Genomic DNA, 72,089 nt, shown 5'->3' on the forward strand with positions numbered 1-72,089 from the left:
GCAGACGAGAGCTACTTGTATGGGAGGGTAATCACCCCCATCCTTAGGTAATCTCATGGGTTAAATCTCTACATGTGATTGATTAGGTTCAGAGAATGATTTCAGTGTTATATTAATGATTTGAAAAATGTTATTAAAATGATATTTATATACCTCATATTAGCCACACGCTATTTTAATATATTATTTCTTCCTTTACTGAGATGTGTCTCACCCGAATATAAATGTATCTTTTTCAGGATTTCCTCGAGATCGAGCTTAGGAAGCTCGAGGGTTTTAGCCTTTTTGAGAATCATAAAAGAAAACGGGTATATAATGACAATACTTTGGGAAATGTAAATATTTATGTTTTATGTCTTTATGTTTTATGTTTGCTGAGAAAGGAATGATTATGAATACTGAAATGTTTTGGAGATATGTGTATATATGGAAATGCAGGTGATGGATGATTTATTATGGATTATAGTTAGAATTAGTAAACTTTAGTATTATGTTGTATGAAGATTATGTTTATGTTTTCCGCTGCGTATATTATGAATTATGGATTATCAGGATTTTATTAGGTATATGCACCGGACCTGGGTTTAAGGGTTCGGGGCGTTACATATTTAGTACGTGATTGTCCTACACCATCTAGTACGACACCTGCTCCCAGACCGCACTGAGAAGGTTATCAGGTGCCTTGTGGAGGCCAGCAGGGGAATGTAAGCCCGACGAAGGTTTATGCTTTGACGCTGGGAGACACGGAGGCCGCAGACGACGTCATAACTGGTACTTTTACTATTTTATCATATCAAGTTGTTGTTTTATTTGATACAGGAGCCACCCATTCTTTTATGTCTGCGGGGTATGTTAAATTGGCTGGTGTTGAAACACAGTTATTAAATGTTGAATTGTCAGTAGCAACACCGACAGGGTTAGTGGTGAGGTGTCGTAGGGTGCTCAAAGGTTACCCAGTAGAAATTCAGGAGAGAGTATTACCAGCTGACCTAATTGTGATAGATTTACATAGATTCGATGTAATACTGGGTATGAATTGGCTGGCTACTAATCATGCTAGTATCAACTGTCATCTGAAAGAGGTGATTTTCAGACTACCAGGAAAGCCAAAATTCACATTTGTGGGATCGTGGATGCATTCCCCACCTCAGTTAGTGTCATTTTTGCAGGCGAGAAGACTACTTCTGGACGGATGTCAGGGTTTTATGGCCTATATAAAAGAGGTGATAGAAAATGAATTGAAACTTGTTAGTACACTAGTGGTTAAGAAGCTTCCAAACATTTTTTCAGAAGAACTATCTGGATTGCCTCCCGACCGCGAGATAGATTTTACTATCGACTTACTTCCAGGAATGACGCCGATCCCTAAAGCTCCTTACCAAATGGTTCCAGTAGAATTGAGAGAATTAAAGGATCAGTTGTAGGATTTATTGAATAAAGGATTTATCGGATCTAGTGTATCGCCCTGGGGAGCTCCAGTTTTATTTATGAAGAAGAAAAACGGGTCTATGAGGATGTGTATAAATTATAGGGAAATAAACAAAATAACAACTAAAAACTGGTATCCTTTACCCCATATAAACGACTTATTTGATTAGTTTCAGGGTACACGGGTCTATTCCAAGATCGACCACAAGTCAGGTTATCACCAGGTGAAAGTTAAAACTGAAGATATTTCAAAGATAACTTTTAGGACTAGGTATGGGCATTATGAATTTCTAGTTATGCCATTTGGTCTGAGAAATGCTCTTGTTGTATTCATGGATTTGATAAAAAGAATCTTTCACCAGTATTTAGACCAGTTCGTTGTGGTTTTCATTGATGACATACTGGTATACTCTAGGAGTTTTGAGGAGCATGAGACACACCTAAGGCTAGTACTTCAGATGCTCAGAGAAAAGAAATTGCATGCCAAGTTTAGCAAATGTAAATTCTAGTTGGAGAAAGTTGCATTTTTGGGGCATGTTATATCATTGGATGGAATTTATGTAGATCCTAGCAAAATAGAGGCAGTAGTGAATTGGGTTAGGCTGAGGAACATACAGGAAGTCTAGAGTTTCTTAGGACTGGCAGTTAATTATCGGCGATTTGTAGAGGGATTTTCAGCTTTATCAGGACCTCTGACACGACTGACCAGAAAGAATGCTAGGCTTGAATGGGACGATAGTTGTGAGCAGAGCTTATAGGAATTGAAGTAGAGGCTCGTCACAGCACCAATATTGACTATTCCATCGAGGGTTGATGGCTATGTGATCTACTATGACGCATCTTTGATGGGGCTTGGATGTGTATTGATGTAGTAGGGCAGAGTAGTAGCATATGCCTCTAGACAATTGAAAGAATATGAAAAGAATTATCCTACTCATGATCTAATATTGACCGCAGTGGTTCATGCACTGAAGATTTGGAGGCATTATCTGTACGGAAAGAGATGTGAAATATTTTTCAGATCATAAAAGCTTAAAGTACTTCTTCACGTAGAAGGATTTGAACATACGACAAAGAAGATGGTTAGAGTTCATCAAGGATTATGATTGTACCATCAGCTACCATCCAGGTAAAGCTAATGTGTTGGCTGATGCTTTGAGTTGAAAATCAGGGGAAGCAACACAATTAGCAGCAGTAATTCAGCATCCGATCCAAATGGACTTAAAGAGGCTTGGCATGGAGTTAGTAGAGAGTGATCACCGAGCAGTTATTGCCAACTTGATGGTACAGCCTACATTATATGAAAGGATTAAAGCAACCCAGAAGAATAATGTAGAGTTGATGGAGTTGATAGAGAAGGTACAGGACAAATAGGGGAAGGAGTTCATTATTTTAGATGACGAAACTCTGAGGTTCCATACCAGGCTGTGTGTGCCTACATGTCATGACCTGCTCATTTTTCCACATTTAAAAAAAATAATAATAATATCAATAGCTTCCCATATTCCAGTTCAGCAGGTCACAATCCACCTGGACCCGTGGGTTCCAGGGATAAATCAGAACATACAGCAGAAGCCCTAGCAACAAAAAATATACAATCATGTACATCTCAATACCATATATCACAATATATCAGAGTTACTAGAATCACTGTATTTTCATATATACATCCCAAAAATAAAACCTAGGGACATTTCCCACCAAATCTAACTGTCCCTACAAAACTTTCCCTTCAAAAAGGGCAGATAGACCGTACTATATCAGCGGGGCTTTCGCGCTCTCCTATTCGAAGCTCCTGAAAAGTTAATAAGATTTAGGGGTGAGACACCTCTCAGTAAGGGAAATAAACTAATACCAGTGTGTGGCAACATGAGTAATTTGTGTTCTATATATACCATACATAACATATTCAGTACTGTTTTATCAAATTTGGGAAAACTTATATATAAATCAAAACATGGTAGAACATACTGCATTTTCATATCATATCTCATCTCATATCATAATAATAATAACATAAAACATCCCTAGTAGGTTAGCTAACTATTGTCATGTATTACCCTCACATAACTGGGTTGTGTGGCCCGAAGGCGGGACCTGACAATGGTTGGCCGACCACTGCCAAGTCAAACAGTAGTCTGTAGGCCCGATGGGTCTACCCAGATTGGTTCGTACACCAGGGAAAATAATAGCACACTTCTTGAAAATAACCACATCGACCATCCAATCTCACACCACTTCGTACAACGGCATTAATACAAATATCATGATCACGAAGACCATGGACACATAGCAACGGTAATGTGCAAGTGCTAGCCTAGACCAAGCCAACCTGGTTCTGATATCATATAATATATATTGAAATTGTGATACATAAAAATCTCATATCATTAATTATCAAACCAATCATATCAATTTGCACATATACGTATATCATGAAAATCATCGGACCGTACGCCGGTATTACACATTTTATCATAGTTCGGCCCGTACGCCGGCAAATCATATCCACATAGCACGGCCCGTACGCCGGCAAACATATCATAGCACAGCCCGTACGCTGGCAAATCACATCATAGCATAGCCTGTACGCCGGCAAACACATCATAGCACAGCCCATACGCTGGTAAATATATCATAGCATGGCCTGTACGCCAGCAAACACATCATAGCATAGCCCGTACACTGGCAAATATATCAAAATCATGGCCCGTACGCCGAAAAAATATATATATCAAAATCACGGCCTATATACCGATTTTCCATCTCACAGTCACATTTCCAGAAAAACAGTATCTCACAACCATTACTACTCATGCCACACTAAACAAGTTTTCCACATATTCAACATATCATCATTTTCAATAAGGTTTTCTCAAATATAAATCATATATATAAACATATGTATTTTCCTGAAAATGAGGGCTATAAATATATACATACAATTTTAAAAAAGAACTAACTTAGTTTATCTCTTTACCTGATTTCTAAAAAGCTCCTAAGAAAATCTTCCCTGCACCCGCAGGATTCTCAACTCAACACCCCTGAAAATGAAAACTCCCAGTATTAAAGTTTAGTATTTTCGTACGTATAACATTTTCTAGAACTAGCATAAAGTCAAATTTGACTTAAAAAACCTTACCTCAACTTAGGGATGATTCCCAACTTGCTTTCACTAACGATCCGTTCCAGCAGATTTGGAAAGAACTTCCTAGGAGCGTCGTGGTGGCTTCGGATTGTCGATCCAGTGTAAATCTGGCCTGAAATCGATGAAAGAAAGAGAGGGAACCGAAGGGGAGAGAGAGAGAGAGAGAGAAAGGAGGTAGCTTCATTGGTAAGTTAAAAATCTGGATTTTCATATTTATAGAACAGGGGATTTCATCGACGAGCCCATCCTTTGTCGACGAATTCTTATTAATTTCGTCAACGAAATTCAATCTTCATCGATGAAATTCATTTGGCTCAAAACCCCCTCTCGGTATTCCTTCGTCGACGAAATTCAGTCTTCGTCAACGAAGTCCACTACTTCCTTCTGTTTCCAGTTTCCATTTCCTTTTCTTTATTATTTAAATTTCATTTTAAATTCGGGTCGTTACATCCTCCCCTCCTTGTAAAAATTTCGTCCTTGAAATTTACCGTTCCCGTAACTCATCATCCTTTAACAAGAAAATGGTCTACTTATTTTATTACCTACCCTCACTTATGGCGGAGGAATACCATGGTTACATTTCGAGTCTTGGGAGATTACATATACAAAAGAAAATTTCTCCCAAAACTAAAATGCTACACTAATTAAACCATTACATGTACCTGCAAAAAGAAATACAACTTAACCACTTATATTTTACCCACTCATACCTCTTGAAATAAATGCGGATACCTCTGCCTCATCTGTTCCTCAGACTCTCAAGAAGCTTCTTCCACCCCATGATTCCTCCATAAGATTTTTACCTGAGGAATTTTCTTGTTACGTAGCTTTTGTACTTTCCTATCCAGAATCTGTACTGGTACCTCCTCATATACCAGTGAATCACTAAACTCCAACTCATCATAACTGATGACATAAGAAAGATCTGGGACATATTTCCTTAACATAGCCACATGGAATACGTCGTGGATCCTAGATAATACCGGTGGCAAAGCTAGCCTGTAGGCTATGGGCCCCACTTTATCTAGAATCTCAAATGGACCGATAAACCTAGGACTAAGTTTACCCTTCTTCCCAAATCGCATAACCCCCTTCATCGAAGCTATCTTCAAAAATACGTGATCACCCACGTCAAACTCTAAATTCCTGCGGCGATGGTCGGCATAACTCTTCTGCCGGCTCTGAGCTGCACTAATCTTGTCTCTGATAAGCCAAACCTTATCACGCACTTGGTGTCATGCCAATGTTGGACTGGTAACTATTATTATACACAAATTCTACTAATGGCATGAACTGAGTCCAACCACCCCCAAAATCTAGTACGCACGCGCGGACCATGTCCTCTAGTATCAGTATCGTTCTCTCAGTCTACCCATCTGACTGCGGATGGAATGTCGTGCTAAATGATAACTGAGACCCCAGAGCCTCCTGCAAGCTGCTCCAAAATCGTGACGTAAATCGCGAATCTCGATCTGACACAATCGATACTGGCACCCCATGAGAACGAACTATCTCCTGAACGTAAATCTCTGCTAAACGACTGAGGTGATAGCTGATCTTGATAGGTACAAAGTGGGTGGTCTTCGTCAACCGGTCAACGATCACCCAGATGGCATTCTGGCCATGTAACGCCGTCGGCAGTCCTGACACAAAGTCCATAGATATATGATCCCACTTCCACTCTGGGATAAATAACGGCTGTAACTGCCTTGCCGGCCTCCAGTGCTCAGCCTTTACCTGCTGCCATGTTAGACACTGGGCTACATACTCGGCAATCTCCCTCTTCATACCACTCCACTAGTATGACTCTCGTAGATCTCTATACATCTTCGTACTACCGGGATAAATTGTGTACAAAGATCTATGAGCCTCCTCTAGAATGGTCTTCCTGATCTCAGTATCAGCAAGAACACATAATCTGGAACGGAACCGCAAAGCTCCATCATCTACAATACTGAATTCCTCTCCCTGACCACTTTGTACTCTGTCTATCACCTCTACTAATTCTGGATCTTCCTTTTGAGCGACTTTAATTCTTTCCTGCAGAGTAAGTTGTACCACTAGACTGGTAATACACACTGGAAGATCACTCTCCACCAACTCTATACCGAGTCTCTCCAGATCCATCATGATCAGATGCTGGATCTTTATAGCTGCCAACACTAGTTCCCTGGATTTCCTACTCAACGCATCAGCTACCACGTTCGCTTTTCATAGGTGATAACTGATGGTACAATCAAAATCCTTAATCAGCTCTAACCACCTTCTCTGCCTCGTATTCAGTTCCTTCTGCGTGAAGAAATACTTTAAGTTCTTGTGGTCGGAGAAAATCTCACACTGCTCGCTGTACAGGTAATGCCTCCAAATTTTCAACGCGTGCACCACTGCAGCCAATTCAAGATCATGGGTAGGGTAGTTCTTTTCATATTCTTTCAATTGCCTAGACGCATACGCCACTACCCTACCATACTACATCAATACACAGTCAAGTCCCTTTAAGGACGCATCACTGTAAATGGTGTACCCCTCACCCCCAGATGGGATGATTAATACCTTTGCTTCAGCTCCTGAAAACTCTACTCACAACTGTCGTCCCACTCAAATCTGACATTCTTTCTCGTCAGTCATATCAAAGATCCTGACAAAGCTGAGAATCCCTCAACGAAACGGCGATAATAGCCAGCTAGCCCTAAGAAACTCCCGACCTCCTAGACATTCTTTGGTCTAGCCCAATTCACTACCGCCTCAATCTTGCTAGGATCCATAGAAATACCGTCTCCAGATATAACATGCCCTAAGAACACGACCTTCTCAAGCCAAAATTCACATTTATTGAACTTGGCGTACAACTTCTTTTCACGAAGTGTCTGCAAAACCTGCCTCAAGTGTGTCTCATGCTCCTTATAGCTCCTCGAATAGACCAGTACATCATCAATAAAAACAACAACAAACCGGTCTAGGTATTGGTGGAAGACTCTATTCATCAAGTCCATAAATACCGCAGGAGCATTCGTCAAACCAAACGACATAACAAGAAACTCGTAATGCCCATACCTGGTCTTGAAGGCCGTCTTCAAGACGTCTTCTGCTTTCACCTTTACCTGATGGTAGCCAAATTTGAGGTCAATCTTCGAATACACCCGTGTACCCTGGAGCTGATCAAACAAATCGTCGATACAGGGTAGAGGATACTTGTTCTTGATAGTCACTTTATTAATCTCCCTCTAGTCTATACACATCCACATAGTCCCATCTTTCTTCTTCACAAATAAAACTAGAGCTCCCCACGGAGATACACTGGGTCGTAGGAAACCCTTATCAAGCAGATCTTGCAACTGACTCTTCAATTCTGCCAATTCTACTGGCGCCATTCGGTACGGTACTTTAGAAATCGGTGCTTTACTTGGAAGTAGATCAATAGGAAAATCTACCTCACGATTAGGTGGCAAACCTGGTAACTCATCTGGAAAAACATCTGTAAATTCCTTTACTACAGGCGTGCTAGCAAGTTTCGACTCATTTTGTGACATCTCTTTCACAACAGGCACAAACCCCTGACAACCACTCAGTAGTAGTCTCCTCGCCTGAATAGTTGAAACTAGCTGAGGCGGGGATTGCACACGCGATCCTACAAACTTGAATTCTGCTTCCCCCGAAGATCTGAATATCACTTCTCGTGCTCGGCAATCTATGCTGGCAAAATTGGCCGCTAGCCAATCCATGCCAAATATAACATCAAACCCGTACATGTCCAATACTATCAAATTAGCAAACAAAGTCTTCCCTTGAATATTAACTGGACAACCTCAAAGCACCCTATTACACCTCACTTCTAACCCAGTCGGTGTAGATACCAACAGTTCAACTTCTAATAATTGTGTTTCAGTCCCACATAATTTAACACATCCTGAAGACATGAACGAGTGTGTAGCTCTTGAATCAAATAATGCTATAACTTTAAAAGAAAGCATAATCACCATACCTGTCACCACGTCACCGGACGTCTCAGCCTCACCCGGCGTCAGAGTAAACACCCTAGCTGGAGCCGTATTCCTCTGCTGGCCCCCACGTGGCGCCTGATAACCTCCTCGATATGGTCTAAGAGTTGGAACTGCATCTGGTGGGGTAGGGCAGTCTTGCACCATGTGCCCCGATCTACCACAAGGATAGCACACCATACCACTAGCTCGACACTCCGCCCAGTGCCTCCTACCACAAGTCTGGCAGACTGGAGGACCCTGCCCTATCTGCATCTCACGTCCTCTTGTCTCCTGTCTCTGCCCTCTGCCATGATTACCTCTCCTCCACTGGCCCGGTCTATGACTCTGCTGGTAGCCAGTAGATGCAGATCTCTTCCTCTGTCCCTGCTCCTCTACATCAAGGCGCTCACCAATCTCTGCCAAAGCTACCCTATTGACCAACTCAACAAAGTCCTGGATCCGCAACACCACAACCTGCTTAAATATACTCTGCCTCAAGCCTCTCTAAAACTGTCTCGCCTTCTTCTCCTCATTAGGAACAATATACGGGGCGAAACGAGAGAGCTCAATGAATCGTGCTGCATACTGCTAGACGGACAACTGTCCCTACTTCAGACTCAGGAACTCTTCTACTTTAACCTCCCTAACAGTTGTTGGAAAATATCTATCGAAGAACAACTCTTTAAACCAGTCCCATGTCATGGCTATCGGAGTTACCCTCTGCTGCTCCAGTAGTCTCACCGCAGTCCACCATCTCTCGGCCTCTCCTGTTAGTATATAAGTGGCAAAGAGGACCTTCTGCTCTTCAGTACACTATAGTACAGCCAAAATCTTCTCAATCTCCTGCATCCAGTTCTCAACAGCTATAGGATCAACTCCACCCGAGAACGTCGGAGGATTCATCTTCGTAAACTTCTCTACAGTGCACCCATGGCCTGCAGATGGACCACTCTCCTCCCTCGAACTCCTAGAAATCTTAGCCATAACCTACTGAGCCACGCTACGTAATACCACGTCAGAGTCGGTCCCAGCTGCACCTGATGGTCTGGCTCCATCACTGCCACTAGCATGGGCACTATTTCCTTCCGGATCCATCCTAAAAACAACACACCCAACTCAGAAATCCTATCCTCATAATTTACCCACCTATCCTCACCACTTATCTCAACATTTCCAACTCATTTCTAATCCCCAGTCCTACATTCTAGGAACACAACTCAACAATAGCTTACTATGGTTTTCCTGAAATCGTCACCCTAGGAAAAACATAGAAACTACCACGGAAGTCCTGCCTCTAGTCTGTAGAACAAAACCTCAAATCATTTCCTAGACTCTGGTATTGTTTCCGCTGCTTTCTAAAGTCTACAGAACCTAGAAACCTAGGCTCTGATACCAAGCTATCACGACCTGCTCATTTTTCCACATTTTTTTTATAAAAAAAATAATAATATCAATAGCACATTTCCCATATTCTAGTTCAGCAGGTCACAATCCACTTGGATCCATGGGTTCCAGGGATAAATCATAACATACAGCAGAAGCCCTAGCAGCAGAAAATATACAATCATGTATATCTCAATACCATATATCACAATATACCAGAGTTACTACAATCACTGTATTTTCATATATACATCCCAAAAATAAAACCTAGGGACATTTCCCACAAAATCTAACTATCCCTACAAAACTTACCCTTCAAAAAGGGCAGATAGACCGTGCTATATCAGCGGGGCTTTTCCCGCTCTCCTATCTGGGGCTTTTGAAAAGTTAATAAGGTTTAGGGGTGAGACACCTCTCAGTAAGGGAAATAAACTAATACCAGTGTGTGGCAACATGAGTAATCTGTGTTCTACATATACCATACATAACATATTCAGTACTGTTTTATCAAATCTGGGAAAACTTATATATAAATCGAAAAATGGCAGAACATACTGCATTTTCATATCATATCTCATCTCATATCATAATAATAATAGTAATTAAATAATGAAAGAAAGGAGAGAAAAGAATTTTTCAAAAAGGGGTTTTAGCAGGGTCTCGTCAATGAGGGTAGAGTGCTCGTCGACGAGCAGGCCTTTTAGACTCGTCGACAGGGACGTGTGTCTCATCGACGAGACATTACTGAGAGGGCTGATTTCAGGATCTGAAACTCGTCGATGAGGAATAAGTGTTCGTCGACGAACTCCCTTCTGGACTCGTCGATGAGGTGACGTGGCTCGTCAATGAGGCCACGTGGCAAGTCACCTATAAATATGCAAAACGACAATTTTTGATGAAATTTCAATCTCCCTTTCCTTTCTCTCTCTAGGTTTCGGATTCTTTGCCTTTTCTCTACGTTTCTGGCTCTGATTCTCCCCAGTTCGACGATCAGAAGCCACCACGGTGATCCTGGGGAGATTCTCTACAACCTAGTCGAAATAGAAATTCGATTTGGGAAGTTTGGGAACCATCCCAAAATCTGGGTAAGTTGATTATTTTAGACTTTATAAGTTATTTGGTGTTTTTGAACTAAGGAAAATGTTTTAAATAGTATAATACTAAAGTTTTGTTGGGAAAAATGCAATTTCAGGGTGTTGAGCTGGGGAACACATGAGTGTAAGTTTGAAATATTTTGGAGGCTTCTAAGTAAGTCAGGTAAGAGGATAAATTAAGTTAGTATTTTTCATGAAATTATTATGCATTAAACAACATTTATTTTTAGGAAAATATGTATGATATAGAATTATGTTTGGGAATACTATTGTTGAATAGGGAAATAAATTTAACACGTTTAATATGGAAATATGATTTCAGAATAAATTATGAGTTTATAAGGCTATGTACATTTGTGTGGCATGAGTATGATATTTCCATGAAAATTATGTTATTTTGAAATATTATGATTTCTCTAAGATAAGCAAGTTATAGTAGTTTTCAGGCAAACCTTAAAAATAGAACAGGAACTATGGTTTTAAAATTATGTTGAAAAGTGCAAGAAATTATGTTTATTATGTTATGAATTATGCCAACATAAATGTCGTGAATTTTACGTTATGAACTATACCGGCGTAAATGCCGTGATTTTTATGTTATGAATTATGTCGATGTAAATGCCGTGAATTTTATGTTATGAACTATGTCGGCGTAAATGCCGTGATTTTTATGTTATGAATTATGTCGGTGTAAATGCCGTGATTTTACATTATGAATTATGTCGACGTTGATGTCGTGATTATGTATGATATGCAATAAATCATAAAATATGTTCATGTCAAATATTATTTTAAAATACGAAACAATTATGCTTTATTATGGAATGTATTATATGTTATCAGAACCCGAATAACTTAGTTCAGTTTTATGAAACACGGTACCGTAGCTATATGTTCACGATTATGAATATGTTAGTGCTACCACACATCTTATGTAGAGTGTGGGAGATGGCAGTCGATGTGACTTTATGGTAGTATCATAGTTCCCCTAGTAGTCCAGCACAGGTGGAATAGGCCCATCGCACTTACACATCTATGTTTAACTTAGCATGGTTGGCCAGCCATTGTTAGGTCTCGCCTTCGGGCCACACAACCTTATCATGTGGGGGGTAAGACATGACAATAGCTAACTAACTATCTATCCTGGGTAATAATTCAAGTATGATATGGTTATATAAGATGATTTTGTAGTACAAAAATTTAGTATGTTAAGCTATGTTATGATGAATCATGTTTTGATTCAGATATGATACAACTGTTTATACCAGTTATAAATTATGTACTGTTTATATGTATATCATGAAAAATACTCATGTTACCACACACTGATATTAGTTTATCTCCCTTACTAACAGGTGTCTAACGCCAGCATTACAAATATTTTAGGAAATCTAGGTAGGAGGGCAGATAGAACCCCGCAACAGTAGAAGTGAATTAAGCTACCCTGTTTGTAGGGTAAGGGGATGAACTAGGGTCAAATGGATTTTTGGGTTATGACCCTAGGAGAGTTTTTGGTCTTTTGGGATGTATGTATATGTATATGACGGATTTATTAGAACTCTGGTATGGTTTCTGGTGTTTTATGGCATGTATGTAATTTTATGTTTTCCGCTGCTTAGGTATTAGAGTTGAGTGACAGATATATCCTTGGTACCTATGGGTCTAGGTTGATCACGACTATGACAGCTTAGCAGGATTATTATGTATGTTATTATGTGAAAAAGGAAAAAAATATATATGGAAAAATAGGCAGGTCATTACAGTTGGTCTATTCAAATCTCACATTTTTCCTTGTGAGTCATGTTATTGGACCTGATAATCTAGAAAAACCATCCACAAAACATCTGTAGTATCCTGCCAAACCTAGTAAACTCCTAACCTCCTGAACTTTCCCCAGTCTTACCCAACTTAACACTACTTCTATTTTACTCGGATCTACTGATATGTCGTCTGCAGAGATCACATGCCCGAGAAAAGTGACCTGCCTCCCCTAGAGCTGATCAAATAAATCATCAATTTTAGAAAGAGGATATTTATTCTTAATTGTCACTTTATTTATCTCTCTATAATCAATGCACATCCTCATAGTCCCATTTTTCTTCTTAAAAAATGGGAGTGGAGCTCCCCAAGGCGACACGCTAGGCCTAATAAACCCTTTATCCAACAACTCCTACAACTGGTCTTTCAATTCTTTTAATTCAACTAGAGCCATCCTGTAGGGTGTTTTAGATATTGGTGCTAACCCTGGTAGTAAATCCATAGCAAATTTAATCTCTCAGTCTAGTGGTAAATCAGGTAACTTTTCTAGAAAAATATCTAGAAATTCCCTGACTACTGGAATATTAGCCTATTTCAATTCTTCCTTTGGCATCTCCTTTACATAAGTAACATACCCCTGGTAACCACCCTGAAGCAGCCTCCTCACCTGAATAGCCGACATTAACTGTGGCAAGGTGCGCACTCGTGATCCCACGAACCTAAATTCCTGCTCACCTGGGGGTCTGAAAATTACTTCATTTTGATGGCAATCAATGCTAGCATAATTAGCTACCAGCTAGTCCATACCCAATATCACATCAAACCCCTACATGTCTAACACCATGAGATTAGCTGGTAATACTTTCTCCTGAATTCCCACTGGATAGTTTTTAAGTACCTTCCTACACCTCACTACTGATCCAGTCGGCGTGGCTACGGACAATTCAACATCTAACAGTTGTGCCTCAACTCTAGATAATTTAACATAACTGATGACACAAAGGAATGGGTGGTACCTGAATAAAATAAAACAACAACTTTATAAGGTAAAACAATAAAAATACCTGTAACAATGTCTCTGGCAGCCTCAGCATCTCTCAGCGTCAATGCATAAACCCTCGCCGAAGTTGTGTTCCTCTACTGGCCTCCTTGAGGCGCCTGATAACCTCTCCTGAAAGGTTTGTGAACTGGTGCGTGGATCGGCGGTCCTTAACATGATCGTGTCACATGGCCGATTCTCCCACACTGATAACAGACGTTCTCACCCATCCGGTATTCACCCAAATGTCTCCGGCCACATCTAGGGCAGATGGGATAAGTCTGCCCACCCTGAGAACCACCGTGTCCCATCATCTACCTCTGTCCTCCACTGTACCGGTCTCCTCTCCATGAGTTTTGGCTGGAACCAGCCTAGAAACTCAGAGGAGTAGACCTCTTCCTCTGGCCCGATGCTCCCACATCTCTCTGTTCACTCTCCTCTGCTACTATGGCTCTGTCAACTAGTTCAGAGAAGTCCTGCATCTTTAGAACTGCCACCTGTTTATATATCTCTTGTCTAAAGCCCCTTTCAAAAATCCTTGCCTTTTTAACCTCATCTAGAATGACGTAGGGAGTGAAGCGTGACAGCTCGATGAACTTTGTCGTATATTGCTGAACCGTGAGATTTCCCTGGGTCAAATTCAGAAATTCTACTACCTTAGCCTCACTAACGGTAGCAGGAAAATATCTGCAGAAAAATATCTCCCTGAATCGGCTCCAGGTCATAACCATTGGTATGGGTCTCTGCTCCTCCAATAATTTCGTAGCTGCCTACCATCTCTCAGCCTCGCCCGTCAACTTATACGTGGCATAGAGGACCCTCTGCTTATCGGTGCATTGGAGCACCATTAGTACTTTCTCGATCTCTTGCTCCCATTTCTCAGCAACTGCAGGATTTGCTCCTTCTGAAAACGCTGGAGGATTCATCTTGGTAAACTTCTCTATCATACACCCTTAGGTTGCAGACAGGCCTTCTTGCTCCTTGGAGCTCCATGCAATCTCAGCTATAACTCGCTGAGCCACGCTGCACAAAACAGCATCTGAATCTCCGCCGCCCATGCTAGATGGCCTTGCACCATCATCGCCGCTAGCATGAGCACTACTACCTCCAGAGTCCATCCTACAATATTACCAAATTATCCTGAGAATCTGAATCTCATAATGCCATTTTTACATTAATATAACTAAGATATCCCCACACCACCTATTACTATTTTAAGGTCTAATCCTACCATATAGAAAAAGAAACCAACGATAGTTTACTATAATTTTCCTAAAATCGTCACCCTAGGAAAATCAAAGAAACCACCCTGAAGTTCCCACTTCCAAACTGCAGAACATAACCCTAAATTCTCTTCTTAATTCCCCAACATCAACTCACTGAAATTCTATTCTATCTCAATTTCTATCCTTCTCAAAATTTCATTCCTATATTCTAGTATTGTTTTTCGCTATACTCTAGAGTCTACAAAACTTAGCAACCTAGGCTCTGATTCAAATTGTAACGACCTGAAAATTAATGCCATTTTTTTTATACTATAAAATCATATTACTCTAATACCCCTGATAAAAATTCTACTATAACATACCTATGCAGCAGAAAACATAAAATCATAAAACCATAATTACAATACCAGAATCCAGTATTTTCCCAAACCATATATACATATACATCTTTCCAAAAATTATCTAATAAACACACTCCCCAAAATACTTACCCTCATGTCAGGGCAGTATAAATATCCTTTCTATCTCTGAGCCTAATCAGCTTATCTAATTGGATCACTTGAAAAATGTTAAATTTTTGGGATGAGACAACGCTCAGTAAGACGAAATATGCTATTACCAGTGTGTGGCAGCTGAGTTTACATGAATAATATACTGTTAAACAATTGAAACTGAGATAGCATGTAAAATAATATATAGTATAACTCACACCTAGGTGGCTTAAAACACAGCTGTTTTTGAACTTTCTATTTAAACATACTTCTAGTAATTATAAATATGTCTACTATTTTTCTGAAAATCTATATAAATATACATAACTGTGAAAACTTACCTAGATGGTTGTATGTCATGATTTAACCCTTCATGACAGGGTTGTGCGGCCCGTAGGTGAGGCTTAACACTGGTTGGCCTACTAGGATAAGTCAACTGAAATCTCCCTAATCAGATTGGCTGCCTCAACCTGAACTACCAGGGAGTGTGCAATACCTCCCAAGGCATGATCGACTGTTGATAAATCCACACACTATCTGAGATATGTGGTTGCACTCTTATCTAAAATAGCTACGGTACCGTGCTCTGAAAACTTATCTGATCCATTAGGGTCTGATACTGTATAATACTATTCTATATATCTTACTATTTTACCATGATTTTGTTTCAACTGTAATAACCATAACGTTGAAATAACTAATCTGAATAATTGAAATATCTTAATGTTATGGTTCTAAAATCTGTATATCATGGTATTCTGTAAATGCTGAAAAATATATTTCTGTATGTTTACTACAAATCATGATATTCTGAAAGCTGTATAAACTCTGTGTTGATTTACTATTAACGCATGTCACACAATTAAATGAATAAGAAATCCATATACTGTAATCTATATTTTCCTGATAATAAAAGTAATTTATAATCTATAAAATTTTCCCTGAAAACACATAATTTCATTCAGAGTTCATATCCCAAAATACATATATTTTACTAATAAAATTCCTAAAATTACTAGTATAGCATATTTCACTTACCTGACTAATTGGGAGACCTAACTTCAGCTCTATCCTCACGCCCATAGTGTACCAAACACAAAATCTTGAAATGATATACATTTCTTAATTTAATCAACCAAATCTCAGAATAATAGCTATACTCGCCTTTATCCCAGGCTCACATATTTCTTTTATCCATAAAATTCTAAACTACTAATTATTTATTAATATTACCTGAGTTTCTAAGGAAACACCTGCTAGGATCTTCAACCCATGCCTATGGTGTTTGGAAACCTAAACCCTGAAATTACAACACCCTAGTTTAATCAACTCAAACACCAGTATATTTCTATCTTATACAAAATCTAAGTTCAGAAAAGTCTAATAACTATAAAAACCCTAAAATAACCTACTTACCCTGATTTTGAAATGGTACCTAAACTTCTTAAACCAAAATTTTGCTTCGATTAAGTTATAGAGAATCTCCCTATGATCATTGTGGTAACTTCTGATCATTGAACCGGGGAAAAATGGAGTTGGAAACTTAGAGTGAAGTGAGAGAAATCGTAGGTAGAGAGAGAAAGTAGAGAGAGAAGTGATTTCCTCACTGAAAATGTGATTTTTGTGCTTATATAGAAAGATGGCCACATGGCTTAGTTCGTCAACGAAGGTGATGAGCTCATCGACAAATCGAAGGGTCTGAATTTCCCCCCTCTCGGTATCTCTTCTTTGACGAGACACTGAGATTTGTCCACGAACCATATAAGGGAGTTCGTCGACAAAACCAAGGCGTTCTTCGACGAATCCTGCTTTGTCCCTTTCAAATTTTCTGTTGATTAAGGTGTAATCCCAAGAGGGGAGTGAATTGGATATTAAAAAAAATTAAGCCACTTAATTTTCTTTTACAAACTTCTTATAAATTTACCAACTGCTTCTTGTTGTTCAATTATGTATGTGTGTGACAATCTTATCTATGCATGCAATATACTCAATTTAAATACAACACGGAAATAAAGAGTAGAGGGAAGAGCGAAGACAAACGCGATTTTACGAGGTTCAGCCGACTTGGCCTACGTCCTCGCCTTGAGCAACCACTCAAGGATTCACTAAAAACCCTGCTCCTTAAAGTGGGATGAAGCTTCCCTTACAAACCGCTGCTTACAAGAGGTACAGCTCCCTCCTTATCCACTGCTCATAAGAGGTACAGCTTCCTCCTCACACCCGGTTCACAACCCGAACTGTTTTTACAATAAAATCTGAAAATAACACTCAAAACAATGCTTCTAACAAAAGCTTGTGAGTACAATTCAATTCCCTAGCACATTAACTTATGATATAACTTGAAGCTCGTGAATGTATGAAAACGATAAACTCGTTTTATGTATGATATGCTTGAGCACACAAATCCCTGTTTAATCAAAACTCCCAAGTGAAAAATATATTTGAAATACTTTGGAGTCAACTAGGGTTCTTGATTCACTTTGTAAAGATGCATAAGTATATTTGAAGTTAACTAGTAAAAACAAAACTTTGTCTTGAATACAAACACAATAAGCTCACAAAGTTTCTTTCAAAATTCAATCTTTCCACCAAACTTGGTTTTTCAATAAAAAAGGTCCTATGAACAAAATATATATATGTTTATATACTTTTTGAATCCAACAATCAATGAACCAAGCTAACAAGACTTTCTCACAAACTGATTTTTACAAAAATCAACTTTTATATGTGTATGCACACTCAAGATTCAAAACTCTTTCTAAAAGATACTCAAGAAAACACAAGAAGTGATGAGAGGTTCTTAAGAAATAAAAACTTGAAAGATCAAACCTCACTAGACAATTGAGGTATAGTTGAAAGAGATAATGAAACCCCTTTGATTTTCCGAAGAGATTTGCCCAATAAAGATGGAAGGAGTGCAAAAAAATCAGCTCTAAGGTTCAAGTCTTGCAATAAGATGTATATTTTTCTTATTGTGTGTCTTAGCTTCGTTCTAGGGTTTAGATATTCATAATATATAGTATATTACCCTTAGAATTAATCTCAACCGTTGGATCAATAAGATAGCTCACGTGTTTTTTTTAATAAAGAACTAATTTTTAGGCTTTCCCGCGAGTTCAGGCAACCGAACTTGACTTCAGGCTCCTGAAGTGTCAACTTCAAGCCCCTGAGGTTCCAAGGTCAGGCGACCGAGGTACCTCTGCCAGGTTCTGACTTTCCCATTTAATTCTTCAGGCGACTGAACTTAATCTTCAGGCTACCGAAGAAATTCTTCAGGCTACTGAGGTTTGAGTTCAGGCGACCGAAGTCCCCATTTTCTCAAATTTTCATTTCTAATTAAAAATTTGCTTGGCTCCTTTTCTTGGGTCTTTCATAAAACATATTTTTCATGATTTTAAAAACATTTCAATGTCCATGAGAGTTTCCTAATGATGTACATGAAATGCATGAATCCTAAAACCATTTTAAGTTATAATGAGTCTCAAATTAAATCATACGAAAATGTAAGTACATGAGTTCTAAATACCCTTTCCCAAGATATTCTTAAACTTTGCCGCTTACATCTTGATTCTCATACTCTTTGAGTTCCATGGATCTTGCCAAGATTTGTTAACTTTTCATGCATGCTTAGTGTAATGACCTGCTCCTTTTTCACATATTTTTTTTTTATATATAAATAAATTATCATCACATCATACATCCCAGCTCAGCAGGTCACAATCCACCTGGGCCCGTGGGCACCAGGGATATAACAAAACATACAGCAGAAGCCTACGCAGCAGAAAGTATAAAATCATATACATCTCATCATAATGTGCATAACACATACCAGAGTCACTACAATTACTATCTCACAGTATATACATCTCAAAAATGAAATCTAGGGACAATCCCCCACAAAACCTAATTGTCCCTACCAAAAACTTACCCTTCCAAAAAGGGCAAACAACTGATCTAGATCAGCGGGGCTTTTCCCGCTCTCCTATCAGGGGCTCTTGAAAAATGTATAAGATTTAGGAGTGAGACACTTCTCAGTAAGGGAAATAAACTAATACCAGTGTGTGGCAACATGAGTATTCTGTGTTCTACATATACCATACATAACATATTCAATACTGTTTATCAAATATAGGAAAACATATGCATATCAACACATAGCAGAATATACTGCATTTTCATAAACATATCTCATCTCATACACTAATAATAACATAAAACAATCCTGATAGGTTAGTTGGCTGTTGTCATGTATTACCCCCACATGACTGGGTTGTGTGGCCCCAAGGCGGGACCTGACAATGGTTGGCCGACCACTGCCAAGTCAAACAGTAGTCTGTAGGTCCGATGGGTCTACCCAGACTGGTCCGTACACCAGGGGCGATAACAGCACACTTCTTGAAAATAACCACATCGACCATCCAATCTCACACCACTCCGTACAACGGCGTTAACACAGATATCATGATCACGAGGACCATGGACACATAGCAACGGTACTGTGCAAGTGCTAGCCTAGACCAAGCCAACCAGGTTATGATATTATATACATATACTAAAACCGTGATACATAAATATCTCATATCATTTATTTTCACATCAATCATATCATTTCACATATATACGTGTATCATAAAAATCATCGGCTCGTACGCCGGTATTACACATTTTAACATAGCACGGCCCGTACGCCGGCAAATCACATAGCACAGCCCGTACACTGGCAAACCACATAGCACGGCCCGTACGCCGGCAAATCTCATCCACATAGCATGGCCCATACGCCGGCAAATCTCATCCACATAGCACGGCCCATACGCCGGCAAATCACATATACATATAAAAATATCTCGGCACGTACGCCGGTTTTCCATCATAGAAATCCATATCGTCCCCATTCAAAAAAAAAACAGTATTTCACAACATTTTTATACTCATGCCAAACTAAACAAATTTTCTACGTATTCAACATATCATCATTTAAACAGTATTTTCCAAATATAAATCATATATATAAATATATTTATTTTTCCTGAAACCAGATGCTATATATATATACATACATTTTCTCAAAACAAAACTAACTTAGTTTATCCCCTTACCTGATTCCTGAAAAGCCCCTAAGAAAATCTTCCCGGTACCCACAAGGTTCTCAACTCAACACCCTGAAAATGAAAACTCGCAGAATTAAAGTTTAGTATTTTTGTACGTATAACATTTTCTATAACTACCACTAAGTCAAATTCGACTTAAAAAGTCTTACCTCAACTTAGGGATGATTCCCAACGTTCCCAATCAACACCTTGAAACTGAAAATTTCCAGTATTAAAGTTCAGTATTTTTACGCGTATATCACTTTCTTCAACTGCCAAAAATCCAAATATTGAATATAAAGCCTTACCTTGGATTTGGGATGAAATCCAACTTCGTTTCCCTGACGATCCACTCCGGCAGACTTATAGAGAACTTCGCCAGGAGCGTCGTGGTGGCTTCGGTTTGTCGATCCGGCGTAAAACTAGCCCGAAATCGAAGAGAGAGAGAGTCATAGGAGAGAGGGAGAAGAGAGAGAGAGAGAGAATGAACTCAAAGCTTCTTAAAGAAGCTTGTGTTATTATATATATAATAGTAAACATTTATTAAAGTGTAGCTTCTTGAAGAAGCTTTTATACTTTATATATATATATATATACACACACACACACACACATATATATATATATATATACATGCTTTAATATTTATATATATATATATATATTTGTTCCTTATCATACTATTCATTTTACTTGTTAATTTAATTAATTTATTTTATTTTATTATTATTTTATTATTATTATTATTATATATATATATATATATTTTTCCCGATTACTACACTTAGTGTAAGTCATGTTCACAAACTCAATGCACAGATCAAATATCAAGTGATTTGTCATTATCAAAACAAGATTGGACTCGTAGAGTCAACATTTTCCTTTCTCTCTATTATTTAATTGTTATTATTTTTCGGGTCTTTACAATATATATTTTAAAACATTAAAAACAAAACCTTATTTTACCAACAAACAGGCATCAAATTTTGAGTTTTTTCTCGTTTTATTATTATTTTATAATAATATATAAAATAATACTTTGTTTGGGAAAAAATTTCCCAATTTAATGCTTATGTAATCTCGCAGCTTGGTGCTGCGAGATTTGCCATGCGTCAAAACCTGATAGTCCTGGTTATTTAAATCTCGCAGTTTGGTCCTACGATATTTGCCATGCGTCAAAACCTTATAGCCCTAGTCATTTAAATCTCGCAACTTAATCCTGCGAGATTTGTCACGCTTCAACCAAATTCAAGAATATGTGCACAACAGACTCCACTTTAGGTTTTTGATTTTTTAAAATTCCGTTTGGATGTCTTGAAATATATACACGCACATATAATACTTCACTTTTTCATCCTTATAGGAAGATCCGTTTGAATAATAAATTTAGAAACCATATCTCATATTACTAAAAATAAAAATTTTATTATAATATTTTTAAAAATTGTAAATGTCGACCTTAAATTTTAGTGTCACTCTTTTGAAGAAAATTTTTCTTTTTGTTTTTTCAAATTGAAAAAAAATTACAGCTATGTTGAAAGAGCATTGTGAAAATGCGTATGAGTGTACATGGAAACTCATGCTATTATTTTGATTTTAAATTTTCACCCACTATATTCAATCAACTTATTTACAATCAGTTGGTCCCAATTCAATTGTTGACATTGTTAATTCAATTACTCCCATCATGAAATGGAAAAGTTCAACAAATGCTCTCTAACGTAGAAAAATTTTAAATGTTGCTTTTTCTTTATCTCTTTTCTTTTATTAATTCACTACCTCAACGGTATGAGGATTATTTAGAAGCATTTTTATTTTGACACGTCTCATATTTTAATTAAAATATAAAAATAATTTAGCTATATTTTCACAAGCTCTTGATTATTGCATTTTAATTTGCTCCATTTTTAAAGTTATTTACTAACTCAACAATTTTCAAGTCATGTGGTTTGATATATTTTTCAAAGTTATGTTTCTCAATTTTAGAACATGCGAAGTGATATTTCATTATAAATTCTATGCTTGACATTTAAAAGTAGAATTACTTGTAAGATAGGTGATAACATTGTGTTTCATTCTAAACTGTCATGCATAACTTTCATTCACATATACATGTTGGGAAAAATGAATAAACATTCGCAATTATACATAAATAATACAACGATGTTATACAAATGAAATGAAAATAATCAATGTTATACAAATGAAATAAACATAATGCTATACTACTCATTGCCGCAGCAAGATCATCTCCAGGGTCAGGCTAGCTGCCATCTGCATCTGCCCTCTCCTTGTTGGTCATCTGCATCAGGTGTCCTATCCCATCGTTGTCCTGTCTGTGGATCATCTCCGTCAAGAGGTATTGCGTAATCATCAGCCATGCTAAGCACACGCTCATATGATGTATCTGAACGAGAACGAGGTGGCATAGTGGGTGCATCGACCTCCACCCCACCAAAAATATCGTCCAATAAAAATGACATCAAGGGGGTGGCAGTAGAGTCAGAAGGGGCGTTAGCCGGTCTACTGGACGGTCTCGCAATATCAGCTCCGCACGAAAATGGATACGGTGCTGATAGGCCGAACACGTACTCCACCTGTACAACTGGTGGCAAGGAGGTGGGACTCAATGGACAACTGGAGGAAGCATGTCATCCTCCTACTGGACCTGCTCGACCTCCTCGTATTGGAGCTAGTCGACCTCCTAGTGCGAGTACATCAAGGCGAGGTGTAGGGATCCGTAGGCCATCCTCATGGACAAGGTCCAATGCAGCACTCATTAACCTATTGATTGTGGGATCTGGAGAGATATGATCTGCCTCATGTAGTATGTCAACCTACATGATACATAAAAAATTGATTAACATATGCAGATCGTAACGTACACATAATAAAAGTAAGTGTGGGTTAAAGTCTCATAGAAGACTATATCACTATACCCTTGCATAGGATATCTTGCAGTCACCCGCAATGCATATTAATCTGGATCAATATGCAAATATTAATATATCTTCGAGTACAATTTATTTAATTTACACGTATGACCAATCCGAATTGGTCGAACTGGCGTAGTACTATAATTAACACCCTCTACTCTGATGATAATTTCCGTCCCCTCCCCATATACAACAATACCGTCATTGGAATACTGCTCAAGCTTCCTGCCATTTAGATCGACCTCGGGAAATGGTAAAAACCTACGAAAAACAAAATTGTATAAGTGCATGACATAACACCTCTTTTCATTCATGCTAAGCTAATCAACTATAATATATTATGATTCATATTGTTATAAGCAAGTAATGAACTTCTTCGAATTCATATTGTGAGGACATGAGTAAGGTTGTTAAAATCAAGATCCTACATAGGATTGCTAGGTTGGTTTGCAAGATCAGATCATAGAATTGGATTGAGGATCATAAAATTCTACTAAATACATCAATAAATATGAAAAATGATTTGCATGCTTTTTCATCGATTTCTATCACATAAGCCTACTGAAAAAAGACAAGAACGTAATTTTTAACACAAAGCAATCGAGAAATAACCATACAACATGAACATCCATTTTTCTTTTTTAAAGAATTTTAGCAAACAAATGCTAAACTATCAAGCTAGCTTTATATATATTTACAAGTATTCGCTATTTGATTCTGGACCAATTGATTTATTGCTTAAATAAGAATGTGTATCAAGTATTTCACGTCACCCAATGACTTCTTTACCTATGCAACAAAAAAATGTAGTACTTGACTTATTTTCATTAGTATTATCACGAGAAAAAATACATAATATATTCTTGAATTGAATGTTATCATCGCTAATTTGAGACCGTCTAACTGACCATACTTAAATTTTAGTCAAAAATCAAGTTATTATTTTTCCCGAGAAATAAATGGTTGTGGCATTGGAGAAAAATCTTTGAATGATACTTTGTTTCTATTTGTTTTATATTTTCACAAAACAAAAAAATTAACCTTAGAATCCCGTTCAGTTATAAAATTGTAAAATGTTGGGTCAATTTTTCAAGATTTGCATTAAAAAGTTGAGGAATAAAAGATTTTTTAAATTATGAAAAACAGTTCTTATTTTTTATAATTAAAAGATGTTGTATAACATTCATATGCATATTTATAAAATTAAAAAAACAAGTTTGTATTTCTGTAAAAAAAAATCTCTGTATCGTTCATTTTTTATATAAATTGAAAATTTAGCTGATTTTGTTATAAATATTTTAAAAACACAAAAAATATATTTCCACAACTAAATTCATCAGTCTCTGTTCTATTCTACATGTCAGCATCCAAACCACCATTTAGACAATTGGATAAAATAACAAAGCATAATGTAAATTAAATACAAACTCCATACTAACAATGTCAATCCAAACAAAAATTCATTTTAAATTAAAATCCAATCAATAATTCACTTTTTTCAAATACCAAATTTAAAACACTAGATTACAGCATATCAATTACATTATACATAACACATGAAATGAAGTAAAATATTAACAAAAAAAAAACCTCTAACCTCAAATTTGGGCGTTTCGAAATGATGCTTTCAATCAACCCAACTAATTTATCAATCACACTAACGATCTTATTAATCAAACAATTTCTTCAATCAAAAATATAATTTTGAATTCAAGAACAGATAAGAAGTTTTAAAATGAAGTAACCCTATTTGCCCCCATTATATGTTTCTCCTCAACGTTCATGAGTAACGTTCGGCGAGACAACATTCACCTGCCACTTATCCAACCTCTACCCTCTCTACTCTGCAATAGTCTCCTCTCTGGTCTCTCTGTTCTTTGCGTAGAAAATTGAAGGAGAAAAGGCGTTTGAAGGGTCGGAGGAAATCTTGTTAGAGCATGTTGTGGGATTTGTCAAGTATTAGCTCACGGTTCATTTTCAATGCAAATCTCACAATTTCGTCTTACGAGATTAATTAACTAGCTTGCCACACGTCAGCTACCGATTCATTTCCCACTACAAATCTCGCAACTTGGTCCTACGAGATTTGCTTCCTAGCATGTCACGCGTCACAATACCTTTTAAATCTCACAGTACCATAATACAAGATTACATAAGCTTTAAATTGAAAAAAGTTTCTCAAACAGAATATTATTTATATTTTATTATAAAATAATAATAAAAGAAAAAAAAAACTCATCAATTTTTTACTCGCTGGGACTGAACATACAGGCGTACGCATGCTCAGAAGAGCAGGAATTAAAGCCCTATTAATTGCATAAAATGACTTCGTGGTTGGAAACAGGAAGAATCCCCTGGCCCCCTCTTAATTGCATAAATGAATAAATAAATAAAATACATAAATTTAGATGCGGCGTAATAGTTAAATGCTTCCCAACTCCACCAAACCCCACCCTATTCCCTTAAAAACTATATGCTGCACCGCCACCACTTACAAGGGTACACTGGAAATGGAAATAACAAGATGCAGAGAGAACCAACACACAACAGTTCGTACACTTCATAATCTAATCATGCTTGATTATGTGCCCTCCCGGCCATAATAGACATACAAATAATAAAATAATTTATCAAAAAATTAACCCCCAAAAAAATATGTAAGAAAACTGATCACCACCATGACGACCAAATCTATCTTGAAATTTGAGGTGGTCAAGCCGATGGGTGTTGCTGCTTCCATAACCAAGGCAAAAGCTACAAATTGAAGAATGGACCAAGCAGTGAACTCATCCCTTGGACTCCCCAAGTTCAATATCCTTCACGGGATCATTTTCCACTCCATTCTTCAATAGCCTAATTTCTTCTTCCGTTAGGCTGTTCTTCATGTGAGTGATTGTCTTGGCATTGCTGGACTGCTGCTTTTCAAGCTCCACAGCCCAGCTGTATATTACCATGCCCACCACAGCAACAACCATCCCTGAAATGTTCTTGAAAGTCAGCTCCGAATCAAAAAGCAGCCACCCTAATGTCAGCACGCAAACTGTCTTCATATGACCTAAAACCTGGAAGGAAACTGCAGAGAAGCGCCCGATGCACAGATATTGGCTGACATTGCAAAAAACTGCTAGGGTGCATGAAAGTAGTATGAACAACTGCACATATCCCACAATTTATTTGCACAATGTTAATCCATATCTTGATTCTGTAGATACAGGAACATAATAACTAATAAATGAATCAGAAAGAAAGGCTATTACTTACAATAGCACCAGAAGACATCTTGTAATTTGATATAAATTTGCCACCCAAGTAGTAGTCGATGAATGGACCAAAAACAAGGAGAGAGAGGGCTTGAATAGGAGCGGTCTTACTCAGCAATTCAAAAGATCCAATTGAATACTTCTTCTGCAAGGAACCAATTGACTGCACCACAGAATTATCTAAGATCATACATTCAAAATAATGAAGTTGGAAACAGTATCTGTCTCTAGAGCTGAATGTTGGCATAAGATGCCTCCTTTGGTTAAGGACATCATTCTTTTTACAACTAGTGATAAAGAATATAGTGCTTTTATATCAAAATTTATTGAGAAGATTATTTCATTTTTTCATAGCCAGATAGTGGCTCTCAAGAGAGAGAATGTGAGGGGTCAAACTTGGAACCCCATGGCTCATGCTTTGCATGCCTGCCCACTGGCTTCTAGTCCAACACATGGTCACACATATTATACATCTAACACAAAGCAGGACAAGTTGCATTAAATACTTACTATTTGTTGCAGGGATGTGGAAATCACTGCTAAACAAGCACAAACAAAACCTTTAGCATTAACTTTCACATCAGTTACGGTGCAAACACCGACACCTATTACCACAACCACCACTGACATTTTCACTTCCCTCGAGTATTGTTTGTTGTGTAGGATCCATTCCATCACGCAAACCACTGGAATCATGCTCAGTTTGGAAATCTGTACCAAAACACAAGAATATCATTACCAATCTACAAAACTGATAAAAAAAAAAAAAAAAATGAAGAAGAAGAAGAAGAAGTAGAAGGAAAGTGAGAACACTAACACAAACACAGGATAGGTATATGCCCCATAAAATGGAAATGCTCATCAAAAGAGAGATGTAATATCAATATTGACAGTAAGCTGCTAAAACTTAAGTATAAACAAGCAGTGAATGTTAGGATTTAACTCTTAAAAAATCATGAACAAAATAGCCTGCTTGCATTGCATCACCCTCCTTTGGTTTGAAAGAAATCCATCTGCTCACACTTATTGGAACTATCAAAATGCATTAGAATCATAGCTTGGTATACATTCATTTAGAGCATGAAAATTAGAAATTACAATTTACAGCAACGAAAATTTTTATAAAGTCAACGCAACCAATAATAAATTTCTGTACTTCTAACGTTATGCTCCCACTAAATATGATTTACTACTCATGCTGATTCTTGTAAAATTCACTATTGCCCCACGACAGCTACCCAACTCCACAACAATAGAACCTCAAACAAATGGTTATATAAAAGAAGTACTGCCTAATGCTTGCAAGAAAAATAATACATAATAAATGAAATCTCGCTCAATATTTAGCAGAGAAATCATGATATTACTTTTTCAAGTTGTTTTCTACTCATGTGCCTTAGTCGTACATTTCTGTTTTAATCAGTGCATAGATAATTGATCAGTAGTCTACTCAATTCACTATTTGTGGTTGGCTTATGAAACTATTTCGCAAGTTATTTTCAGCTCAAGTGACTCAATGCTGCATTGTTGTTTTGAACAGCGCACAGGTAATTGAACATTTTTGGGCCTCTGTAGTATGTTATTCATAAATCAATTCTGTTGGATTGCAAAAACGTTTCAGTGCTTAAGGTCATTTAAAACTACCTACAAAACAATATGTCAGATGTGGAAGTATGCTAGAGCAATTTTCTTTGCTACTCTTTTTAAGGCAGCAAACAACAAAAGCAGAGGCATATTCTCTCAGACAGACAAATCTTCAGCCAGAAAATAGTAACTCCACCAATTTAAGTTTGTTTCCAAAAACATTGAAAGAAATTATTACACTAATCACTTCTGCACAAAACTAGAACAATTTGATTGCTGGCCATTGAACCAACATAGCCACACTTAAATTGCATCACAATGTTTAACAACAGTAAATTTTGAAAAAAAAAAAGAAAAACAGAAGAGAATATAAAGTATTTTAATAATCCGTACTTGGTAAAATCCAACTGAATTGAGCATAAGGCTGAAGTTCATCCCTGTAATAGATATGTTGGCAACAATTGAGAACCAAAGAAGCTCCCATATAGGAACATGTTTTGATACAGAATAACCAGAAGCATTGGATGCCAAACCAACTAGTGCGGTCACCGCAAAGTGAAACCCAGTCAAAGTTGTAGCTGAAAACAAGCCAAAAGAAAAGTGCTATTAAACTTTGATTAGAACATTTGAACTAGAAAATTTAGGCCAAGATTAAATCAAACAAAAACAAACTTCAGTTTTGTGTGTATGTGTGTGCACGCAAGCTTATTCACATATTTATATATTGGGGGGCAAATGGATAAATTATACTTAGAAGAGTAAACTTAGATATTGTAAAAACAAGGCAGATGTAAACAGAATGGAATTTCTGTATTTCTTGAATAATTTTGTACAGACCAATATACAATATTTATAATACAATCAGAAGATCTAAATATGGAAATAATCTCCTAAACAAATCTCTCTCAATAATATACAATATATACTTCCCTAAATTACTCCAAGATATTCGAAGATACTCGGGATTTCTACACTCCCCCTCAAATTGGATCATAGATATTGATCATATCCAACTTGCAAATGAAATCATCAAAGCTCTAGCGGGCTAGCCTTTTAGTAAAGATGTCTGCAGTTTGTTCCTTGGTAGTTACATAAGTCATATAGATGGTTCCTTCTTCAACCTTCTCTTTGATAAAATGTCGGTCCACTTCTATATGCTTAGTCCTGTCATGTTGAACTAGATTGAGAGAGATACTAATGGCTGCTTTGTTGTCACAATAGAGTTTGATAGGGAGTTTCATCGGGATTTGTAATTCTTCCAAGAGTTTCCGTAACCACAGTCCTTCACATATCCTTTGTGCAACTGCCCTGAATTCAGCTTCAACACTGCTTCGAGCCACTACATTCTATTTTTTGCTCCTCCAAGTTACCAAATTTCCCTATACAAAGGTGCAATATCCAGTGGTAGACATTCTATCTTCCGCTGATCCTGCCCAATCTGCATCTATGAAAATTTCTACTTCCTTGCTCTCACATTTCTTGAAGAAGAGTCCTTTTCCCGGAGAACCCTTGAGGTACTTGAGGATCTTACACACAACATATAGGTGAGTCTTTTTCAGGGAATGCATGTGTTGACTTACCACACTTACCGCAAATGCAATGTCAGGTCTGGTATGCGATAGGTAAATTAGTTTACCAACCAATCTCTGATACCTCTCCTTTTCAACTGGTATTCCACCATCTTCGACCCTCTTTACTGCTTCAATCGAGGTTTCACTAGGTTTGCATCCAAGCATGCCAGTTTCGGTTAGGAGATCAAGGATATACTTTCGCTAAGAGACACTGATACCCCTTTTTGATCTAGCAACTTCCATTCCCAAGAAGTACCGCATTTGTCCTAAGTTTTTAACTTCAAACTCAGCACCTAGGACTTTCTTAATCTTTCCATCTCCACTGTATCATCTCCATTTAGGATTATATCATCAACATACACAATCAGAATTGTTTTCTTACGACTTTCAGACTATTGAAAGAACATAGTGTGATCTGATTGCCCTTGTCGATATCCTTGATTCTTTATCACTTTCGCAAATATGTCGAGCCATGCTTTGGGAGATTGCTTGAGTCCATACAAGGACTTCTTGAGTTTACATACTCTGTTTTCTTCACCTTTCTTACTGAAACCTGGTGGTATCGTCATGTAGACTCATTCTTCTAACTCGCCATTTAGAAATGCATTCTTAATGTCAAGTTGTTGTAGTGGCCAATCTAAGTTAGCTACCAAGGGCAGGAGGACCCCAACTGTATTCAATTTTGCCACTGGTGCAAATGTTTCTGTGTAGTCAATGTCATAGGTCTGTGTACCCTTTTGCAACGAGTCTGGCTTTATATCGTTCAACTGTCCCATTAGCTCTAAATTTCACAGTGAAGACCCATTTACAATTAACTGGCTTCTTCCCTTTCAGCAAATTCATAACGTCCCAAGTTCCATTCTTTTTTAGAGCCCACATTTCCTCCATGACAACTTCCCTCCATTCAGGAATCTCCAAGGCTTCTTGGATAATCTTTGGAATTTTTATCCTGTCAAGGTTAGAAGTAAAAGAACGATATTCTATAAACAGGCTTTTATAAGACATGTATTCTAACCAGGGATATTGAGTACATGACCTTGTTTATTTTCTGATTGCAATGGATAAATTGATGTCATCAAGTACAGGCTTATCAGAAGGGAACTCATGACCATCTATTACTTGATCGGGATTAGGCGTGAACTCATGGTTGCTCAGAGCTATCACCGATTCCAACTCTTTTGGTGCCTCAGGTATGAGATTCTCCCTATTCCTTGTGTTTGGCTTTCTTGAGTAAACAAGTATTTTTGTGTTATTTTGCTTTTCTGCATCTCCCCCTGAGGTTAAGTGATCTTTTGTACATAACAGGTCAGGAAATGATGCAATGGTAGACTCAGGAAATGATGTAATGGTAGACTCAGTGTATGGTACAGATTCAGCAACAGAGAAATCAAAGAACCGATCTTCACTCCATTTCTCCCCCTGAAAAGAGGGCTTTGGGAAGTAAGTAGTGGTTTCAAAGAACATGACATCAAGGCTAACGAACAATTTTTTTGTGATAGGATCATAACATTTGTAGCCTTTCTGAGTAGAAGAGTAACCAATAAACACGCACTTAATGGCACGAGGTTCCAATTTATCCTGATTGTGAGCATGAACATGAACAAATGCAGTACATCCAAAGATTTTCAGAGAGAGATTGGAGTGGAGCTAAGTGTTGGGAAACCATTCTTGGAGTTTCTAGAGAGAAGTGGCAAAAGAAAGAACTCGGCTAGGCATTCGATTAATGAGATATGTAGCTATTAAGATGGCATCACCCCAAAAATATTTTTTCATATTTGTAGTGAACATCAATGCCCGAACTACTTCAAGAATATGCCTATTTTTACATTCAACCTCATTTTGTTGAGGGGTATCCACACAAGAACTTTGATGAACAATTCTATTTTCTTGAAAATAATGCCCCAAGATATCATTGAAATATTCCGTACCATTATCAGTATGTAAAATTTGAATGTGAGTTTGGAATTGTATTTGAATCATGGAGTGAAAACTAGCGAAAATAGAACGGACTTCATTTTTATCTTTCAACAAGTAAACCCAACAAATACGAGTATGATCATCAATAAAAGTAACAAATCATATCGTATGAATGCGATTGAGAGAGCGCGAGAGCCCCCATAAATCACTGTGAATCATAGTAAAGGGTCTGGATGGTTTATATGTGGATTTGGAAAGGAATTACGCTAGTGTTTTGCAAGTTCACAAATCTCACACTGAAATTCAGAAGACGTTCTATTTGAGAAAAAAATGAAGGAAATAAACGTCTTAGATATTGAAATTTTGGATGACCCATCCTAGAATACCATATCAAAATTTCACTATCACTAGAAATAGATGCAGAATCACAAATAGTAGTTTTACATTATTCACTCACATTAGCCTCCTCAAAGTAGTAGAGTCCCTCATACTCCTTAGCACTGTCAATCGTCTTCCCCAATAATAGGTCTTGAAAAACACAATGAGAGGGAAGAAATTTAGCAGAACAATTGGAGTTTTTAGGTAATTGGCTAATGGATAGTTAGTTGCAGGATAAATTATGAACATGAAGAATGAACTCTAGTGTGATGGAGTCAGAGAGTCGGATATTCCCTTTGCCTACGACAGACGAGAGTGATTCATCTGCAATTTTAACATTCAAATTTCTAGCACAAGGTGAGTATGATGAGAAAAGATGATAGGCATCGGTCATGTGGTCAGAAGCACCGGAATCAATGATCCAAGGAGTTTTGGATTTAAAGGTTATATTCAAGGCTTGCGAAAAATTACCTCTTTGGGCTAAAGAACCTGAAGAAATATTTGTGGAAGACAAAGCTCTATAATAACTAAACGAGGTCTGGTCTGTCAAACTGGGTAGGCCCTACCTCAACATTTTCCAATCAATAAAAGGCTCTGCATTCAAGATTGTTGCTCTTTCAACTAAATGAGAGGGAACATGAAATGACATGCTCTACAATATTTTCTGCATCTATGAGTTTCTTGGCTTTGGGAATGGCTCTAGTCTCCTCTTGCAGGCGGTCCTTAATGGCTTGCACTTGAAGCTCCATGGCCTTCAATGCGGCATCCACCGCCAACAAATCGGCGATACTGCTCGCAGGGTACATGTTCCGACCAATCACGAGCCCTTGAAGCTCCGCTATACGAGAGTTGAACGAAGAAATCAGATAATCCAACGACGAGCCTGCTTCTGTCTACATAGCGATTGGGCGCTTCTCAGTTTTGGCAAGCATGGCGTCCTCTGCAGCTGTCGATCCGTCACCGTGAGGAGCGATGACGACGGTCGTACATTTCTTTCTCTCTGAACAGGTCCCGACAGATTTCAAGGACGTCGTCTGGCCAGTTGAGAATCATCGGAGGGAACCAGTTGGCGACCGAGAGAGGTGGTCAATGGTGATCAGGGAGCGGAGGTCCTGGTCGACGCTGCACTTGTAGAAGGCGTTAAGCTGCTCATTGCTGCCGGCCTCCATCTTCTTGACCTGGATTTCCGACCAGGAGTCCATCATCACCGAACGAACGAAGCTGATGTGAGCGTCAAGGCCACGGTGTTTTCCAGAGCACTCAAGACACATGAAGACGCCATATGATACCGACGCCCATTGCGGGTTCTTCTGCGAGCAATCGACGCAAATCTTGTTCGCCGGCTGCGATTGGAGTTCTCGGAGTCGCCGCAATGCCGCCATTGGACCCAATCCGAGGTACCCCACGATGGAGGTGGCTTTAGAGTCACCGTTGAGAGTTTCAGAGGAGCACGACCCTTTACTATTAACGCCGTCGTCGGCCATTGCTAACTAAAGTTTGGAAACCCTAACTCTGATGCCATGTAAACATAATGGAATGTCTATATTTCTTGAATAATTTTGTACAGACCAATATAAAATATTTATAATACAATCAGAAGATCTAAATATGGAAATAATCTCCTAAACAAATCTCTCTCAATAATATACAATATATACTTCCCTAAATTACTTCAAGATATTCGAAGATACTCGGGATTTCTACAGCAGACACTGCTCATGAAACATGAATTCTGGATAAATATTGTTTAGATTAAAATTGAAATCCAACCATAACAATAGTTGGAGAATCCAATACAATTACCACACCATACAAGAAGTGCATGAGAAAAGGTATCCGTACAACCTAATGAATTAAACAGATCATTGTTTCAATATTATCCAAAACCAACTGTAACCTTACTGCACATTATAATATCTCACGTGCCCATTGAAGAACAAAGTAGAGGGGTCAAGCAAAAAATGTAGAACATATTGTGGAGGAGCGGTGCAAAACTTGACTATGTGGAGGAGAAATAAAACAGAATGTGCAAATGAGTACAATAATGAGGTCGCCACGTTCGGAATTAAGTAATTAACATAAAGGCAAAGAAAGAAGTGTGATTTTCGGGGCATTCAACTTGTAAAGAACCAAAAAGCTGCGATGCTTATTTTAGCAAATGATACTATGACAGATCTATTGGCAGTGAATCCAGAAAACAGGGTTGTTCAGAGATGAATGCAATCATAAACCGCTTGCCATAATTTCCGGGTTTCCCAAACACTTCCTAAAAGAAGTCATTGGCTCGAGCCTCATTCATCCAGTGATGCATCCCAGATTTCAGTGTAGCTGATGATGCAAGAAACGTGAAAAGAAAATGTATCCTGAAGCGGCGATTCTCATTGGATCTATAAATGCAGAGAAAGTACGCCATAAAACCAACTTGCAGCACAGAAAAATAAATAAATAAAGAAATTAAAGAAGAGCAAAAAGTATGGGGAAGTAGGGGAACGGTAAGATATAATCGCAAGAGCACACAAACGCGAACACACATGCAAGACAAAAGAAAAATTCGAAGGTAGAAAAACTCAGATCCGAGAGAGAGACTTACCGAAGCTGAAAGCATAACCGTTGGAAGACATGAGCTGCTTGTTGGCCATTATAATTCCTACGGAGCTAACAACGTTCATAGCCCAGGCACCTACATCCGATACAGCCGTCGATTTCTTCTCACTCGCCATCGTAGTCTTCGATCTTTTAGCTTCGATCTGATCTGACCTGATCTGATCTGATAGAAAACAACTTATGTAATGACCAGGAGAAGGGGACAGAGACCAGATTCAAAATGAAGGCTCCTTCATCTCAGGTTCCTTGCTATTTCGTTGCAGGGGGGGGGGGAAGAGATAGAGATCTCGGGGGGCGAAGAGAGGGGCGGTGGCGGCGTTTCACCGTGAGTCCCCTTTCCTTTAACAAGGCTCGTGGACTCGCCTTCAAAATTAACCCCCCACTCTCCCGACGACCTTTTTCCCAATTTATCATTATTTTAAAAAATAATATCTATTTAAAAAAATATTTTCCATAATAACGCCTTGACCTAACGAAATTTAAACAAATCTCACTAGATCAAGTAACGAAATTTGCTACGAACAGAGTTTCGGTGGTGACGCAAGGCATTGTCTTCCTGCAAATCTTGTTGGACGAAACAACGAGTTTTGTTTCAAAAATAATTTGTGAGCTAACGTGTGGCAAATCTCGCTAAACCAAGTAGCGAAATTTGCCTTGACCCTTCAACAGCCATTTCTCCTTCACTTTTGTACGCGAACAAAGAGCAGAGGCTACACAGAAATACGCAAATAGACGGAGAGGACTGCAGGTGACCGTTGCTCATCGAACGGTTCTCATGAACGTTGAGGAGTACCTATATAAACGGAAGAGATAGGGTAAGTTAAAATATATATTGTTTGCTCATTTATTTTAAAATTGAAATTCATATTTTTGATTGAAGAGTTTGTTAGTTTAATTGATCAAATTGTTAGTGTGTCTTATAAATTATTACGTAACTCCTTCAATTTGCTAATTGAAGGCTTCGTTTGTAAATGCCTAAAAACTACAGGTTAGGGTTTTTCCTGATTCATTTCATTTGTTATGTGTTATGTGAAATTTAATTTTTAGTATGCTGTAATGTAGTTTTATTAAGATAAGTTTTTCTTATCTATATGCCCAAATTTGTATGTTGTATACTGTATGCTGTAAGGTTAGGGTTTTTCTTGTATTTTTTAAGATAAATTTTGATATTGTAATTTTGGTAATTTCGTTTACTGTAAAATTAATTTGTTATAAATATCAATAGAAGAAACTTTTAACAAAATTTTGCGAGTATAGAATTAATTATTCACTACAAAATAAACAAAATTTATGAAATTAATATTCATCCAATTACCTTGCCAACTTGAAAGTTGAAACGGTTTTTTTAGGATACTTTTCTAATGAATAGTTAAGTACAAAAGTAAAAGAAATAAGATAAGAGTTTGGGAGTGTGAATTTCAAAATTTGGATTTAAATTTGTGTTCATTTAAATGTAGTGATCCTAATCCTATACTCCTAAATGCATGTTAAAGTACATATTTGAACTTTTTATTTTTTAAAAATTTTCAAAAAAGTATTATAAAGTTATCTTATTTTAAACTTTTTAAGAGTAGTATTAGAAAGGAAGAAAATAAAAAATTGGTTTAAATGTGTAATTTTTTTATTATTTTCAATTTTTTTAAAAAAATTATAAAAAGGACAACCTATTTTTTAATTTTTAAAAACTATAAAAGTTAACATGCAAAAATTACACTACAGATTACTATAATAAAATTGCATGAATCACTCATAACTCTACTTTGCATACATCATATATTCTTATTTTTATTTTCATGACTATTGAAAACAAGAATACTTGACTAGTTAATAGGGAGAAAATCATATGATAGATTCGATATAAATTTTCACATAGTATCATTTTATTTTTGTGTAGCGAAAGTATAGTTAATATTATTTTTTTAAAAAGAAAGTGTGCAGATATTCCTTGAAATTTGGACAAAAAGTCGCAAAGGGGTTTTGATTAGGCAAGTAATCGGTAGGAGTTAAAAAACCCTATATTGTTGGTGTTGGCTTAACATGACTTTCAAATCTCATTTTAATGATAACAAATAAATGTTGATTTAACATGTTGTGTTTGAGTAATGATATTTCAAGAAAGCTTGAATGTCATAGTTCAAAAAATCAAAAGAAATGCAAGTTCAAGATCACTGGTGCCATAAAGCCACACTCCATCTTCAAAGTGATCAAAAGAAAGTTCAAGAGGACCAAAATGTTCAAAACATATGAAAGCCTAAAGATGACTCAAGCTCAAGTCTAAGAGGATTCAAAGCAAAGACTCATATGAAAACTTCAAGCTTAGAGTGTTTAAGGCTTTAGGATAACCTATGTAAGTACTTCATACTAAATATCATACTTTGAAGCTCATTAGGGGTTATCATGGACTTAGAGACCTTATTTTAAAATCCCAGAAAATGTTCTTTTAAAGTAATAAAGCAAGATGGCTAAATGTTTTTGAAAATAACCTGAAAATTAGAATTTATATATGTTCAGGTGACTGAAGATTAAACGTCGGGTGCATAAAGATTTTCCTGAAGAAATTATGAAGAGGTGGTATAGGGCCAAGCGCCTGACCTTGTTTTAAAGTAGAAAATTCACAGTTTTAAGAAATCTCAAGTGGCTGACCCCGAGACCTTAGGCACCTGAACACTGTTAACGACTATATTTTTTAAAAGTTTTAAAATTCAAATTTAGGTTTCTTGTGCCCCAAATTTTGTATAAACTTGGGAAACACTCCAAGTAACTTGGGCAACATGAATTAAACCTTTTGAGCCTATAAAAACATGATTTCTCTAATCAAATTCACACCAAGCATTGAAAATCTGCTCTCAAGCCAAAATTGCTCTTGCTCTCTCAAAGTTCTCTTGCTTGCATCTTCATACTAAGAATTGTTAAGATTATCTGAGTCTCTGATCAATCTTCTCTAAGCTGAAACCTCTGATTTACTGATTCCCATCAAGAGAAGAATTCTGGTGAGTTAATTCTTGAGCTTCAATTCAATTTCTTTTGATATTTGTTTTTAATTATATTAGTGTTTTCAATTGTACTAACCAGTTCCATCTGAGAGCATCTCTTAGTACAAAAGAAATTCTTTCTTGTTTCTTGTTTCTTTGATGGTTCAGGTCATTGAATCGTTGTATCGAGCGTGGGATATCACTTGGAGATGGGGTTCCATCCTAAATGAGGGGTTGTAAACAGTTTGTTCCACCCGCAAAGGAACGGTTTAGTGGAATTCTTAGGTGGTTTTGCCTAAGGCGAGGACGTAGGCTTGGGATAAACCGAACCTCGTAAAAAATTTCGGTCTCACTCTTAACCTTTACTCTTTAAATTTCAGCATCTATAAATTGTGTTTCTAAGTGCAGGTAGCTGAGATTGAGATTGAAAAGACCTTTTAATTTAAGAAAGTACGTTGGTTAATCTTTTGTGGAAACCTTAAAGGGAGTACATTGATTAATTGTTCGCGAAAATCTTGATTAAAAGAAGCGCACAAATATTCATTCATACAGGGCTATAAACTGAGATTTTGCAAACGCTGAAATAAGAAAGTGCTGCAGCAATTGGTTAGGTATCGTGTGTTTGAATAGTGAGTTGATTGGTTGATTATTTTTATTAAAGGTATTTGGATTGTGGTTGATTTAAAATCAAAACATTTTTGTGTGTTTGCTAAATATACAAAAGATTGTGAATTTGTTAAAAAGGCTTAAAAGAATTTTATAAACCCAATTCACCCCCCCTTTCGGGACTATACCTTAACTTTCAATTGGTATCAGAGTTAAGTTATAACAAATCCTAATTAGAAGCTATATAAAGGTTTAAATGGCACACCTAGGTATATCCCCTTTTGCTGAAGGCCTATCCTCAACTAGACCGCATATTTTTTTGTGATTTAAACTATACGTTTTGGAAACAAAGAATAAGAATATACATTCAAACTATGAATTGGAAAATATGGAAAGTTGTCACACATGGTGACTACATTCCTACTAAAATTAGTAGATGGTAAAGAAGTTCCTAAAGAAGAAAGAGACTTGATCAATAATGACTATAAAATGATGCAAGTAAACTCAAGTGCTATGAATGCACTATATTGTACTTTAGACGTAAATGAGTTTAATAGGGTCATGACATGTAAGTCAGCCAAAGAAATTTGGGACAAGTTAGAAGTAACCTATGAAGGAACTATAGATGTTAAAGATAGTAGAATCGACATGCTCACTAGCGAGTATGAGGCCTTTAAGATGAATCTGAAAGAATCTATCACTAACATGTATACTAGGTTCACTCACATAATAAATTCTTTAAATGCTTTAGGGAAAAATTATTCCACATATGAAATGATTAGAAAACGGAAGGTAGAAATCTGAAAAATACCTCCCTTGATGAGTTAATTGGATCCCTTCTCACATATGAGATGACAATGAATGAAAGAAATTCAGAGAACAATAATAAAAACAAGAAATCAATATCCCTTAAGGCTAGTAAAGAAAGTTCTAATAATGAAAACGAAGACAACAAATTAGATGATGAAGAACTAGCCTTTATCACTAAAAGACTTGGGAAATTTTTCAGGAAGAATAGGAAATTCCCTCAAAAGTTTAAAGGATCAAAAACTAACAAAGGAGAAACAAACACAAAGGAAACTAAGAACGATCCACCTACATGTTATAATTGTAAGAAGGTTGGACACATTAAACTAGATTGTCCATAGTTGAAGAAAGACAAGAAGAAGAAAAAGAAGGCAATGAAAGCTACATGGGACAATAAAAGCTCAAACGAATCGGAGGATGAATCAAGTGAATAAGAAGTTGCCAACATGTGCTTTATAGCACACAATGCTGAGGTAAACTCTTATTATAGTTCATCGGAAGAATCTAGTAGAGAGTCTTGTAATGATTCGTGTGATAGTATGCCTTCATACAAGGAAATCCAAACTAAATTATTCAACTATCACAATAGGTTCATTAAAGTGTCTAAAAGGAACATAGCTTTGAAAAAACAAAATGAAAATCTTAAGAATCAACTAAAAATATCTAAAGCAGCCGAAAAAGAAAAAGAATCTCATATTGATGATCTAATGAAGAAAATTAACGATATGTCTCAAGAATTAGTAAAACTACAAGTAAATGATGAAAGTAAGAATGACTTAGAAATAAGTGAACTTAAAAGCAAAATTGAAGATAAAGATAAGATCATTTATAATTTTACTAGAGGAAAAGAAAATTTTGAAAAGATGGTTGGACAACAAAGGATGATTAGTAACAAAGAAGGAACTGGTTATAATGAAATTGAAAACATGGAAGAAGAACTTATTTATGGGATACTTTATAAAAGAAACAAAATACTATGTAAGTACATCCTCTACAAATATACATGAAAACACTACTTACTACTTGTGTAGGAATAAGGGACACATAAAGTTTAATTGTCCACTTAAAAAAAATTATGTCAAAATCAAGAATGAATGGAAAGTAAACACTAAAACTAGGTATGACTTAAAAAGAACTAAAAAGGTTTGGGTTCCAAAAGTAACATCGTGAATCCTTTCTTGTAGGTATGCTTTAGGACTACTCCATTAAAGGGAAAATGGTACTTGAACAGCAGGTGTTCAAGACATATGACCGAAGATAAAACAAAGTTCACCTCCCTAGTTCAAAAAGATGGAGGGTATGTGACCTTCGGTGACAACGCTAAAGGTAAAATCGTCGGAATAGGTAAAATTGGTAAAGAACACTCACTTACAATTAATGATGTTTTGTTAGTTGATGGATTAAAACATAACCTTTTAAGCATAAGTCAACTTAGTGACAAAGGGCTTGACATAATCTCTAAGCAAGATAAGTGCATGGTACAAAATCCAAGAAAACATGAAATTCTATTCATAGCTTATAGAGTAAATAATGTATAATGTATAAACCTTGAAAACTTAATTTCTCAGGACGTAACATGCTTAGCTGCCATGAATGAAGCCAGTTGGCTTTGGCATAGAAGACTAGGACATGCAAGCATGGATCTATTATCAAACCTATATGAAAAGAAGTTAGTCAAAGGTTTACCAAGTACAAAATTCATAAAAGATAAAATTTGTGATGTTTGCCAACTTGGAAAGTTAATCAAAACAAGTTTTAAAAAGAAACATATATCTACTAGTAGATTCTTAGAACTTATTCATTTAGATGTGTTTGATCCTACTAGAACTCAAAGCATAAGAGGTAAGCAATATGCCTTTGTCATAGTTGATGACTACTTTAGGTTTACTTGGGCACTATTTTTAGCCTCCAAGGATGAAGCTTGTAACATGTTAATAAATTTATGTAAGATCAAAATGAAAAAAAATATAATGTTTCAAACATAAGAAGTCATCAAGGAAGAGAATTTAACAATAAAGATGTGGAAAATTTTTGCAATGAATATGAAATTAATTATAATTTTTCAGCACCTAGAACTCCACAATAAAATGGAGTTGTTGAAAGAAAGAATAAAATTCTTCAAGAAATGGCAAGAACAATGCTAAATGAACATAATCTACCTAAATACTTTTGGGTTGAAGCGGTAAACACCACATGCTATGTGATAAATAGAGTTTCAATAAGATCAAGTTTGAATAGAACTCTCTATGAACTTTGGAAAGGTAAAAGGCCTAATATTTTTTATTTTCATGTTTTTGGATGCAAATGCTGTGTATTAAATGATAAAGATGATTTAGGTAAATTTGATGCAAAAGCTAATGAAGGTATATTCTTAGGGTATTCATTAAAGAGTAAAGCTTTTAGAATATACAATAAAAGAACTCTTACAATCTTGGAATCAATTCATGTAACATTTGATGAAAAAAATTCATTCAATAAATCAATAAAAGGTGAAGAAGTTCAAACTACTCAAAAACCAGAAGACTTAGACATAGTAGAAGCAAAAGAAGAAGAAAATGAAGAAAAATCAAATAATGATGTTGTTGAAAATTTTGAATTACCAAAATAATGGAAATATGTGAGAAATCATCCGAAAGATCAAATAATAGGAGAACCATCACAAGGTATAACTACAAGATCCTCCTTGAAAAATTTATACAACCACTATACTTTCTTATCTCAAGATGAACCAAAGAATGTTGAAGAAGCTCTAAGTCAACTCATGGATAATAGCCATGCAAGAAGAATTAAATCAATTTGAAAGAAATAAAGTATGGAGATTAGTTTCCAAACTGGATAACCATTCAATCATAGGAACTAAGTGGGTATTTAGAAATAAAAAGGATGAAAATGGAATTATAGTTAGAAATAAAACTAGACTTGTAGCTCAAGGGTACAACCAAGAAGAAGGTATAGACTATGATGAAACATTTGCTCCCGTAACTAAAATGGAAGCAATTAGAATGCTCTTAGCTTATGCATCTCATAAGGAATTCAAATTGTATCACATGGATGTAAAGAGTGCATTTTTAAATGGTTTTATAAATGAAGAGGTATTTAAAAACCTGATTATGTGTACAAGTTAACTAAGGCTTTATATGGTTTGAAACAAACCCCTAGGGCTTGGTACAAAAGACTTAGTGGATTCTTACTAGAAAAGGGGTTTTCTAGAGGAAAGGTTGATAGTACTTTGTTCATCAAAACTAAGAAAGAAGACATGCTCATAATCCAAATTTATGTAGATGATATCATATTTGGTACAACTAATGATAATCTATGTAAGAAATTTGCCAAATGTATGCAAGAGGAATTTGAAATGAGCATGATGGGAGAATTGAACTACTTCCTAGGATTACAAATCAAACAAGTGAAGAGTGCAACTTTTATAAGTCAATCCAAATATATAAAAGATATGCTTAAGAAATTTGATATGGAAAGTAGTAAGCCCATAGGCACCCCCATGAGTACTTTCATAAGCCTTGATAAAGATGAAAAAGGGAAACTGGTAGATATGAAATATTATAGAGGTATGATAGGAAGTTTGTTATACCTAATAGCTAGTAGGCTGGATATAATGTTTAGTATATGCATGTGTGTACGATTTCAATCAGCACCTAAAGAATCACATCAAATAGCCGTTAAAAAAATCCTAAGGTACTTAATAAGAACAATTGATTTGGGACTTTGGTTTCCTAAGAACACCAGATTCGAAATGATTAGTTATTCGGATGCCAATTATGCAGGGTGTAAGATTGATAGAAAAAGTACAAGTGGAACTTGTCATTTTCTAGGACGATCCCTAGTATCTTGGTTTTCTAAGAAACAAAACTCCATAACTTTATCCACAGCTGAAGTTGAGTATGTAGTAGTTGGGAGTTGTTGTGCACAAACCTTGTACATGACAATTAAAAGACTATAATCTAAAATATTCCACCATACCAGTTAAGTGTGATAACACAAGTGCAATAAACACCTCTAAAAATTCAATATCACACTCAGGAACTAAACGCATTGACATAAGACACCACTTTCTAAAAGATCACCTTCAAAAAGAAGATATCCTACTTGTATTTATAAATATAAATGACTATAGGCGGATATCTTCACAAAACCTCTTCTCGAAGAAAGATTTATATCCATTAGAAGAGAACTTGAGTTGTTACATGGTAGGGAAATGACTTAGGAAGGTTTCATGTTAAGTATAAAGAGAAATTTAAAAAATTGAGGACTTCAAGCGATTGAGCTTGAAAATTCAGGCACCTACACAGTGTATTTCTGAGGCTTAAGCACCTGAGCCATCAGACCTCAGGCGACTGAGGTGCTACTGCCTGCTAAAATTCGATTTCAGTAAATCTTTAGGCAACTGAACTAAATCTTCAGGCACCTGAACTCATAGGATCTATATATTTTAAGCATGAAAAGCCTAACTCTTTAGATTTCAGGCTGTTAAACCCCGCTCCATCACTCACCCGAAAATCCAACCCTTGGTCTCCCTTGATTCCTCACTCAAAATTCCTCAAATCAAAGCCTCAAAATCCTTCTCCTACATCTTTTCCCATGGATTCTAGGGTTTCTCTTGGTTGATTTCTTCCATCCTTCAAAAATCTAAGATGCCTCGCACCAAGACTACGACAAACTGAGGATCTTCTTCCAGAAGGGATGATAACAACATCCAACCTATATTGGCTCTGTTTGTTCTTGTTTTTAGTTTGGTTTGTAACTCCATTACTTATGACTATTGTGTAATATGACTATGCTCTTTATGATTCTTTGTGCCTCATTTTTTTTTTTGATTGATGTCAAAGAGGGAGAGATATTGAGCAAACATGAGAAGAGAGTATCTTAGTGAGCAATCATGAAAAATGAGCACATAGCAAATATGCAAAATACATACTCTTGACATGAGATATAGCATGGGGGAGTAAATGCCAAAATAAGAACACAAGAAGAATAAGACTATAAGCATATATGTTGACATGAGCTCTAATGCAATATACTTGATCTTGGCTTATTTTTTGAACTTACTAATATTTAAAATCATCATTTTTCATATTTGTTAAAAAGACATGCTTATTGTAAGGGGGAGCCTTATCAAGGTTCTCTCATCATTGCTTCTTATTTGTCATCATCAAAAAGGGGGAGATTATTGGCCTAACATGGCTTTCGAATGCCCTTTTAATGATAACAAATAAAGATTGATTTAACATGTTGTGTTTAAGTGATGATATTTCAAGAAATCCTGAATGACAAAGTTCAAAAGATCAAAATAAATGCAAGTTCATGATCACTGGTACCATAAAGCCACACTCCATCTTCAAAGTGATCAAAAGAAAGTTCAACAGAACCAAAATGTTCAAAGCATATGGAAGCCTAAAGATGACTCAAGCTCAAGTCTAAGAAGATTCAAAGCAAAGACTCATATAAAGACTTCAAGCTTAGAGTGTTTAAGGCTTTAGGATAACCTATGTAAGTACTTCATACTAAATATCATTTTGAAATACTTTGAAGCTCATTAGGAGTTGTCATGGATTTATAGACCTTATTTTAAACCCCGAAAAATGTTCTTTTAAAGTAACAAAGCAAGATGGCTAAATGTTTTTGAAAATAACCTGAAAAGAAGAATTTATATCTGTTCAGGCGATAGAAGATTAAATCTCAGGCGCGTGAAGATTTTCTTGAACAATTTCTAAAGAGGCAAGTATAGGCCCAGGCGCCAGACCCTTGCAACCTTAGGCGCCTAACCTTGTTTTAAAGCAGAAAATTCACAGTTTTAAGAAACTTCAGGCTACTGACCCAGAGACCTTAGGCTCCTGAGCACTGTTAACGAATATATTTGTTAAAAGTTTTAAAATTCAAATTTAGGTTTCTTGTGGCCCAAATTTCGTATAAACTTGGGAAAGACTCCAAGTAACTTGGACAACACGAATTAAACCTTTTTGAGCCTATAAATACATGATTTCTCTAATCAAATTCACACCAAGCATTGAAAATTTGCTCTCAAGCCAAAATTGCTCTTGCTCTCTCAAAGCTCTCTTGCTTGCATCTTCATACTGAGAATTGCTGAGATTATCTGAGTCTCTGACTAGTCTTCTCTTAGCTGAAACCTCTGATTTACTGATTCCCATAAAGGGAAGAATTCCGGTGAATTAATTCTTGAGCTTCAATCAATTTATTTTGATATTTGTTTTGAAGTATATTAGTGCTTTCAATTGTACTAACTAGCTCTATCTGAGAGCATTTCTCTGTACAAAAGAAATCCTTTCTTGTTTCTTGTTTCTTTGATGATTCAGGTCATTGGATCGTTGTACCGAGCGTGGGGTATCGCTTAGAGAGGGGGCTCCACCCTAAAGAAGGGATTGTAAATGGTTTGTTCCGCCCGTAAAGGAATGATTTAGTGGAATCCTTAGGTGATCTTGCCTAAGGCGAGGACATAGGCTGGGGATAAGCCGAACCTCGTAAAAAATCTTGGTCTCACTCTTAATCTTTACGCTTTAAATTTCAACATCCATAAATTGTGTTTTTAAGTGCAGGTAGCTGAAATTGAGATTGAGAATACCTTTTAATTTAAGAAAGTACGTTGGTTAATATTTTGTGAAAACCTTAAAGGGAGTACGTTGATTAATCGTTTGCAGAAATCTTGATTAAAAGAAGCACACAAATATTCATTCATACAGGGCTATAAACTGAGATTTTGCAAACATTGGAATAAGAAAGTGCTGCAGCAATTGGTTAAGTATTGTGTGTTTGAATAGTGAGTTGATTGGTTGATTATTTTTATTAAAGGTATTTGGATTGTGTTTGGATTGTGGTTGATTTAAAATCAAAACATTCTTGTGTGTTTGTTAAATATACAAAAGATTGTGAATTTGTTAAAAAGACTTAAAAGAATTTTATAAACCCAATTCACCCCCCTCTTGGGACTATACCTTAACTTTCAGTTGGTTATAATTTTATGGTCTGTGAAGTTTGATTTTGAATTATATAGAAAAGTTTGATTTTGATATTCCTTATATTGTTGGTTTCAATTTTATGGTCAGTGAAGTTTGATTTTGAATTCCACATGGTATTGGGTGTAGTGTTTAAACGATATGAATAAATTTAGACAAGAACAACTATCTATTTTTCTGTAATTTCATGCAATTGAGATTGTTTTGCATTACTAATTTGTCAAATGACAATTTGCTACATCATGATTTAAGAATCGTACTTGTATTTGTTGAATGCCATTATGCGAAACTTCATACAAATATGATTTAATAATATTATTGCAATATGGGCATTAAATTTGAATTTATGTCAATTTGAAGAAAATAGTATTCTGCGTCGAATGCCATGACCAAACATGGCTTCTTCCTTGCCAAGCTGCTCTTTCTACTGTAACTTTTCACTATTGTCTAGACCTACCTCTTCTAGACAATTTAATCAGCTCGATAAAGATTGAAATTGGCCCATTAATCGCTTTTTCTTGTTGTTTGCTAGCTTAGAAACCCAAAATTCAGCCAGCAATATGTACTAACTCAATTTAGTTCCCTTAGGATTGTATGTTAATTGACCTAAATGCCACCTGCATGGTTGACGCAATGGCTTGTGAATTGCGTGTCGTATAAACTCATAAGATATCTGGCGCATAGTTTGTGATATGCAGGATGGGAAAATGTCCTATTTGTAGACGGCATGCTGTCGAATTGTTGATAAGAATTTTTACAAAATAATGAAAGTGTAAAAACCATGTATCGAATGATTAACAAATGCTACATGTTGAACTTTATTTTAAAGGATTACTACATAATGAATTGAGTCATGATTATAGTTTATTAGCTTAGCATAAATGAACAAATGCCTTATGCGATGTGCTTATATATACAATTTGATTTTTTGTAGGTCTTTACTATATCTTGAGGGTCGATCTAAATGGCAAGAAGCTCAAGGAGTGTTCCGGTGACAGTGTTGCTGTATATGAGGCGGGGAGAAATTATCACTGGAGTAGAAGGTGTTAGTTATAGTACTAAGTCGGTTCGACCAATTTGAATTGGCCATAGGTGTAAATTAAATAAATTGTATACGAAGATATACAAATATTTGCATATTGATCTAGATCAATATGCATTGCGGGTGACCGCAAGATTACTTATGCGATGGTTCAATGATACAGTCCTCTATAAGGCTATTCCCCTATCTGATGATTATGGTCTGCGCATTGTGTTGGATGCACATTGCATAGGTCCGACATATTTAGATGTGCAGTTATATGTTGAAACCATTCCTCAAATGGGTGTCACTGCGGATAGGCAGTCGGGGCCGCCTGCCAAGCATTTGGCAAAAGTGGAGGAAGACACCTAACAAACACGTCATATTGATATGAATGCGGAGGTTGGTGGTATGCATACGGTGGATTTCAATAAATGTCGGGGATCGTCGTTCGAGCCGCCAACGTACGAAACACCTGTTCTTGACACAAATGATCAGAGAGGTTGCGAAGAAGTTTCAGCAGAGGGTCTAAATCGTTGTTCGCCATTGCAAACGACGCATTAGACGAAGGGATGAACATTACAAATGATGTTAATATTCAAGATGAAGACACGTACGAGCAGGAAACGAGTGAAGGGTTAAATGAGTTCCTCGATGATGTGAACCCCTCGGTGAAACGAATGATGCCACGTACGACGCACAGTTTATGGACAAACCTCCGATGTATGGTCATATCGACGTAGATGTTCCAGATTTAACTGCAGAAGAGGAGCTTCCTATACAGGCAACTCGTTGGGATGAATCCTTTGATCTGAGTAGGGGGATGCTATTTGGGTCGAATGATCAGTTGATAGCAGTAGTGTAAATGTATCACGCTCGAACCCACCATGACTTCCACGTTGTGCAATCTACCCCAGTGTTATGGGTTGCTAGGTGTAAGGAGTTCGATTGCAGATGGAGAGTGTGTAGCGACCTATTTAACTTATCATATACTAATATATATATATATATATATTTAATATTATTGTCAACCCGAACCCATGGGTAACAGGGACACGTTTGATATTCACAGCGAAAACCTAAGCAGCAATAAATATAGATCGACATTCATACAACCATAAAATATATAATACCAGAGTCAACTACATTCCCAAGTACTGTGTTTATATAAAATCTCCAAAAATACAAAAATATATACATATCTAGGAACTCATAACATAAATCTTCTATTCCTAGATCAAAACTTACCCTCCTAGCAGGGTAGTACTACACTATCTCAACGGCGGCCTCGATCCGCCGATTTTTCTGCGTTTCTTGAAAATTATTTAAGTTCGGGGGTGAGACACTTCTCAGTAAGGGGAAATAAACTAAATACAGTTATGTGGCAACATGAATATTTGATGCTACAATACATATACAGTACATTTCATATTCTGGAAAACATTCATGATAACATATCTAAATAATCATAAACTTTCATAATTTCTAATAATTCATACTGATCATGAAATATTTGATATATCTGATAATACTGAAATTTACCCATGATGTATAGCTAGCTGATGTCATGTACTATCTTCCATGACGAGTTGTGCAGTCCGAAGGCGGGACCCGACAATGGTTGACCGACCACTGTCAAGTCAAAAATGCCTGTAAGTACGATGGGCCCGCCACACCCTGATTCAGACTGTTAAGTGGACGTCTACAACTCTACACTGAAAGTCACATCGACTATCCATCTCCCACCCTCTTATGGGGCGGTTAGCACAAGTCTGAACATAATAATCTGATTTGTATAGCTACGGTACTGTGCTCCTGTAACTGAATTGAACTATCATCCGAGTTTTGATAACATATAATACATGATAATATACTTGTCTAACATAAATAGATTGATAGCATTTTCTAAAATAATATACATATATATGACCTTGCACCAGTTTCTTTCATATATGCGGCCTTGCGTCGGCTATCAATCATGGTCTTGTGTTGAATATTTCATACTTATCATTCTGAATAAATAATTCATTTATCATGTAATTCAAAAACCATAATGTACTACATTAATTCATAATCTCTAAAAACATGCTTTATTCGTAAAATTGTCATAACATAACACTTTTCATGTAAAATAATATTTATGCCACACAATACTGAATAAGCCATACATTCCATTCTAAAATCATATTTTTTAGCATTTCATACTAATATAAATACATTTCAACATAATAGCAGTATTTTCTCAAACATGCGTTTTCTCCATTATATACAAATACAATACATGTTTTCCTGAAAATTAATTTGCTGATAAATAATAATAATTTGTATGGAAAAAAACTGTTTTGATTTATTCCCTTACTTGATTTTTGAAAAGAAACCCCCCTAAATATACCAGTCCTACACTCGCAGGGTTCCTCATTCAATACCTATTTTTCCGTATACATCATTTCTTATAACTATGGAAAGACCAGTGATGAATTTCAACTTGGTCCCACCAACGATCCGCTCTGGTAGATTCAGAGAGAACTTTTCAAAGAGCGTCGTGTTTGCCTCAGATCGTCGATCCGGCGAATGTCGGAGCCGAAATTGAAGAGAGAGACCATGGAGAGGAGAGAGAGATAATTTTTCTGATTTTCTGCGTAAAAATTCGAGGTTTTGGCTATTTATACTATGGGCTTCGTCGACGAGTCATGTCACCTCATTGACGAGGTTAAGAGGAAATTCATCGACGAGCTCTCCCCTTCGTCGATGAAATTCAGAGTCGCCCAAAACATCTTCTCGGTATCTTCTCGTTGATGAAGTACACCTTCATCGACGAGCCTATACCGCCACGTTGTCGACGAAGTTTGCTGCCTCCTTCTGTTACTATTTCCATTACCCTCTCTCTTTATTATTTAAATACCATTATCCTTCGGAACATTACAGAGTGCTTGCAATGTATCGGATGAAACACCGATTATTCAAAATCATCCAATATGGTGGTCTGCACACGTGTTTGAATGAACTTCTCTCGCAGGATCACAACCAAATCACATCGTCCTTCATTGCTAGGGAGATAGTGAATATGATAAAGGGAGATGCATCGACATTAATTGCCACATTGAAAGAGTTCATAGATCGTCGCTTTGGCTATTTGATCTCATATAAAAAGGTTTGGTAGGGTAAACATAAGCCAATTGCTCAAGTATTCGGTGATTGAGAGATGTCCTATTAAACGTTGCTGAAGTGGATGGAAGCGATGTGCACATGCAATCCTGGGACTATAGTCAAGTTGAGATAGACTCTTGTTCTAGGTAGCGAGAACACTACAATATTTGTATCCATATTTGGTTGTTTGCAGCATCTATTCAGGGTTTTCGTCACTGCTTTCCCGTTATATGTGTGGACGGGATACACTTGAATGGTAAGTACAAGGGCAAACTCCTAATTGCAACGTGTCCGGATGCAAATAGATAAATATTTCTCCTTGCATTTGCTATTGTCCAAGAGCAAAGCCTGGACACATGGTGATTACACGTCAAAGTTGCGTAATTAGACATTTAAATTCATGTATTAAAGATTATAATTTTAATTAAATGTCTGATTATGTCCATTATTTTAATTAGTGAGCTCATTCGATAATGTTAAGATAATTATCCTACTTTTGTAAATTTATGGATATTTGTGTTTTAATATCGCAGGATAATTTTCGGAATGTTGAAGTATTGCATGCAAATTCATACGAGCTATGCACGAGAATGAAGTGGGTGTGTGGGAGAGAACTAGAAGTCGTGTGTGTGTGTAGATGAGTTGGGAATCGTGCATGCATTTAACATGGACTTCATCCATGCCAACCATGAGCATCTGGGTACATGGAAGCTGGACCATGCAAGAATACTTGTGAATGAAGCCGCATGCACACACATTAAATGAGTGAGCTGTAATCCAAGTTTGAAATTCGTTAGGAGATAGTTTAGACATATTTCAAATTTTTAATCATAACTCTCTCATCCGATATTGTATTGGTGTGATTCAAGTGACATTGGAAAGCTTACTAAGATATCTACAATTCATTGTGAAATAGTTTTTTTCTAATTCGGACGTTTACTAGGTGAAAATTGTGCTTGTGCGTTGGGAAACAAAAAAAGAAGAAACAAGAAAAGAAAAAAAAAAAACAGAGAAAAGGAGCTTGGTGTGACCCAGCCATGCAAAGACATGCGATCGGTCTCTCCCTCTCTTTCTGAGGCCAATTGCAAGGGGCTGGGGAGTTCTTTTTTTATTTATTTGCTTTTGAAAAGTCAAAGAGGGGAGTAGGTAGGCTTATTATATTAGGGTTTTTATGTAAGGAAAAGAGAGGAGGGTCTTCTTCATACTCGGAGGATCAGCGCCGCACCACAAAGCTCTCCATGGCTCGTACATCTCTCTCCCTCTCTTTCTCTCATCTCTTCTCTCTCTCTCTCTTATTACTTTGCTTTATTTTTATTTTTCTCTTGAAGTATTGTTAAAGTTTAATTTTTTTTAGCAGCAGCAAGTTTTAATTTGTTTTTTTTTTCCTGCTTTAATTAATTATTGTTGCTTTGAGTTTGTTTGGGACTGTTTAATATAGCTTCTCTTCATCTTATTTAAATACCTTGTTTTAGGATTCGAACAGCTTCTTTGGATATTCTGTTAATAAAGTTCGCATTTCAGTATTTTTGCGAGAGTTTAATTTTTCTTGATCTCAACATTAAATATGGTATTTTTATTTAGTTGAATTTTATTATTTTGCGTAGCTAGTTTTTATTCAGTTGAATGATTGTAGGGTTTATTTCTTTCGTTATCATGGTATTGAGTCTGACTTTTATTCAATTATTTTATGCGTGTTATATTTTTAGTTAGAGTTTAATTTCATTGCAAAAATCTCAAACATTCTAGGAACCCAAATCTGAACTATGTTCAGTAAACTTTTCTTTTTTTATTTTCTTTTGGAATTACTCAAAATTTGGAACTAAATTGCATTCCCTGAGGAGACGATCTAACCCTTGGGCTAATTATTACACGACTGAATTCCTATACTTTGGATAGCCTTCGCGCTGTTCATTTTTTGAGTGAATCAAGTTTTTGGCGCCATTGTCGGGAAATGTTAGTTTTAGTTTCAAACTAGTGTTTTTCCCATTATTTTATTTTTTCTCATGAAAAAAAAATGAAAAAAAAAAGTTTTGAAGAAAATATGGCTTCACCTACACCACGCATGCTTATGGATTTTTTGCAGCCCACACAAACCGCACAACCATTTTGCATCATATTGCTTGAGAATGTACAAAACTTTAACATTAAGCTTGGAATGATATTGTGATACCTCAATTTTATGAGATAGAGTGTGAAAATTTGTACAACATTTAACTGATTTTGAACTTGCATGTGTTACATTCATAGATGGGGCTGCTACTAATCAGGCAATTAGATAGCGTCTATTTCCTTTTTCATTGAAAGACAAGGCTAAGACGTGGTTTAATTCTCTTAGGCCTAATTTTATCTCTAGTTGGGTTGATATGCAAAACGAATTTATGCATAAATTTTTTCCCTTACAGAGAACTCAATTTTTGTAGGAACATATCAGTCGATTCATGTAAGGAGTTGATGAGACATTTTATGGAAGCTAGGAGAGATTTAGAGATCTGGTTAACATGTGTCCCCACTATGGATTTGAATCATGGTTCCTGGTTAACTATTTCTACACTGCATTGACTCCTGAATTGAAACAGTTTGTTCATACTATGTGTTCAGGATATTTCTTCGACAAGGAGCTTGACGAGGCATTGGATTTTCTGGATCATTTAGCTAACTATGCTCAGCAATGGAACACTAGGATTGACAAAAGACCAATTGCAGCTCAACCATTAAGAGTAATACACGGTGGAGAGTGGTATGAACTGAAAGATGATTATTATGTTGAGACACGTATGGTTGAACTTACCAGAAGAGTGGAGGCTATGGAGATGGAAAAGGAGAATAGTAAAGAGCAACTTTGGAATCAACCTTCCCAGTCCTATGCACCCCCTTATCAGCCATCATATCATCAAACTGCCTTTCAGCATCAATATCAGTAGTTCATGCAGATCTCTCAGAGCTATGCTCCTTTAGAATTTCAATCTAATGCAGCACCTGCTCCACCAGAGAAGTCTCTTGAGGATGCTCTTCAGCAATTCATGCAGATTAATACTCAGACCATAAATGAATTGCGGGAAACCATTAATGAGATGAGCACGTAGTTGAATATCTTAAAAAAAAAGGAATTTACGGTAGAACCTCAGTGTAGCGCCCCTACCCGCCAGGTGGGCCTGGAGTGCTAGAAAAATAAATAAACATTCTTTAATACCACACATACACAGATATACAGGAATACAATTTGCCCTAACTAGGGAATCTCGGGTGCACCTACCAATACTGGAAATAAGACGGTACAACAAAAGACTACTAAAACATTAACATTTTTTAGCAGAGTTCTAATTATTCCCCAAATATATACATACCACTATCCATCTACATATTACAATTCTCAAAACAATAAAATAGGATAACTAGTATCTCACCAGCCATGATAACTTCTCCTAAAAATCTAATTCCCGTCTCGAGACAAGCTAGGAACAGTTCCCTAAAGGACCTAAAAAATCATTTATATAATGGGGTGAGACACCTCTCAGTAAGACAGATTATATTAACATTAGTGTGTGACAAGTATGGGTTCTTGTGTGAAATAAAATTCCATCATTTAAATATATGAATAAAAATGACATTTTAAAGAAAACTGTACTATACTGTTTATCAAAAGATACGTAATTTACCAGTAATAATGATTGGCTCAATATAACCCATTTATAGTAAATCTGCCCATATATGCATAAAAGACGCAACCTGGACTGCCAAAGTAGCGTCGTCACGCTATCACATACTTATATGACATGCTTCCCCCCATGACGGGCAACTCGCAGCCGGAAGTTCCACAACTGAGTCAAACTATCATCACAAGTGCGACTGTGCCTACCTATTGTAACGCCCCGAACCCCTAAACCCGGGTCCGACGCATTATACTTGATAAAATTCCTGATAATCCATAATCAACATATACGCAGCGGAAAACATAAATATAATCTCCACAAATATAATACTAAAGTTTTCTAAAATCTATCTACATACCGTAATAAACCATGCTTCCACCCGTATTCAACATATATACATATCTCCAAAAAAAAAACATCCAGTATTCACAATCATTCCTTTCTTGCCATCCTTAAAACATAAGACATAAAATATAAAATATTTACATTCCCTAAAATTAACGTAGAAATATACCATTTTCTTTTTAACACTCCTCAAAAAGTCTAAAAACCCTCAAGCTCTCAAAGCTCAATCTCGAGGAAATCATGAAAAAGATAAATTCATATTCGGGTGAGACATATCTCAGTAAGGGAAGAAATAATATATTAAAACAGCGTGTAGCTAACATAAGGTAAGTAGATATCATTTTAAAAACATTTGCAAATTATTAACATAACACTTAAATCATTCTCTGAACCTAATCAATCACATGTAAAGATTTAACCCACGAGATTACCCAAGGATAGGGATGATTACCCGCCCATACAAGTAGCACCCCTTTGCTCTGATATTTAGGTAACCCTAAGGTCACTACTAAAGCATACCAGAACACTCACCTTACTCAGTAAGCCCTCAAGCGTAAGATTAATCTCATACTCACGCATTCAACAATTGTTTACTGGCAAAGCCCCTAAGGATAGGGAAATCTATCCGCCCATACAAGTAGGTTCCCTCTGCTCTAGTACGTTATACGGTTTCTGCCACATCTATAGCTACTAGTGCACTCGCCTTACTCAACAAGTCCTCGGGCGAAAGGTACACCTCGCCCAATCGTAAGATGTTCTACGTACATACATACTTCTAATATCATAATACATCATTCTTTCTATCATTATTCAATCAGACACATCTATTCATATTCATAACTTAACATTGCATTGCATTTCATTTTAAGTGACTCTTTCCCATTTATATCATTCATATTTCACATTTCATTTCATTGCATTGTCATTTCATTACATAACATTTTCATTTCATTCCTTCGTACTATAGCTAGTCTTTAGCCATCATCAGTTAGTCTACATAGAAATGCACTAAATCTGCTAACACAGCTCCTTTTAGTCGTCATCAGTTAGTCCACATAGAAATGAGTTAGATTTGCTAACATGGCTGTCTTTCAGTTATCTTACATTTACATGGTTGCATTTAACATACACAGGCAACATTGTCCATATCACATTTTATTCATAATATCTTACTTACTTGGCCTGCATCTCATACATTTAACATATATATGCACAGAATCTCATGCCACATAATTTAATAGTAAAAATTCATACATATTCCTGTAAAATAGGTCAACCCACATTTAACATTTAATTACTGAAAATACAATTTCCATTTCTTACATAATTATCCAGAAAATTCCTTCCACTTTCTTCAGTTCATTTCCACAAATACATAACTAAATAAGTGATCCTAGGCTCAGAAGTCATAGTATTACATGGTTGAGATTTTAGAAATTCACACAAAAACATACATATAATATAACGTAAATTATTAGCTTTAATTTCATAAAATTTGATGTAATATATAATTTCCCCTTACCTGATTTCTTGAACTACGCCAACAAGGATCCTGAAAAATACCTGCGGCGCTCACCCGGACCTTGAATAAAAAATTCTAATTCCATTAAATTAACCCTAAGTAAAATATTATTTTAATATTTCCTAGGGCCATAAATTCTAAATAAATAAATATACCTTTAAATATAGTCAAATTACCAAAATGTTCAAATTAAATAATTCATTTCCCCAAAATACTACCTATATAGCCTTCCCTAGGCTCCACACACCTCAAATTAACATTTAAACTAATATAATACTCCCACTTAATTTTCTAAATTATGCCTACGGGGCCCAAAATTACACGTGCGACGCTCACCCGAGCCCTAAATTCTGAAAATTCTACTTCAACTCCAGATGTTCAACATTTTAGCATTTTTAAATTAATCCTAATTAATTAAAAATAAGTCCCTTAATAACCCCCGTACCCCAAATTTGGGGTTTTGCCCACGACGACCCCACGAGAATTCCGTCCCACTAGACTTGTAGAGAATCATCCCTAGATTCTCGTCTCCGTTCGTCAATCAGGCTTATAATTTGCAAAAAATTAAAGAAAAAGGGAAAATTGGCTTACCCCAAGGGATATGCCTATGCCGCTTCTACCACCGATCCGCTCCGGTAGAAATGATGGTAGCGAAGAATGGAGTCTAGCGGTATTTTCTGATTCTCGATCGTGCGAAAATCTGCCACGAAATCGAGGAAAAAGGGAGAGAGAACGAGAGGAGAGAGAGAAAGAGAGTTCAGTGGGGTGGAAGTCCTGGCGCAAGAATCTTCCTGCCAAATGGAAATAAAAATCTTTCCTTCCTTCAAGATCATTCCTGAAGGAAGTATAATAATAATAAAAATAATAATAATATATTTAATTAATATTAATAATAATATATTTTATTATTAAAAATAAAAATAAAATTTAATTAATTTTTTTCTTTTTTAAAAAAATCTAATTAATTAATTAATTTTTTTTTTTGGTTATTACACCTATGGTCACCCAATATACCATAGATGGGCCCCCCTAGCAAAAACCTCAGAGTAGTACTGCGGCCTAGGTCTCCAATCAACTTGTCACACCTCCATGCCCATGTGATTGCACTCACTACCACATATAACTACAGTACCGTGCTCACAATATCACATATTGCAAATCCACAGGGTTTTAGAATCATATATGACAATTTACAGAATAAAAACTATATTATAACTCATTTCATATATAAAAATCGTCATTCAACAAAACTCGGCCCCTAATCGTCATATCAAACTCGGCCCCCGACCGTTAAATTAAAACTCGGCCCCCGACCGTTATATCCTATATAATGTAAAAAACCAATTAAAACACTATGCTCACATATGCCATTTAAAACCGTTCCCATGCCACACAATTTTCATTTGTTAACCATAAAAAAATAAAAATAAAAACTAACTAGGGAAAACATAAATTGTTGAAAATAGGGTCTGAACATCTCTAGGGTTTTATTTAACTCAAAATACATATTGAATAGAAAATAGGAGATGATCAACCTACCACAATAATTTTCTCCAAAAATATATACTGCATTTTAATCAGTCCATATTTCACAAAAAGCTGACATAATATAATCCCCTTACCTGACTTACAAGAAAGCTCACTACCCGCAGAGTTCTCCACTCAATACCCTGAAAATCAATTCCTCCAAAACAAAACGTCAGTATTTTTTTACCTATAACATTTCTTATAACTACAAGAAAGGCATAATCTGAATAAAATGTCTTACCCTGAATTTAGAATGATTTTCAAACCGACTTCCCCCATGATCAGCTCCGGCAGACTTGTAGAGAACTTCGTCAGGAGCGTTGTGATGGCCTCAAATCTTCAATCTGGCGAGAAACAGAGTTGTAATCGAAGAGAGAAGGGGAGAGGGGCGTAGAGAGAGAAAATGGAAGTTTCTTGCGCCAAAATTCAGCTAAAAATTCAGGTTTTTGCAATTTATAGCCCTGGGTTCGTTGACGAGACACGTCATCTCGTCGACGAGTCTTTAAGGAATTTCGTCAACGAACTCTCTCCCTCATCGACGAATTTTAGGCTGCACCAAAACCTCTCTCGGTATTTTCTCGTCAACGAGGCATAGCTTCGTCAACGAGCTCGTCGACGAATTCCCTGTGTTCGTCGACAAGGCACTATGTAAGAGTTTCAGGTTATTCCATTCAAAATGCAATGTCGTCGACGAACGCCTGTTGCCTCCTTCCGTTTCTGCTTCCATTTCCCTCTCTTTTTAATATTTAAATATCATTATTTTTCGGGTCGTTACACTTATAGCTTCCATTCTGGCTACAAGGGCAAAGATTTCATCGTAGTCTATCCTTTCTTCTTGGTTATACCCTTTAACTACAAGTCTAGCTTTGTTCCTAATAACTATACCATTTTCATCTTTTTTGTTTCTAAATACCCATTTAGTTCCAATGATTGAGTGATTTTCAGGTTTGGGTATAATTGCCATACTTTACTTCTTTCAAATTGATTTAACTCTTCTTACATAACAATTATCCAAGAGTCATCTTTAAGGGCTTCTTCAACATTTTTACGTTCATCTTGAGACAAGAATGCATAGTGATTACATAGATTTTTTAAAGAAGATCTAGTAGTTACACCTCTAGATAGTTCACCTATAATTTGATCTTGAGGGTGATTTCTTACATACTTCCATTCTCTTGGTAATTCAAGATTTTCTTTAAGTTTATCTTTTGAGGTTTCTTCATTTTCTCCTTTTTCTTCCTTAATTTCTAGATCATCCTCTTTCTGCAAAACATCATCCTTTTCTTCATTCTTGACTTCTTTTGCAAAAGGGTTAAATTCATCAAAGTTTACATGTATTGATTCAATGATGTTTAGTGTTCTTTTGTTATAGATCCTATAGGCTTTACTACTAGTAAAGTATCCTAGGAAAAATCTTTCATCCGATTTAGCATCAAATTTTAATAAGTCATCTTTGTTTTTGAGAACAAAACACTTATACCCAAAAACGTGGAGGTAAGTTATGTTAGACCTTCTTCCTTTCCATAATTCATAAGGTGTCTTATTTAGGCTCGTTCTAATAGAAACCCTATTAATTACATAGCAAGTTGTATTTACAACTTCAGCCCAAAAATACTTGGGTAAGTTATTTTCATTTAGCATAGTTCTTGCCATTTCTTGAAGTGTTCTATTTTTCCTCTCAATAACTCCATTTTGTTGTGGAGTTCTTGGTGCTGAGAAATAATGGCTTATTCCATTATCAGTACAAAATTTTTCAACATCTTTATTCTTAAACTCCCTTCCTTGGTCACTTCTTAGGTTTGAAACATTATAACCTTTCTCATTTTGAAGTTTCTTGCATAGAGTTATTAACAAATCACAAACTTCATCTTTGTTAGCTAAAAACAATACCCATGTGTATCTAGAGTAGTCATCAACAATCACGAAGGCGTATTGTTTTCCTCCTAAGCTTTGAGTTCTAGTAGGTCCAAATAAATTTAAGTGTATGAGTTCTAGGGGTCTACTAGTTGATATGTGTTTCTTCTTTTTAAATCTTGTCTTAATTTGTTTTCCTAATTGACAAGCACCACAAATTTTATCTTTGATAAACTTAGTATTAGGCAAGCCCTTTACTAAATTCTTTTTAAAAAGTTTAGATATAAGGTCCATGCTAGCATGTCCTAATCTTCTATGCCAAAGCCAACTATTTTCACTCATGATAGCCAAGCAAGTTACATCTTGAGAAATTAGGCTATCAAGGTTTATGCAATACACATTATTCATTCTATGTGCTGTGAATAGTATCTCAAGATCCTTAGGATTTTGTATTATACATTTATCTTTCTTAAAGATTATTTCAAATCCTTTGTCACTGAGTTGACTAATACTTAATAGATTGTGCTTTAGACCATCTACTAGCAAAACATCATCAATGGTGAGTGAGGAATATTTACCTATTTTACCAATTCCGATAATTTTGCCTTTTGCGTTGTTACCGAAGGTTACATATCCTCCATCCTTTTGAGTGAGGGAAGTGAAATTGATCTATCTCTCGTCATATGTCTTGAACATCTACTGTCCAAGTTCTTTAGATGGAGTGGACCTAAAGCAAACCTACAAGAAAGGATTTATGTAGTTACTTTTGGAACCCAAACTTTCTTAATTTTTTTCAAGTCTTATCTAGTTTTAATGTTTATCTTCCATTCATTTTTTGCTTTGATGTATTTTTTATTGAGTGGACAATTAAACATTATATGTCCCTTATTTTTACATATGTAACAAGTAGTATGCTCATGAATGTTTGTGAATGAAGTACTTGCATAATGTTTAGCTTGCTTTACAAAATATCCTATGAATAAATTTTTCTTTCTTTTGTTTGGTGTTCCATTGTAACAAAATCCTTCTCTATTGTTAGCCATCCTTTGTTGTCCTACCATTTTTTCAAAGTTTTCTTTATCTCTAGTAAAGTTGTAAATAATCTTTTCCTTATCTTGAATTGAGTTTTTAAGATCATTTATTTCTAGCTCTTTCTTGTCATCTTCATTCACTTGAGACTTTGCTAACTTTTGAGACATGTCATTTACTTTCTTCTCAAGCTCATCAATTTTTAAGTCTTTTTCTTTTTCAACAATTTTTGAAGATTCAAGCTGATTTCTAAGTGATTCATTTTGTTGTTTCGAGGTTATGTTCCTTTTTGAAACTTTGATAAACTTATTATGAAGAAAGAATAATTCAGCTTGAAATTCTTTATAGGAGGGCTTACTTTCATAGGAATCATTACATGATTCATCACACGAATCTTCTGAGAAAAAGTAGTAAGAGTTTACCTCTTCGTTGTATGCCATGAAACACATGTTTGTCATTTCTTACTCATTGGATTCGCTCTCCGATTCACTTGAACTTATGTCGTCCCATGTTGCTTTCATTGCAAGCTTCTTTTTCTTCTTTTCCTTCTTGAGCTGAGGGCAATTCGGCTTGATGTGTCCAGCCTTTTTACAGTGATAACAAGTGGGAGGTTCATTTTTGCTCTTGTATTCCTTTTTACTATTTTCTCCTTTTTTTAGTTTTTGACCCTCTGAATTTTCTAGTGAATTTCTTATTTCTTTTGAAGAATTTTCCAAGTTTTTTAGTTATGAAGGCTAATTCTTCATCGTCTAATTCACTAGAGTCATTATCATCTTCACTTGAATATTCTTTTGAGGCTTTTAGAGCTATAGATTTCTAATTTTTATTTTCAGTGTTTCTTTCTTTCATAGTCATTTCATAGGTTAGAAGTGGTCCTATGAGTTCATCTAATGAGGTTTATTGAGGTTTCTATCTTCCGTTATGGTTGTGGCTTTCGGTTCCCAATTAGGTGGAAGTACTCTTAGAATTTTTCAAAACATTTCATAGGTGGAATATGTTTTCCCTAAGGCATTTAGTGAGTTTATGATATGTGTGAACCTAGTGTACATGCTTGTGATGGTTTCATCAGAATTCATCCTAAAGACTTCATATTCACTAGTCAACATATTAATCCTATTGTCTCTAACATCTATGGTGCCTTCATAGGTTACTTCTAATTTATCCCAACTTTCTTTTACTGTTTTACATGTCATTACTCTATTGAATTCATTAGCATCAAGTGCACAATATAGGGCGTTTATAGCACTAGAGTTAACTTGCACATTTGGTGATTTGTTTTGGTCATTTCCTTTTCTTCCTTAGGTACTTCTTTTCCATCCACTAGTTTAGTAGGGATTAAGTTACCATTTGTGACAGCCTTCCATGCCTTCCAATCCATTGTTTGAAGGCAGATTCTCATACGTTGTTTCCAAAAGGTGTAGTTGAGTCCACAAAATATGGGTGGTCTAGTTGAGGATTGACCCTTACCAAAGGGAGCTACTCCTATTTGTGTCATCTAGATCTTTATATAGCTTCTTGTTAAAATTTACTATAACCTAACTCTAATACCGATTGAAAGTGAAGTAGTTATCCCAAGAGGGGCGTGAATTGGATTATTTAAAAAATTCATTGTTCCCTTTATATGGATTCTTGAATTTCTTATTTTATTAAATGCACGACTTTGCTGATTTATCAATTACACAATAGAAACTTAAATGAACAAGAAATTCTGATACTAATATTCAATCTACAACCACACACCAACCAAGTAACCAATCATTCAATCAAGATGTAGCACTTTGGCAAATTCAACTTTTAATAAGAATTCTTATATAGCCCTGTGGATATTTACGTAAGCCCTGTAGAGAATGTAATTTATTTCTTTAGTGCAAATCCCAATGAACTCAAAATTTAAATAAACTCTTAGTTAATTTGTATTTGGGTGTTAACAAATCAATGTACTCCCTTTGAGGTTTTTGCAAAGTATATTAGTCAACCAACGTACTCCCTTTTAGTTTCCGCAATCCCAAATCAAAATTAAACTTTGATTTATATAATTTCCAATGCACGTTGTTTTTATGATTAAGAAAATTAAAACATCCACACAATTTATATTTTTGCTGGAATTTAAAGAAAGTAAGGAAAAGAGAGTGACACCAGGTTTTTACGAGGTTCGACTTATCCCCAACCTATATCCTCGCCTTAGGTAAACCACCTAAGGATTCCACTATACCTGTTCCTTTCCAGGCGGAACAACACCATTACAAAAACCTCTTTTTTAGGAAGAGAAACCTCTCCAAGCGACAACCCACGCTTGGTCTAACAATCCAAATCAACCTTGAATTATCAAAGAACTACAAGATAGGAATAAGAATCTGCGTACAATAACACTCTCAAAACATAGCAAATTTGTACAAGTTAGAGCACTTAATATACTTAAAAACGAATACTAAATAGACAATATGAAGCTCAAGATTTAGATATCACCGAAGGTTCTTTCTTAAAGATAGATAAAACTTAGTTACAAATCAGAACCAAGGCTTTTGATCAATCAGCAATTTCGTAGAGTTCTCCCAGCAAGAATGTAAGCAAGTATGGATTTAGGAGAATATGAAAGTAGAATGCTTGTATTGCTTTTTGTCTATGAAATTTATTAAGTTAAAGAGGTATTTATAGAATTTTTTGTGAAAGAGTTTCCTTATTTACCAAGTTGACTTGGAGTGTTTGATCAACTTTGCGAAAGATTTGAAATTTTATAATTAAATTTGAAAATCTTCCTGTTAAGTTTGAATTTCAAAATCTCTGTGGAGTCAGTCGACTGACTCACTCGATTGGGTCAATTTTGTGCAGGTCAGTTGGCTAGACAGGCAGCTGACATCATTTTGTCTGTTCAAAAATTAATTCTAATAAATTGTCAGTCGGCTGACTCAACCATGTTCAAAATGGTCAGTCGACTGGATAGACCAGGTTGTCAGTCGGCTGACTAATCCTAGTTCAAACTGTCAGTCGGCTGAGCAAGTTTATTCATTCTTTGTGTTTGTTAGTCAACGGTCAATCTTAGTGTGTTCTGGTCAGTCAGTTGACCAGTCCATTCTTTTTCCAAATATTTTCATTTTTGATTTTCAAACTCTAGTTTTTTTTTAAAGACTCAAATATAACTTTTCAAAATCATTTTCAAGGGTTTTTCAAGAGCTGGTCTTTAAGTCTTTGTATCCTAAAGAGCTTCATAGATCTATATAATATTGATTTGAAGTACTTACAAATGACTTTCTAAACATGAACTTAGTAAGCACTAAATCTTCAAGCTCCTTTCCATCTCTTGAGGTTCAGCTTGATCCCAATAAACTTTGAGCTTTCATTTGTCATTTTGCAATACTTCTATACTCCATCATGCTTTCATTTGATTAGCTTTATTTGCAAGCCTTCTTACATGAGAGTCCTTTGATCATTCAAACCTGAAATAATATCACTTAACAACTCATGTTAATGTTTCTTTCATTTGTTATCATCAAACAAAATTGAAAAGCCTAGTTAAGCTAACACTTCTATCGGTTGGGATTTCTTCGTCGACGAGACTTTGAATTTTGGCGATGAAGCACTGAAGGGCATTCGTTGACGAGAACATTGACTTCGTCAACGAAGCCTGCAAAAATCCCCTTTATTCATTTTCTTATTTTTTTACCAGTTCGGGTCTCTACACTAAGGTCTCTGTATGGCCCAAACCATGGCCATGTATGCTAGGCTTACCTTCGATGACCTAGGTATGACTCTCTAACTCTCTTTCCACTATTGATATCTCTTTTTCTCTCTCTTCTTCATTTTAATTTATTTTCTTTCGTTTTCTTTCCCTTTCTCATGATCCAAATAGGGGGATCTAGGGTTCGAGTTTAAATTGGGTTAGGGTTAGACTTGGGTGTGTTTAAGGCTTTGGTTAGTTGGGTTTTGGACTTGGTTGGACTGGGTTTAGGTTGAGTTTGGGCTAGGCTTAGGTTTGAGTTAGGTTAGGGCTTTGGTTAGTTAAGTTTTGGACTTGGTTGGACTAGGTTTAGGTTGAGTTTGGTCTAGGCTTAGGTCAAGTTAGGCTTAGGCAAGTTGGGTCTAGGTTAGTTGGGCTAGGTTTAAATTGAGCCTTAGTTATTCTGGGCTTAGGTGGTTTTATGTTTAGGCTTTGGGCTAAATTGAAATTAAGTGTGAGTCTATGTGTTTGAGTCAATCTTGGGCCTAGGTAGTTTTGGGTTTAGGCTTGGGTTGGTTTGAGTGGTTTTGGGCTTGAGCAGGTTAGACTTAGGTTTAGTGTGGTAAGTTGGCTTTAGGTATGAGTCAAGCTTAGGTCTAAGTTTTGGGTTTGGGATTGTTGTGGGCTAAGATTAGGTTAAGTTCGGTTTGGGTAGATGGATATGGTTGACAGGTTAAAGGGCCAAGTTGACTTGAGTTCTCGGGTAGGGTTTACCAGGTTAATGGGTTAGTTAGCTTAGGTTATAGGTAGTTTGACAGGGTATTTAGGTAGGATTTTGGAGTTTAGGTGATTGAGTTAAGGGTACTATTTGTTCTAATTTTAGGACTTTAGGTTCAAACAAAGGTATGCTAGGGCAGTGTTCAAAAACACTTTTGAATGGGTAATTACAAAATCAATTTCAAATCTTCAACTAGCAACTTTCCATTTCAAAATACTCAAATTTGCCTAAACATGTAATGAACCCTATTTCTCTTATTTATTCTACAACGTTATTCAATCAAATAGCCCACAATTAACATTGAATGAATCAGAATAACCAGAACAACATAAATCAAAATAAAAGAGTGAGAATACTTACCTCTTAGATCCTTCTTCCTCTTCATTGCCTCTACCAACAAATTCCACTATATTTTGGCTAAACTTTTCTCTTCTCTTTGTTGCTTTAATCTCCAGGCTTTTCTCTGAATAATGAAGGTTCTCCCCCCCTCCTCAAAAGCCTCAAGAATTTAAATCCCAAATCCCTAGGCACTAGTTCTTTGGGAACTACTAATCATAGTTGGTCATGGAAACTAGCCATATATGGAATATGGCATGGCTAACCATGGGGAATTGTCCTCATGGGAACTCAACTGACTCAATTAAAAGGCCCACTATGGGCCTTAAAGCACCCTTAGCTCGAATTGGGCTACAATCAAAAGGAAAGGCCCTTAGTGGGCCTTAAACACTAAAATCAACCCACAATGGGCTGCCACTTCAAATAATGGCCTACAGTAGGCCTTAAATCATTAATTGGCCCAAATTAGACTGCGGTAAAAATAATGGGCCCCCCCATTGGGCCAAGATCACAACTTAGCCCAAATTATGCTACAAATTCAATCTGAAATGCTTTGACCTGTAAAATTGACTTTGAAACATGTTATACATGCAAGTGAATGCAAGTGAAGGAGATACAATCCAAGCAACCCAATAATGAAGCTTAAAAGTTTTTTTTTTTGTTTGCATAATTTCTTTTTCCTATTTTTGATGTTGTATTTGTAATGAAAAAATAATGAATGGAACTAATCATTTTGCAATGTAAACCTCAGTGAATGGATGTTTAGTTAAGACAGTGAGAATGAGAGTCAAAACAAATAGTAAGAGCTCCCGCTTAGGTGAAAACCTTAGAAGGCACATGCCACTAACAAAAGACATAGATAATAAGCTCAAAAAGAACTAAATGAAAACATAGTTTCAAAAAAAAATTGAAAATCCAAGATAAAAATTTTATTATATAATGGTTAGATAAAACAGGGTATTTATAGGCATCAAAGGAGCACGTGGCATGCCCAAAACCTCCAACCAATAAGAGTTTTATAAAAAAAAAAATCAAATTTAGGTCAGACCAATTGACCGCCTAAAGAGACTAGTTGACCACTTGTGATATGACACCAATGAGAAGTTTAAAGGGAAGATCGATAGCCTAGAGAGGCCGGTCAACCGTATGAAGCAATATTCTCTCCTCTTTTCACCTTTGCTTTAATATTTCATATATTCAAAAATACCTTTTTTATGGAAAGTGAAAAATGATTATTGACATGTGTGTCCACTCTAAGAGATGACTTAAAGGCTAGCTTAGCTTGTGAACATGAAATAAATAAAGAGCAAAGAAAGAGGGGATGGTAACCCCTAACCAGCTATGCCCAAAAGGGGTTATGTGTGATTGTCAAAAAAAGAGTAATCAATTTTAACATCAATAATGTAAAACCCCCCAAAAAAAAGAGAGATATAAAAAAATTAGTGGATTGATTTTAAAAATAAAAAATAAAAATAATAAAAATAATAAATAAATAAATAATTAATCGGATTTAAAAGAAAAAGAAAAAGAAAAAAAATAAATTAAAATTTAGTTTTATTTTTATTAATAAAATATATTATTATATTAATTAAATATATTATTATTATTATTATTATTATTATTATTATCATTCCTGAAGCTAGAAGCTTCAGGAATTTGGCAGCAGGCCCCCCCCCTCTTCCTTTCTTCTTCTTCTTCTTCTTCTTCTTTATCTTCTTTTCTTTTCTTTTCTTTTTCTTTCACTTATCCTGCACGGCCTCTGCACACTCTCTCTCTCCTCACGTTCTCTCTCCCTCTCTCCTCGATATCGTGGCGGATTTTCGCCCGATCGAAAATCCAAAGACACCACTAGACTCCATTCGTCGCTGCCGTCATTTCTACTGGAGTGGATCGGTGGTAGGAGCGGCGTAGGCATATTCCCTCGGGTAAGTCATTTTCCCTATTTTCTTTAATTTCTTGTAAAATATAAGCTCAATTGACGAACGGACACCACCACGAGTATCTAGAGATGATTCTCTACAAGTCTAGCGGGACGGAATTCTTGTGGGGGTGTCGGGCCAAAACCCCAAATTTGGGGTACGGGGTTTATTAAGGGGCTTATTTTTAATTAATTAGCATTAATTTAGAAATGCTAAAATATTTAGCATTTTGGGTTGAAGTAGGATTTCTAGAATTTAGGGTCCAGGTGAGCGCCGCAGGTGTAATTTTGGGACCCGCAGGGAAAATTTAGAAAATTAAGTGGGGGTGTTAAATAATAGTTTAAATATTAATTTGAGGTATATGGAGTCTAGGGAAGGCTAGATGGGTATTATTTTGGAGAAATAGATTAATTAATTTGGGGAAAATGTAAATTGCAGGAGTTGAATTTCGAACGCCAAGGGCGTAGAATTTGGGATTCTAGGAAGACTCTCAGTAAGTCAGGTAAGGAGAATAAATTATAGCAGTGTTTTTAGAATTTTTATTTGAATGAATATGTGAAATTGAGCATATGATATTTTGTCTGAAAATTATTATGATATAAATATCAGATAAATTGTGTGGCATTTGAGTAATTGTAAATTGTGATATTTTGGAGTGTAAAATATAATAATGTGTAATTTCTGAGAAAATATTGAAATGAGAATTACTGATCTGATTAGTGAAAAATAATGTAATATGGTATTATTATATAAGTAGAAATGTTTCTCCTGGAAAATGGGATTTTGTGAATTATTGATATTGGAAAATAATGAAATGTGGTATTTATTTGTGAGTGGAAATTATTTGCATGAGAAATGAGTATTTTGGGAAAATGTGAAAAATACATGAAATATGATATATGATATTACGAGATGATGAAATATGCACAGAAAATGATGAGAATATTTATATTGAACTGAATTGTGATATACTGGAATATAATTGATGAAATGCCAATACCGCATAATGATTGCGGGTATGTGGTGGTAAACCCTGTTGGATGGTTATGATATTTAGCACGGTACCGTTGCGAGTGGTGTTAGTGCAACCACACGGACTCTTGGAGCGTGTGTCGTGACAGTCGACTGTGCCATTGTGTAGGGTTGTTGGGCCCCCTGAGTCCGGATCAAGGTATTAGGCCGGCCACTCGTACTACAGACGCGATATGTGATATGATATTTGATCTAACCGGGTCGGCCAACCGCGGTTAGATCCAGCCTTCGGGCCGCACAACCTTGACCATGGGGGGAAGCATGGCGTGTATAGAAAGATCCTCAGGGTGGCCATGAGTTATAGACGCGATGTTGGTATTTGATACCGAGGATACTCATGAGCCGGAAAGTAAAGTGGAAATGAAAAGTGAAAGAATGATAAAATTGGCTAAAATGAGAAATGAAAGAAAGAATGGAAATTGAGAAATAAAGAATGATAAAATTGAGAAATGGAACAGTGTGAGTTAATAATATAAATAATTAAGGCGAAGTGAAACTCTCCGCCTGAGGGCTTACTAAGTAAGGTGAGTGCCCTGATGGGTACCAGATGTGGCTATACCTGGCTGCATAACGTGTTAGGGCAGAGGGAAGCTACCTGTATGGGCGGGTAATCTTCCCTATTCTCAGGAACTTCGCGTGTAAATATGTGTTGGAAATCATTGAATTTGATAAATGATTTTTAAACTTATAAAAGCTTGTGTTGTATATCTATATGATTATGTGTATGTGAATATCAATGTATTTTCTCAAATGAAATGGTGATTTGAAAAGTAAAGTGTATTATAATTGTACTCATTTGGCCACACACTGTAAATAATTTATTCCTTCTTACTGAGATGTGTCTCACCCAATTTATCTAAATTTTTTCAGGGAACAGAGACCGGCCGGGTGATAGAGCTCCGTGATAGTAGGGAGCTGAGACCCTGATACACAGGATGAGTTTTTGGACTAAGGGAGATGTAATTCCCCTAGAGTTGAATAGTAATTTTTAGTATGGGAAGGTAGTGTGAATATTTGTATGTATATTGATACTCTGGGTATTGTATTCTAACTGATATGTATATATTGTCTTCCGCTGTTAGGTTGAATATAATAAAATACTTTTTACCCGGTACCCAATGCGGGTCGGGTTGTATGAATGGTACTAGGATTGTTGACGTGGCCGACTTGTGGATGTTGTGGATTTATGACGTGATTATTTATTTATTAAAAAAAAAATTGTACGAAAATCAGGGCGTCACAAATAATGCCTGAATTTCTGAAGAATTCTTCAAAATATGATGGATTCGCACTAAATAGAAGTTAATGTCGAGACAACTCATGAAGAAAATGTTGATACTATAGAGGAAACCGAGGAGTTCATGTAAGATCATCATCAAGTCGCTACTAGACCACTTAAAGTTAATATGGTGAATAAAGGTTTTGAAACAATCCAATTAGTAGTAAAAACCAAACCTCCATAGTCATTCCTTACAACAACAATAAGTAGGTACTTTGGCCATGTGGTTGTGAAGTAGACACAATAGGAGAGTCCAATTTGGAAGGAGCAAACAATGTCTTGGGCATGGGCAAAATAACTTGAAGTAGGAGATATTACATGGCCAAAATGTTGGAAAGACTCAAACAAGGAAAAGTGAAAGCAATACCAAAAGTAGTAGTGGAAGAGAATTCGAGTCCACAAAATGAAAAGTTAGTTAAAGATAGTTGAACAACAAAAGGGTCAATTTCTTATAGAGATGCCTATGAATTCCTTAAAAACATCATATGCAGTGAGTATAGATAGTGGAGCAATTAAATAAATTGTCGGCATGCATCTCCATCTTATCATTGTTATTGAATTCAAAATCTCAAAAGGATGCATTACTCAATGTCTTGAACCATGCATATGTCCCACACAATATAAGCATTGAAATTTTTGATCACATAGTAGGGAATATCGTAGTAGCCAGCTATGTGACTTTCATGAGTGATTTGATTCCAACTGAAGGAAGAGGACACATCAAGGCCTTACATATCTTCGTCAAGTGTAAGGATCATATCATGGTCAAGGTGCTTATTGATATTGGTTTCTCATTAAATGTCATGCTTTTGTTGACATTAAAAAAGGTCTATATAGATATGTTGTACATGCAACCTAGTCACATAGTGGTGCATGCTTACGATAAAAGGTCGAAGGAAGGTGGTTGGAGCAATAGAAAGCCCAACACAATTGCGCAAGGTTCTTAAATGAATTGTGCATGAAGTTATTAAGCTATAAAATTTGTCATTCTTGGGCAAGCAAATCTTAAGAAAAATTTGTAAAGGATGGTACATCAACATATGATTTGGAACTCACTAATGGCAAAATGCCACGCTAAAACTTGGATTCATAGAAGTGAGGTATGAGTTGTTGTGGAGTCCCAATTATGTGAGTCCCATGTCAATTTTAGTGGATCCAAACATTAATATAACATTTTATGATTTATGTGTTCCAAATTATATGTGAAAGGACCATCTCTTATAAATATTTCTTGTAAATCAATGTTATAGGGTGGGAGAACATATGAGGATATGTAGTTCATAATTCCAGCAATGATTTATTCCTTCAAAGGGAGGATGAATTCCTTAAAGGTTTATAGAGAACTATTACAAGATTAGTTTGATCTTTGCCTTGAAGAATTGTTACTTGTGGAAAGTTTAAAAGTATTCTTGAGGAATGAACATAAGCATGAGATTTTGATGATTCACTACAAATGCTTACATTTTTATATCCCCACTCATTTAATTTTAGCATAGTTTATATTGTCCATACACAATTATTTGATCTGGTGTAAATTATTTTAAATTAATTATTGAATAAATTAAAAAAAATTCTTAACTTTATTCATCCCCTTTGAGGTTGCTAATTGGGCAACAATTAATATTAGAGCATGAATTTTTATTTGACTTTTTTTTATCACCTATATTTTAATTTATGGCAGCCATGACCAACATCAGTCTCCTTAAAAGGCAATTTGTAGATAAACTATCATTAATGACATTGGTTACACTTATTAGATGTTTTTTTTTTTGGTTGATTAAATGTTCACATGAATCCTATTGCTACAAAATAACAACCCCAAACTTTAACCACTGGAAGTCTTATAGGAGATACTTTTATTGGACAATACATGTGAGATTTTCATTTTGATCTTATAATTATGAATTGTGGAAAATCATCACACATGTGCCATGTAAAAGTATACTCAAATTGATGAAAATACTGTCAAAGTAATGGAATAGAACTGGATGTTGAGGCTATGAATGTGCAATTTTGTCCTTTAGATAAAAAGGAGATTAGTGTTTTAATACAAACTATAAAATGTATCAAATAGAATTAAAGAAATTATATTTGGTATGCTACACACTTTACCAACATCAATACATTAGAGGAACCAAGAAACATCTATAATAATGTTATAGTTGTGAGAAAGGTTCTTAAGAATGAACCAAGAAGTTCAGCGATCAAAATTCAGTGCAACACAAGAAATGAAATATTTGAACCAACCTGACTTGGCTGAAGCCCTTAGAAATTTGATGACATGTAAGATCAACCTATGATGAAAAGGATGATAAAAAGAAGAAAAACATTGCACTTTACTTGCCACTTGTCGTTCATAGTGTGGAATGGAGTGAGTGTATAATGGAATATAAAATTAAGTGAAGAACATATAAAAATCAAGTGATAAATTCAATTATTTTCTTTTCAATTCCTATATATAAAAAATAATATAACATAAAAGAGTAAGGATACTGATGTGTTCATAAATTTGATTTTAAAAAAATTAGTTTTATTCGTACATATACAAGTAAAAATTATTTTGTAAAATAACTAACTAGAGGAGGAGAAATGACTTGTCTACGACAAGAGAATATGCTCTCTTTGCAAATATAGTAGAACACTTGTATATAAGTAGGGGTTAGAATATTTCATCCAAAACCAAATCAATTGAATAAATTAGGTTAGTTTGATTTAATTAAAAAGTTATTTAGTTCAA

The 72,089-nt window shown here is 36.0% G+C and overlaps 2 protein-coding genes across 2 annotated transcripts; both read right to left on the reverse strand.

Moving 5' to 3' along the window:
• Positions 1 to 14,201: 14,201 nt before the first annotated feature.
• Positions 14,202 to 14,756, reverse strand: LOC131162892 (uncharacterized). Its single transcript, XM_058119499.1, has 2 exons — positions 14,635 to 14,756; positions 14,202 to 14,517 (listed from the first exon to the last, which is right to left on the reverse strand). The coding sequence occupies exons 1-2, from the start codon at positions 14,754 to 14,756 to the stop codon at positions 14,202 to 14,204; spliced, it is 438 nt and encodes a 145-aa protein (XP_057975482.1).
• An 11,148-nt stretch (positions 14,757 to 25,904) lies between these two features.
• Positions 25,905 to 35,296, reverse strand: LOC131161268 (UDP-rhamnose/UDP-galactose transporter 2-like). Its single transcript, XM_058116910.1, has 5 exons — positions 34,874 to 35,296; positions 28,811 to 28,995; positions 27,344 to 27,544; positions 26,835 to 26,996; positions 25,905 to 26,725 (listed from the first exon to the last, which is right to left on the reverse strand). Exons 1-5 carry the CDS (start codon positions 35,001 to 35,003, stop codon positions 26,360 to 26,362), a joined length of 1,044 nt encoding a protein of 347 aa, XP_057972893.1. The 5' UTR covers positions 35,004 to 35,296; the 3' UTR covers positions 25,905 to 26,359.
• Between the last annotated feature and the right edge of the window lie 36,793 nt (positions 35,297 to 72,089).

Source organism: Malania oleifera, chromosome 8, assembly GCF_029873635.1.
Source record: "Malania oleifera isolate guangnan ecotype guangnan chromosome 8, ASM2987363v1, whole genome shotgun sequence".
Lineage (NCBI taxonomy): Eukaryota > Viridiplantae > Streptophyta > Magnoliopsida > Santalales > Ximeniaceae > Malania > Malania oleifera.

Excerpts from the sequence above, each read along its gene's own strand:
- LOC131161268 (XM_058116910.1), bottom strand. The coding sequence starts at position 35,003 with ATGGCGAGTGAGAAGAAATCGACGGCTGTATCGGATGTAGGTGCCTGG. Across the intron at positions 28,996-34,873 it reads CGGTTATGCTTTCAGCTTCG|CTACAACTTTGACTGGGTTT; the intron begins GTAAGTCTCTCT and ends GCTTGTTTTCAG. Across the intron at positions 26,997-27,343 it reads CCACATCCCTGCAACAAATA|TCAATTGGTTCCTTGCAGAA; the intron begins GTAAGTATTTAA and ends TCTGTGGTGCAG.
- LOC131162892 (XM_058119499.1), bottom strand. The coding sequence starts at position 14,756 with ATGAATCCTCCAGCGTTTTCAGAAGGAGCAAATCCTGCAGTTGCTGAG. Across the intron at positions 14,518-14,634 it reads CAGAGGGTCCTCTATGCCAC|ATATTTTCCTGCTACCGTTA; the intron begins GTATAAGTTGAC and ends ATTTTTCTGCAG.